At 37.1% G+C, this 72,089-nt stretch overlaps 2 protein-coding genes across 6 annotated transcripts; both read left to right on the top strand.

The window, feature by feature from the left end:
- The first annotated feature begins 3,803 nt into the window (after nt 1–3,803).
- On the top strand, nt 3,804–11,547 carry LOC117432039 (ras-related and estrogen-regulated growth inhibitor-like protein). The gene is made up of 5 exons (XM_034053439.3): nt 3,804–3,959; nt 5,353–5,409; nt 6,206–6,279; nt 6,817–6,965; nt 8,344–11,547. Exons 1-5 carry the CDS (start codon nt 3,908–3,910, stop codon nt 8,627–8,629), a joined length of 618 nt encoding a protein of 205 aa, XP_033909330.1. The 5' UTR covers nt 3,804–3,907; the 3' UTR covers nt 8,630–11,547.
- A 3,702-nt stretch (nt 11,548–15,249) lies between these two features.
- LOC117432187 (serine/threonine-protein kinase 33-like) lies at nt 15,250–47,088 on the top strand. Of its 5 annotated transcripts, XM_034053726.3 has the most exons (15): nt 15,250–15,368; nt 25,660–25,751; nt 26,135–26,209; nt 29,198–29,314; nt 29,609–29,722; nt 29,959–30,063; nt 30,886–31,024; nt 40,526–40,614; nt 40,873–40,960; nt 41,224–41,299; nt 41,856–41,968; nt 42,052–42,137; nt 42,683–42,946; nt 44,201–44,284; nt 45,397–47,088. In XM_034053726.3, exons 4-15 carry the CDS (start codon nt 29,198–29,200, stop codon nt 45,613–45,615), a joined length of 1,494 nt encoding a protein of 497 aa, XP_033909617.1. In that variant the 5' UTR covers nt 15,250–15,368; nt 25,660–25,751; nt 26,135–26,209; the 3' UTR covers nt 45,616–47,088. The 5 variants fall into 5 exon arrangements, with proteins under 5 accessions (XP_033909617.1, XP_033909614.2, XP_058858299.1 ...); XM_034053723.3 differs by lacking the exon at nt 26,135–26,209; XM_059002316.1 differs by lacking the exon at nt 26,135–26,209 and having other exon boundaries at nt 42,683–42,914; nt 45,397–45,603.
- Nucleotides 47,089–72,089: the final 25,001 nt, after the last annotated feature.

Raw genomic sequence — 72,089 nt, 5'->3', positions numbered from 1 at the left:
TAGGAGAGGGTGTTCAGCCTACAGAGGCTTGTCACGCTAGCACATCATTCAGTATCTACTGCAGGGATCCTGTTGTTATAACTTAACCTTGGTAAACTAACCTGAAATTACGTTGTCAACTATTATAAATTGTATATAAAAACTGTTAAATCTTTTAAAAACTCTAAAACCATATTGTAGCACAAGCTATAACGAGGGAATTGGATACATTGAAATACACTGTCACTGGCTGGACCATTTTAAAACTTAAACTGTCAACTCTCCTTATTATGCTTTGTGTATAAATAGCACTATTTCTATGTGTGGTGTGGTGTCCCCCCCCCCCCCCCCCCCATCATTTTCTTTCAAAACATATTTCTCTCCATAGACATAAGAAACCACATTTCTGTACTCAATTTCCTGGTAAATACTAAATCCAGACCTGTCTTTAGCAGAAATAAAGTTCTGCAGTACTCTCAAAATAAAGAAGACATTGTCAGGCTCTGTTTGAAGATTATCTCCCTTTGAGGCCAGTGTTTTGGACTCAGATGTGATGTACACAAAGGGCAGCCAGCTCTCATGGTAGGCTTTTGTCTCTGTTGTAATTTTGACATTGCCAATTGCTTCAATATATCTTCTTTGAAGAGCTGTATTTTAGGCTCTAGTGGAGTAAAAAAATAAAGGATCTTAACATTTAAGTGCTGTCAGTATTAAAATAAAATGAAGAAACTTAGTTTTGCCAGTGGCTTTGCAAGTCATGTTGATGGTATGTTTCACAATGTTCACGTCTTATTACCTGTGACATGAACATTGTGAAAAATACCAGCCATATATACAGTACTGAAGGCTGTTAAAACACCAAGCATTCTCAGATTCACTGCATATTACTGTATCATTAACATGCATGTAACCAGACGGACGCAGCAGAGCGTTTAAAAGGGAAGTCAATGACAAGCACTACAAACAAAGAGTGGCCCTATAGATGATTAGTAAACACTGCATTTAACTGAAAGACATCTAAATGTCTCTTATTTAGCTCAGTCACTGGGATTCAAACCAGGCACACCTATAATAGAAGAAAGCTAGCTTGCATAGCATAGCAGTGCAGTAAAGTTTTTTGGCGACAGAATCTCTGACGCTGACAATTTCTTGGATTCAGTGTTTTTGATGATGTTCTCAGTATATACTTTAACGTGGGGTGGTGTAAATGGTATGGTCGAAAGGACCATGTATGGCATGGTGCACAATGAATATAGGAGAGGTCGCATGTAACACAAACACTGCTGTTTGCTTACATATACAGTAAAATGGTAAGTCAATGCCAAGTATAGTGGACTGGGACACATGCTATTGCTGGATGGGAGCCAGTGAATTCCATTTGATATTCTGAGGAGGGGCTCTGTGGGTATGAAATAGAGTATTTCTGTGCATAGCCAGGGGAGTTAGTGGGAGACAAAGGTATATGACCAACAAGACAATGGATATTCTATAGGTATGATCCCAGAGAGAAATACAAACATTATATTCAAGAATACAGAATCACCTATCAAACATAATAAATACAACAGCAGGGGAATCCACAGTTCACAGCGCACCAGCTACCCCTGTTGGATCCGCAGTGCGAAAAAATGACGGATTGGCAGAAACACCATTCAGAGGACGCGTATTCCAGCCTCCGTTTCCAGAGTCGCCAGGGGGTTGCAGCGGTGAACCGGAAAACATTGGCGATGACTAAATAAAAAAATAAAAAAGGGTAATTCTGGAAACAAGAAGTGCTGTCTTGAAAGCATATTTTAATGCTTGGTACAGCTTGTTCTTTTGTTTGTGATAAAAATCAATGAGTATCCCGTCAACAAAAATGTAATGACATACGGCACAACAATCAAAGACTGACTTAACAGTGAACCATCCATAAAACTGGGATGTAGACATCATTGGTGCATTAAACGTTGTGTAAACCAGAGGAGTCGCTGTTGAAAAATAGATTGTGACCAGGCTGGCTGTAGGGGTGATGTCACAACAGGAAGTAATTCCACACACATGGCAACTGCGGGGTAAACAAAAGACGCTACGGCGCTCACTATTTATTAAACAAAAATAAAAGGTTCAAACACAACAGAACAAAACAAAATGTCTCAATGGCCAAAAGAAACCGACAGAACATAACACGGAACCAAAACCAAACAAGTATCGTGTTGGTTGGTGTATAACCAGCACGTATAGCAATTGTTTATATTTACTTTAAGCTTTACTTTGCTTTACCTCCCGACCCTCGTTCCACCTCTGAACACACTAACTTCCTTCAGCCAAAGCTGCAGGTCTTTTATATTGTGACAGGGGGTTAACTGGCTCTTAATTACCTATCCCTCTGTCATATTTGGCATGGGGTTTCTCATCTGCATGGTCAACAGCCAGTTTGTCAATAAGCACTTGTTGTTGCCATGCATTCTCACAAGGTATAAACAATAACAAATTGGCGTGTTTTTAAACAAAATGATAAACTGCTGAGTAGAATATGCTAAATGTGATCATATATCTGCCTATTCTGGAACACCTTCAAAATGCTGTTTACACTGGCTATAGAAAGCAGATCATTCTGACTTTATGGTCCCTTCAGCTCTGCAAAGTACTTTCCGTTACTGCATGCATAAATTAAGCAAAGTGAAGGTTCTGGCAATCGACCCTCGATAAACAATATGTCCAGTGATCGGCAAGGAAAGAATTGATATTTTACCTCAGTCCACACTGTGCGCCGGAGTTTGCCTCCTCCTCCCCAGCCTCCTCCTGCTTTTTTGGCTTTGTCTAACATATCCTGCCCCCCTGCCCATGGCTCCCCCAAAGCCAGCCTCTCAACTTATCTGCAAGCGGATTTATGGGCAGGGGTACCTCGAAAAGTGATGCCAAACAAAATGCTGAATGTCGCTTCCAAGCAAATGTAATTCTAAAACAGTACCAGTTTATTACAAGTTAACTTCAAACACTGGATTATACAATCTTCAAATACACATACTACTAGTACTAATGGGATTAAGGCTGTCAAGGTTTAAATGTTAAATAGTAAACTGAAAGGATCCTGTTTTATGAGGATCTTTCTTTTTTCCAAAATGTTTAATGTAGTAGTAGGTTTTCATTTTTTTCTTTCTCTTATACTGTACTGTTTTCTAAAATAGTCTCACATACAGTACAAGCACATGTGCTTATCTTGCACATCAGTTTACTCCATACACATAAACCTGTTTGTGTGGTTATACATACAGTAGCTGTTCAGAAAAATCTTATGACTTAAACTAGAATCATAATAATTATTTTCAATAATTCTTACATTACCGTAATTCACATTAGTGGATCATTAAGGACATGGAAAACAATACAAATAAAAAAGTGTTATGTCGAGGTTCTGAGATAATTTATCTTGTGATCTCGACATAACACATTTCTAATTATTTTTTCCTGAATGAGCCAGAGTAAGAAGAAGAGAAATATCCATTCTTAACAAATAAGCAAGTTTAGAAAGTGTAGCCTAGGTCATTTCAACATGAGCAGAAGACTTATCAGAAGGAGAACAATTTCAGCTAGGCTCACCACGGCACATGAAGAAAACATTAATGGAATAACTGCAACACTAGATATAGCAAAATTTGGCCAAAACACAAAAAGCATGCACAACAAATCTATACAGCTATTTCAGGCTCTGTGTGACCTGAAACTAACCTAACTCTCCACAGCTTGATTTGTTTAGTGGGAGGGGAGCAGACAGGACTTTTTTTTTTTATTTGGAGATCTCTAGTCTAGAAACTTAAGAGCTTTTCTAAGCAGCATAATGCCGAACACTTCTTCCAGTCGGGCAATGATCAACAGCTTGTGAGTGGCTGAGTAGAGAAAATTGGCTTCTAACACTTGGATTGCTGGAATCTCTGTCACTGCCATCATGAATGATATCAAACTTGCGCTCCTTGGAAGTGAGGGAGTTGGAAAATCAGGTATGTTTTATTTGTGGTTACTGGGTACTGTATATATATACATTTGTTTTAAATTATTATAAACAATAGTGCATTATAAAATGGCTTACATAGACTTTTTTTTACTTTGTCTCTTACCAGGCATACAAATACTGTACACATGGAAGAATAATACTCTGTAACACTACAATAGGCTTTCTGAAGGATTTTTAGACAGATACATTAGCCTGGAGGCTCCATGTCTGTTTTTCCTCTCAGGGGAAGCCAATTACATATATAAAGTAAAACAATTGGAAATGAAGATAAATGATAACATGATACTGTGACAGGAAACTACTATAGTAAGAAACTGCTCAGAACAAACCAGAAATCTTGGAAATTACTGTATACAACAGAATGCAATAAAAGTCACTCATTCAAATGTTGGTACTGCAAGCTGAAGTCATTATTAGGAAAGCACCTTTTTTAAGATACTTAGAAAAAAAGAAATACCCTCCTACACACAACTAGCTTTGAGTAGACTAGTAAATAAAACTGCAGGGTATCCCGTTTGTCTTGGCATATTTTGTGTGATCACCATGGAAATCTACAAATGCCTCCAGGATCTAACATATAAAAAACATCCTTTCACCGAATGTACTATAAATTGCATTTTATGAGGTGATGCGTAAGTCTGAAGGGGGCTGGCATCATATCATTTATGTAAACTTTTTTTTTTTTCACATACAGTTTAGCGCACATTTAGAAATGTCAAAAATGTAGGTCCAAGCTCTGGGGTGCAGATAACAATGGAATGGTAATTGGAACCAGTAAATACAATATTTCCTTTTTGACATCTATATAGTAAACTACACTAACATTATCCCACCTTTTTAATGATATTGCATTGATTATTATGGTATATACACAATGTTTGGGAGCTGTGGATTTATTTATAGTATAGAACAAACATGGAGAAGAACAGAGAAGCATGGTGAAGCTTGGTAAAAACATGGCACACTGTGGTAAATACAAAGTACAACAGCTTATATGGTGTAATAATGTTTTATTTTCTCTTATACAAATTTTACAATCTGTGGACAAATAGTCATCATTATATGACTGCAGTAGTATTTTCTTATATGTATGTTAGCTTCTGTGTTACTAACTTCCAATGATTAAATAAATAACCATAAAAATCTGAAATGTACTGTAGGTTGCATATTTTGCTGAAAGAAATGTCATAGGTTCATAATTACCTCTCAGTCATCTCATTCAATGCCACCTCAACGCATTAATTTTAAACTTCCTCAGCACAACTGTCAACACAACTTCAGTTTATCTGCAAAAGGAATCTTGTAACTTATTATCAACTTCTATGTACCAGAAACTGAATCTGAATACTCTAACACTAAACTATGTTTCACCTTTCTAGCTGTCCTGGTAAGGTTCCTAACAAAAAGATTTATTGGAGAGTATGCCTCAAATTCAAGTGAGTATTTGTACGCCACTTAATAATAACGACAACAAAATGAATGAATTAAAAATGAAACATATTAATAATTTATAAGAATTATAAAAACAAACCACTGTATTATTATTATTATTATTATTATTATTATTATTATTATTATTATTATTATTATTATTATTATTATTCATGTTAAGCAGCCTTGCCAAAGGATTAAAATACATAAACTATGCTTTTGCTTCTTTCTTCTCTGTTGATAAAGGCCCTTCGTTTGTCTGCTATTATTTAAGTCAGTGCTTGTCAGTGCAGAATGGCAGGCACTGCACCTCAGAAACATGTTCAGTGGGATTAACACTCCTGTCGGCAGAATCAAACCTTTATAAATTCAAAAGCGTGTGTTCTGTTACAAGTGTTCCATTAATACAATCTGCTTTTCAGTTCTAATAGTAATTGTTTTATAATTATATAAAACAACTGTCCTTGACATGCTTCCTTTATAAAGACGCTCCGCCACACTCTCCAACACTGGTGATTGATTGGTTTAGCTTCTATTGAGGGCAGACACAGGATTAAACCATAACGTGGGGATTTATCTACAGTATGAGTACAAAGGAGTCTATATGAGGGGACTATGAGCCATACACTTTCACTGTACTGTACTGGATACTATGTACATTGCAAAATATGAATCTCAATCACTTTTCAGATAATGATAATAACCATGGAAATACCCATTCGTTTAAAGAAGTAGGAAGCCAGCAATAATGCAGTCCTTCTGTTTTTCATGACAGTATCAAATGTGTTTGAACCATTGCAGATTCCTTATATCATAAAAGGCTATCGATTGATGGAAGACAGTTGAATCTGGAAATATTTGATCCATGCTCCCAGGTGTGTACAAACAAAGATAGAATATTAATGCTAATTATTTAAATAAAATGAAAAAGTAGGTTGTGTTGCTGTTAACTAGGTGCCCTATTCCCAAAACTTTAAGCAACAGTTCAGTGGGCCCTAGTAGGCCTTAAGGTAAACCATTGGCCTTATCCACAAAGAATGGACTGCGTCTAAAACAAGAAATAAGCTTTTCATTTTAACCATCCAAACTACAAACTCAAAGGTATTAGAATTAAAAACTAGACATTTTTTGTTTTTAATGTCTTATTTATGGTTATGTTTCATGTTTAAAAATCAGCACATTTTGTGATTTCATTTAGCTTTATGACTTCTCAGAGCAGTTAGATAAGGGGTACGCAGAAAATGTAATTTCAACACCACAGATATGAAAATAATTTACCGTGTAACAGCATAGTAATAAAGTATTAAAAAAGCATTCTCTCCTAAAACGAATATCTTTGCAGTTCAACTAGTGCATAACACATCTCTGTAGCTTGACACCCTGCAATGGAAATGTGTGTTATTCTTTACCAGAGCACTGAAAGTCGATGCATATTGGAAGAACCTGTGGAATGGGCAGATGGTTTTATTGTGGTTTATAACATCAGTGACCGTGCATCTTTTCTCAATGCCAAAAACATTGTGCGCCAGATCAAAGAAGCACGCATTGAAAACTGCAAAGGGTAAGCTGCATCATTAGTCAAGTTATTAGCAGGGTGTAAATGACAAATTGAGCTTTAATACATCTATGGATGGCATCCCTAAGACTGTAATTGGAAACTATCAATTTAAATCTGGGCTACATACTTTAGTTAAAATTGCTTCCGACTGAAAAAACACCATTAATAAAGAAGAAATATGTTTTTGTATAAAAGGAAATTAATTAATAAGGCAGCTGTCTGCACTGGAGCTGTTGCCTTAAAAGTCTAATAAACTGATTTGTAGGATTTAGTTCCTCTGGGCACTAAGTTAATTAAATGCTTAAATGGATTCTTCCACTTAATTGAGTCTTGTGCAACACCTCTTCTCACTGCTTGTATCCCATTCTCTAGCCAATATTAATGAGCATATTTCAAAATGTAATCAGCGAATCAATTTAAACCCTGAAAAAGATACAAATCCTACAAATGTCTGGCATTGTTTTGGAATGAACAATATATAGATTCAGTTTAGACTGTTGTTAATTTGAGCTTTCAGGTGTGATCCTGTCAGTCTATCAGTAGTAATGGGTTCTCGTGATTATTATTATAAACCCTGAAATCTCTCTCGTCCGATTCACCCCTGATTTTCAAAGATTGTTTTATATTTTATTTTGCAATAAGGGTCATGCACAGACACCGGTAAAATTACATAAATTCAATGACTTAAATATTGAAAAATATCTTTGTCCTGTTCCTATTTTGCACATACAGTCGCATGTATGATAGGGGTGTGTTGATGCTCATATAAACCATTGTCAGTTCTCGCCGTATGAGAGGGAAATACGTTTCCAAACGGCTTTTAAAACATTCAGTGCTGAAGTTAATTGCCATTGATTGGTACTCAATTGTAAAGGTGAGGAAAGGGCAGCTTTGCTTGTGTTGGAGTCAACACATTAATGCATGGATTTATTTAGTATCTGCAGATAAATACTTCTTTAAGAGGCGATTACGAGTACTAGTATGAGTATCAGCACACTCCTAATGTATAAGACCTCTTCTTGAGCGCTTTGCTGTGCTGAAATACTGGGCTTTGCTGTCTTTTTGTGCATCTAAAGTGCTCACAAGATAATATATCATAAAAGACAGTGGGGTCTATTTTAATAGTCTAATCAACAAACTCTATATTAATCTTTCTGGCGTTTTTCCCACAGGGGGGATTTATTGAACATTATTAATATCCCTAAACACACACACAAAAAAAATACAGATAAAAGAGGTCTGCAAAACATCAGGTTGAAATATTTTTGGGAGATGGTATTAAGATCTGCCTCAGTTTAGAACGTGTGTGCACACTTTATCTTACATAATAATGCTTACTTCATTTTAATGTGTGTTCTTTGCCTGTTTTTATACAACGCAGTGAAGTGGAAGTCCCCATCTGCCTGGTTGGAAACAAACAGGACTTGTGTCACGCCCGGCAGGTCTGCGAAGAAGAAGCTCACTCGCTTGCCCTGGAAAACAAATGCCACTTCCAAGAAGTGTCTGCAGCAGAACACTATCAGGAAATCCTGACCATGTTCATCAAGCTGATCCGGAACGTGATGGACCATCTGAAATACAGAGCGGACCGCCGGAGGTACAGCGGGTCCAAGTCCATGGCCAAGCTCATAAACAATGTCTTTGGCAAGAGAAGAAAGTCAGTATGAAAAATGGCTACCGCAAAGTTCACTAGAAAAATTCAACCTCTGCTTGCGTTCTTACAGGGGCTGTGGAAAACAGATACAGTTGTAGTCAAAACTTTACTTACCCCAATGGAAAATTATAATTTCTGGAAATTTCTCGAAAACAAATAATTATAGGATAAATCTTTTGTAGCAAAAGTTTTGCGTTTGTGGATGAAGAACAAAAGATACAAGAAATAGATGTCTACAATTATTTATTTCTGGAATTGTTTTGCAAAACTCCAAAAATGCTAATTCCAAAGTATTCATACCCTGACAAGGAAAATGAAATGAACAGCTAGTTGAGGCACCTTTAGCAATAATAACCTCTTTTAAACGATTAGGATATTTGTCAATTAGCTTTTGGCATGATTCGTTAGTGATTTTTGACAATTCTTGAACACACAATTGTTCCACTTCATTCAAATTCCGAGGACTTCTCTTGTGCACCGCCTTCTTCAACTCATACCAAATATTCTCAATCAGGACTTTGACTGGGCCATTCCAGAACCTTGATTTTATTCTTCTTTAACCATTCTGAAGTAGATTTTGATGTGTGCTTTGGATCGTTGTTGTGTTGGAACGTCCAGTTGCGCTTTAAACCAAGTTTTGTAGCAGAGGGTTTCATTGGATTGGCAAATATCTTTTGGTATGCTATGGAATCCATTTTACCATGTATTTAACTAAATGTTCTGTGCCATTAGAGGAAAAACAGCTCCATAGAAGGATATTACCACCTCCATGCTTGATAGTAGGTATGGTGTTCTTTTTTTGTACGCCTCACCAGACTTTCTCCAAATGTAATGACTATCAGTGTGACCAAACGCTTGATTTTTGTTTCATTACTCCACAAAACCTTTGACCAGAACTCATATCCATCACTCAAATGTCGTTTTGCAAACTTTAAGTGATTGTCCTTGTGACGTTTTCCTAAGAGTGGCTTTTTCCTTGGCCTGCGACCATTGAGACCTTCACCATGCAATACTCGACCTATGGTTGAAATGGAAACCCCAGTCCCACTTGCAGCCAATTCACTTTGACTATCTTTGGCAGTCAATCTCGGATTGTTATTAACCTTCCTCACAATTCTTCTACTTGTTCTTGGTGAAAGAACCTTCTTTCTTTCAGACTGTGACAGTACCATGAGTATTGTACTTCTTGATAATAGAAACAATAGTTGAAATTGGGATACTCAAATGCTTGGAAATCTTCTTGTATCCTTCTCCAGCTTTATGACAATAAATAATTTTCTTCAGATAGCTCTTTATGTTTTCCCATAATGACTTATTGGTAATGACAACAATCACCCTATGCCTTACCCTTTATACTCTCTAAGAATGTTCACTACAATCCAGCATTTTCTAGACTTTTCTAGAATTAGGTTCTGCATTATCATATTGAAATTTCTAGCACCTTGTAGACAAAACTATCATAGCATATCAAAGGACATGAATGCAAAAAAAAATATTATTATTGCTAAAGGTGCCTCAACTAGCTGTTCATTTCATTTTCCTTGTCAGGGTATGAATACTTTGGAATTAGCATTTTTTAAGTTTTGCAAAACAATTCCAGAAATAAATAATTGTAGACATCTATTTCTTGTAACTTTTCCTCATCCACAAAAGCAAAACTTTTGCTACAAAAGATTTTTCTTATAATTATTTGTTTTCCATTGGTGTATGTAAACTTTTGACTATACCTGTATATCTGGATTAGGAGGAGGTCACTCATAAATATGCTGATGTAATGGTAAACACTCCCTAATTCCTTTGCAAAACAAAAAGATGTTCCCTTGAGTCAAAGATCTGCAATCCAATATCTTAATGCTTAATACTAGAAGATAACCACAAATAAGCCTTTTGTACATACGTTTTCTATTCACATGCCACTCAGCGGGATTGAGTGTTCCATATTAGGTTACTCAAACAATAGAGCCCTGATTGGAAAGCATTACCGGCTGTTAGTTGGCTGTGTCAGGAAGTACAAAGTCAACAATCAGGGCTGTGATTAGAAATCAGTAATCAGCGCCGTTATCGTTAGCTTAAACATTTTTAAAATTAAAGATTTGTTTACCTTTTAAATGTTTGCTTTCCTTCCCTGATTCATGTTTTAAGCTAAACATTTATTCTATCTGAATGTTCCATGGTCACCCACCATGTGACATTGCCCCTTTTTTTTTGTTTATCAGATTGGCAACTGTTTGTGAAATTGTTGGGTGCCAGAATCTGCCAACTGTATACAAGTTGGGCACTGGTATACATGACCGGCATGGTGGCCAGCAATAAAATGCTGGCAGACAGTGCTGCTAAAGATGTCCACATTATACAATCCTGTTGGCTGATTTGGTTGCTACAGTGGCTGTCCATCAAAATCATCTCAGATGGACATGGCTACAGAATCTTAGTTCAGTTTTCAGCCTGCATCATTGTGGTACCTGTTTCGGCCTAATAGGATAGATATACAAGCAGGTTGACATACTAACATATTCAGATGGAATAGGACTACAATACATGTTATACCTGTTGTTTCTAAACCTAGATCTATCCTAATTACATGCTCAATGGAACACTTATCTAATCCCCTTCCCAGGTCCAATGTAGCAACATGGATGTATACAGTAGACACACACTACAACATTTTCTCTCGGTAAACTGTAAATAGACCACTATGTTATGTTTATAATCCAAATAAAAAAGCTAAAGGAATAGCCCAGGTATAGTATATTTAAGATATTCTGTTAATTAGTATTCACAACATTTGACTGAAAAATATCGCTTTTCGCTAATATTGTTATATCAACATTATATAATTGATATTACAATTGTTTGTTTCTTGTAACCAACCAAAGTGTTGTTAAATCTGTATTAAAGCCTTTTTATACCAAGTGTTTTTCATTTGTTGGGAATGCCTCTAGGAATTATTGTGTTTCTTTGGCAAATAAGCCCAACTACGACTCATGAATATGGAACAGAATGTTACTTCCAAAAATGATTGTAATTGTACCCAGATGGAATCATCTATGTTTAATTGTTATTGCCACATACAGCAGGTCCACGGCCAAGGAAACATTTTATTTCATACAACACATAAAAAAAGCTTTTGTACAGTGTCTAAATATGTCCCTTCAAAAACATATTTGGAGTCTGTTTTAATGATCTAAATACTATGTATCGCTATATTAATGTGGATGGAGGGCCCCCCCAGCGGTGAACTATTGACCCCCTCCCCTTCATTATATCACTAAAGATCATAAAGGACTACAGCACATTAGAACAGATTTAATAGTTGAGGCATTTGCAATATTAAGATCCCCCACTGTTCAGACTACCTATTAGCTTCAGCAAAATAACCTCCCATGCACAACATTTCATTATTCACATGATGGCAACAGCTTCATCTGGAGATCATCATCCAACTAATAGAACAGGCTTAGGGTAATAACCTGGCTTTCTCTGTCTGTAGGGCGGCCAACATGGACTGCAGCTAAAGTGAAGCATTTTGACAAAGACAAATAGTTAAATTAGTTATAAAAATGTAGAAACTGCACTCATACAAAGACCTGCTCTCACCTTGATCATGAGGCACACAAGTATCTGTACTCTGAATGAATCCTCATTTGAAGAAGTCTGAATCTCAGGTGACTAAAGTTCAGATTTGCTTTGCTTATGAAGTAGGCATTGCAACCAGTATCAATCGCCTTAATTTATATAATGACAGGTAGAATGTGAAAGAAACTACATTACCTATAGAAACAAGGCAACCATTGCTCTTCATGCTTACAGACATGGGGTGACTTGTGTATGTTGAAACTTTTCAGTTTGCCAGAGTTATGTTAACTGAAGCTATATGTGAATACAATTCAATTCTAGTTTTTAGGTAAGGCATGTTTTCTAATCAAGGAATGGTATCTTAGTAATAGCTATGATAAGGCTGATAAAGTAGCATGAACTGAACCCTAGGGGAATCCAGAATCAAAACAGTACAGTTGTGTGTTTTTTTCTTATAAATAAAATGTAATTTGTACAAAACCTTATCGAGCAAACAACTGCCAATTTAGAGGGTTTTGTTTGGATCCAAAAATTCCTTTATGTATTCATTGCTTTCAACACAATGTGAAAAAAAAACAAAGTCTAAATTTGGCTTTTCTGCAACAATAAAAGTTCTAAATGACGGTGAATGTTTGAACCTTTCTCTTTATGAACATGTGTTTCTCATCTTTCTGGTTCTGATCCTGTTTTTTCCTCTTTATCTATACCTTATGTTGTCTGACTAGTCAGTGTTTTAGACCACACGTTCCATTAGCTGAGGGGAACTATTCTCTGAAACCATTCCCATTTCTTTATGTCAGACATTAACCACTACAGCTACTACATCGCTTGTAGTTTATTTCATAAATGCACAATTACGAACTGAGTAATATTTGCCAGATCTGCACCAATGCTTGAATCTCTAATTGTATTAATAAAGTAGCATCTGAATCTGCAAGAAATCCAAATAAAAAACTAAAATAATTGCTGTTCTCAAACATAATTTTATTTTTTTTATTAAAAAATGCATTGCATATTTACATTAACGTCACATGTGCTTTTATTTATTTAAGAAATAGTTTGTTTTCTGTATTATAATAATCATATACTATCTGATTTTCTTTCCTCTGTGTCAGCTCATTTAAGCTGTTATTTATTTAGTCATTTGTATTTTAAAATACTTGTGCAAATATGTAATTTTTTTTTGTGTCCATCTGTGCCGTGTTTTTTAATAGTTCTTTAACATTACTGAGCAATGCTGTATGGCTTTTTTAAAAATAATGTTTGCAATACAAAACATTTTTATAAGACAGTTAACCTGTATGTAAGTTTGTAGCTTTAATACAAACACACACTACATAACTACAGTACTTACTGTAGCTAGCAATTCAGGGTTGATCTACACACACACACACACATGCATGCATTTTCTGTGTTGTTGTCACATATGATTGGTCTTTAAATATAGATTGAAAGCAACTGGGCAGCAGTGTGGAGTAGTGGTTAGGGCTCTGGACTCTTGACCAGAGGGTCGTGGGTTCAATCCCAGGTGGGAGACACTGCTGCTGTATCCTTGAGCAAGGTACTTTACCTAGATTGCGCCAGTAAAAACCCAACTGTATAAATGGGTAATTGTATGTAAAAATAAATAATGTGATATCTTGTAACAATTGTAAGTCGCCCTGGATAAGGGTGTCTGCTAAGAAAGAAATAAATAATAATAAAGTTTTGACATATAGGCCAGATATTTCTAAGTAAGTAGAAGTAATTTATATTCAATACATTTAGCCTTTAGATACAGTTAAACAGAAAATAGCAGAATACTACCGTGATGTTTTAAAGATGCTGAAGTTAGCTTCTTATTCACCAGCTTCTTATTCACCAGTTTCTTATTCGCATCCCACACATGTAACACAAATTGAATAAGTAACTGGGGTATTTCAGGGATTAAATTGCTTTAGGCCACTTATTTAAGTTGATTCCCACAGAGGGGGAACCCCTCTACATACCTCTATTTACCCAGGCCCAAAATTTTGATACGAAAACAGCTGCATTATGAGCATCAACAATTTACTCAAAGCCTCCACTAGTGTTTTCTAATTTTATAACAACCTTGACTTGCATAAAAAAGAAAAAACATTGAGTGAAATAGCTTGCATCACTGGAGTTTCAAGGTGTGGTATCCGAAGCATAATCAACAAGTACAGAGAAACATCAACTGTAATTGACAAACCCAGGAATGAAAGACACCAAAAAGCTGTCTAACAAGGATGAGCAACACGAAGATAATATCCTTAAGGAAATAAAAAGAAGACAAGCGTTGAATTGACAACAGACCTGTCAGAAGGCACAGGTGTCGTTGTCCATCAAATTTAAACTTAATGGGTGTGTTGCAGTAAAAATACCTCTGTTAAGAAAGGGGAACAAGACTGAAAGGCTAAAATATGCAAAGAACACAGAAATTGGACTATCGAACAATGGTCAAAGGTGCTTTGGACTGTTGATGGATGGTAATTTTATTTTTGACAGTCACTGCAAGGACAGGAAAGAGAAAATATTGAAACGCTGCACTAATCAATCTAGCCACAAGAGGGCATTGCATCTTATTTCAATTCAATAGTACAGTGACAAAAAACTCAGTTAACGGAATTTTGGATTATTTTGTAAACTTTCTTCAACACCTTATCACACTTTTGTTTTGTATATTTTGAGTTTCATCTGCCATACATGCTACCATCGCATGAGGGGAAAGTGCACCAGATTTATGAATGTCAATTAATGCCTTGTTACTTTAATGTATAAAATACATGTTAATTGATTTGTAAAAGTGTATTGTTCATAATCAAAGTGCAATAATATTTATGAGACGAGTATCAGTTTATTATAGTGTATAACATTATTAAAACAGCTATTTATCAAATTAATTACAAACTGCGATTATTCAATTATATATTTATTACAGAAAACTTAATTTTGGTGAAAAAAATGAACAACTTTTTGTTGCTATTACGTCTCACATCAGTTTTGCTTTCAACTCAAAAGAAAGTTTGTCCCCCTGCAGAACCCGTTGCACAGCGCCTTCATTCTCTCCAGTGCGAAAAGTTTTTGAAGTCTGTGAGACTTGGGAGAGAAGCAGTCGGCGAGTTTGGAACTAGTAAATTAAATTAATAAACTGGACAAGTGGAAAAATATTCAAGGTAATGTTATATATCAATTTAATTTGGAATATCTGTTTGTGTTTGGAACGATAGGAAATTCAGTGAAAGCAACTTCACTTGTTGCCATAGCAACAACGCACGCTGTAGACCGATGCATTACCTTTGCATCCAAATACCAAATATTGACAACAAGATACACTGTTTGTTATATGAAGTTGAAGCCAGACATGCTAGTTCTTTGATTTTTAAATTTTATTATATATGTATATTTTTTCAATGCAACTATATTGGGTTTATTTTTTGTTTTGAACCCATCAGTTCTACGAACCTCATACCTACCTATTATGTAAGTTTCTATAGTTTTTTTTTGTTTGTTTGGACACGAATATGCTTTTATTTTTTCCTAATATAATTAACCGACCAACAGTAAAATATACGTACTGTATAGTAGTTGATTTATTTTTGTACACGGTGCTAACTAAATTACAGTAAATCATATGTACGGTTGAGACTCTCAAGTTTCATATCATGTCCTTGTTTACGAAGCACCACATGGAAGTAGTTTATTTTAGTATTTCCTCATTTGACATATTAGAATATATAAATGCTGAATATGTTTCTGAACATGTTGCTGACAGTGATGGGCCACTGGCGATCTGTATCCATCCACGTGTAAATGACGCCACCACAAAAACGTTTATTTGATGTATACATCTCTACATACTATTTCAATTGTCAGATGATGTGATTTATTATGTGTTTCTATTAATATAATTGAGGGCTTTCCCCTCAATATCATGAACATTGTTTTCAGAACCAAAAAATGTTTCACATTTTCATGAACCGTTGGAAGTTATGTAGAAGAGGTGAAATGATAAAAGAGTCATCAGTTTCAAATTAACTCCAACACATGGGGCAAGAAAATACAATTTAAAATTGTTACAAGGTTACATTTTATCCGTGATTAAACCAATCTGGTGACACTATGAAGTGTCTACTACAGTTGGTCTATTATACTAATAGGCTACTTGAAACTCCTGCTGATTGCAGTGTTACTTAAAATATTGGCTACGTCATTATTGTCTGTTTAGGCTTCATCATTAAAACATGTTTGCCACTACATTTTTTTTGTGAATCAAAATGCGATGTTATGTTTTAATTCGGTTGCATTACATTAGTTATTGAGATCTTTAATCTCGGTTATAGGAAGCAACTTTAAAAAAAAAATGCTTGTGTGTCTAAATATTTTACAGGTGGCTAAATAGCTGGTATTTTCAAAATAGTTCTATAAGGTAACATCTTGAAAACTAAAACCTATGAAACACTAAAATACAAATGTAAATTCAAAACTAAACTGACTATAGCATATTTCAAGTTATCTTTGTAGGAAAATGAAATGAAAGTTGCTGTCTTGCTTTTGTTAATGGTTTGTTTCCTCTCCAGCACTGTTACTGTATGGTCCTCCCACTATTGAATCAAATACAGAGCCTCTCTGCTCTTTCTAAATCTGGTCTAAACATTTTTTGGCTTGTTTTAGCATGAGGTTCTGCCGGATGCACATTCTATAAAGAGTAAAACTACTTTTGTTTGATTTCAATTCATTGAATCCTTAATCTGGCAAACCCAATTGTCATAGACAACAGAGGGCCGCTCTCCATCTCTCTAGCCAAGCACTTGAGGGTTGTACACAATGTGTGTTCTCAAGCAGAACTTGTAGGCACTATCTCTTTTGGACTTACAGTAATTCCATCTCCATGGTACACTGTAAATGCAGTTCAGGGCCTCCTTTTGAGATTCAAAGTCAGCTTTACAGCATGTAGGCAACTCATGTTATCCCTGACCTGTTAGACATCCTGAACTTTTCAACCTGTGATTCATGGACAAACTACCCACAACCCAGTAGCAGAATAAGTACCATAGCTTTCATTTCCACTGTCTATTGGTTCTGCATTATGTATCCATCCATACTGCTAGGGACCCATATGGACCGTAATACAACAAGATGCAAAGAACTACTACTGTACAGTGATACTTGTGTTGAGGAAAAAAAAAAACACAAATATATCTTTGAATTATGCTGGCAAATCCGTGCAGCTTTTTCTATTTTTACTGAGGACTTTTCATTGCTAAGGTTTTTAAAGGTGATTGATATCACAATTAAGCCTGCAGTTTCTATAGTACTTTATATCCCTTCAACACATCTCTAAATGGTGGTACTGGATAGCTGTTGTTTATAGATTCTCATTGGGGAAAAGGCATTCAAGTTGTCAAAACACTAATAACTATCTATTGAAAAATGTGGCATTTTATACTACTGTGTATTACAGAATTAATGAAATTATTTGAAAAGCTAATACACACTCAAGTGGAACATTAGTCAAAGTTATTGAAATAATCACATACTGTGGTGCTGAAGTATGATTTCAGATACCATCTGTTTGTAGTGAGGTAGTTTTTTTTTTAAAATAGGCTTGTACTGTATAAGAGTAAAACTGTTTTCTTATCAGAATTTCAAGGCCTATACAATACTATATTATTTTCCTGTACTTAATGAATTGGGTCCATATGTTACATATTTTAACTAGAGTAATTGGATGTTCCACTAGGGTCCCTCTTTCTTTCTTTCTTTCTTTCTTTCTTTCTTTCTTTCTTTCTTTCTTTCTTTCTTTCTTTCTTTCTTTTTCTTCAAATCAATCCAAAACTACTGATACCATCTTTTGTTCTGCTAAACTAATTTTAGATTGCCACCTGGCCTTGTGGCTTCCACGACATACCGTCAAGGAGGGCTGTTCGAATTAAAGTTTGCTCACACCCTGTGTCCACTAACGCGTGGGTGTTCACATTCCCCAGTACGACATCAACCATACACGGGCCCTCCCGACCATTTCCCCATTTCTTACCTGTCTCAAGGTGACACGCAGCCACGTCGCACTTTATGGCCGCCGGGCAGTATCTGGCAATGTGTCCCGACTGCTGGCACCTGAAACAGACGGGTGGGGCAGAGGGTAAGGGCGGTACATATTTGCAGCGGGGCAGGGGGAACCATTCTATCCCAGCTGGGGGCCAACCTCTGCCTCCATTGTAAGGGGGCCGGATGGCTCGACGGGGCCGGTGATCTGATGGGCCTGGGTCTGGGGGAAGGGTTCGATGGCGGTCCTTTGGTAGCGGAGGGAGGGGGGCAGTCCAGCAAGGTGGTTCGGGCGGACACAAGGGAGTCCTCGAAATTCTCGGCTAATGCCATGGCCTGCTCCAGCGTAGTGGGGTTATGTCTGCGTACCCACGCCTGCGTCTCAGCCCCGACCATATGGCAAAATTGTTCCATCACAATGGCTTCCCCCATCTGAATCCCGGTTTTCTGGCTGGGGTTTAGCCATTGCGCCATGTGGTCGCATAATCGCTGGACTATCACCCTGGGCCGGGTGTTCGGTGGTCGCCGGAACTCCCGGAATCTGACTCGGTGAGTCTCCCCCGTGATATGGAGACGGCGGAGGATAGCCTGCTTCACGAGGTCATACTGGGCGGCATCCTCGTCAGTCATGGCCCGGTACGCTGCTTGTGCTTCCCCAACCAAGCGGGCCAAGTTGGCTCGCCCAGTACTCCCGGGGCCATGCTGCGGTGGTAGCCAACCGTTCAAAAGCTACGAGGTAGGCCTCCGGGTCATCCTCCGCCGTCATTTTCTGGGCCCGGGCCTTTGGGGCAACCAGCACAGGGCCCATCGCCGCCGACGTCATCCCCATCCCGACCCTCTCGATAAGAGCCGTGTACCGCTCCTCCCTCCTCCGTTTCTCAGCCTCCCTCCGGCTGTCCAACGCCTCCAGGATCGCCGACAAAGTGGTTGGGTCCATCCCACGATGACACCACGTGTGACCAGGATGGCGGAATGTGGTGTAAATAATGACCAAACCAGTCCAGGTTTCCTTAACAAGCCCTGGTTTTATTTCACGTCAAAACAAAGAGCCAGAGGGCACCAAAAAGTTAAGGACAATAAACAAAAGGGAAGCCGGGGTACACAGCAATGTGTAACCCGACAAAAAATAACAAGAACGAGGGGTTGCAGTCCCAAACAAGGAGAAACAAAATAAAAACAATCCGTCTCTTTCGTTCTGGGAAGGGAAAACAATGGGTAATAAATCCAGCACTTCCGGGTTCCCGCTCCTCCGGCGTATTCCCGGAGCGTCACGTTAGTGCTCTAAAATACACAAAAGACACGGGGTTAGCAGGTATGCACATCCACAACAACAACCCGCTTCCTTATTCCCCCTTCTCCCTCTTTAATTCCCTGCTCGTTTCTCTGTTTCTCTCACTCGCTGTCTCTCTCTCACTCACAGTACCTTGCCAGAAGGAACAGAAGCCTGGGCCACGCCCCCTTTTGTTCGCTCCGTCCCGTTCCCATTGGTCAGCGAGGGCAACCGCCGTTGACCAATGCGCGATTGCCACAGCGCTTCCCGTCTGAGTTGGTGACGTTGCGCACCGTGGTCCCACTCCCTTTCCAGGTGGCCGACTTCCACCTTTCCTGGGGATGTCTGCTCCTCCTCCCTAGCGCCCTCACCGGTCGGGAGGGAGATCTAAAACAAGAGTTCATTCTCTCTTTGTCACAAGGATGTGTTGTTCTTAATTTAATAATCAGTAAAACATTGACAGAACTTCTTATTAAAGAGCTTGAGTGCTGTTTGGACACCTTCCGTGCAAGAAATGGGAAGATTGAGGAATTATTATCTGATTTACTAAATTAAAACAAATGAAGCCACAGAGCTGTAAAACCCATAATGCCAAGCATTATTTGATAACTTTCATTTTGTTAGAGGTATGCTAATTTATTTATGTGTATGTGTGGGAGTACCAGTAAAGATATGTATTTTATGATAGACGAACCCACCACTGTTTAGATTGAGATACTGAAACTCATTTCAAGCGTTATGATGTACTGTAGTGTCTTATGGGCTGTTCCTTACAATACCTGCTCCAGGATTTAAACCAGATTCCTTTTTGTCCCTTTTTTTTCGGTAATGCCCTTTTAATTACAGAGAAAAGCACAGGAGAATTATGAGTTACAATATGTGTACTTGTAAAACCTTGTTTATTACTGTGTAATAACTTTTTCTATTATGGTTCTATGTTATCTGTTGTGCATTTTTGTAAAAAGCTACAATTTGAGGAACTCATTAAAAATAAAGACTTAACAGTAGATGATGATATAAAAATATATATCATCCTCATCTGTTCTGCATTTTAAGATGTGTGAAGTTAGTATATTTTGTTTTGGATTGGCAAATTAAAAACAATACCATTTACTACTGTAAAACTATGCTTAGCTATTACATGAGATGTATCTTGATGCAGAGGAAATCAGTATCATGAGTTAAGTACTATAGAGCTACAGTACATGTACAGTAGATGGAACATGTACAGGGCTCTTACATGATGAATAATGTGATTAATTGAGATACAGGAACACGTTCCACCATATCATATTAAAGCCTATTACCAAATAATCAGTCATTAGCAATCATGTTATCTTAGTACTAAAAAGTAGTTCAGTATGTCTCTTCATACATTATGTATGTGGACAGCCTGTCTCCCGGGTCTACTGGGAGTCTCAATAACACCCACCCTCCTCACGAAAGTTATAGGAAAGCTCATGGACTAATTTACAGTGTTTTTTATTGCTGTAAAAACCATACACAGAATGTAGAAGAAGACTACAAAAACATTGTAAGAAATATTGTACCGGGTCATATGTTTTAATGATGGGTGGGTTAGAAATAGTTTATGTACCCTACCGTGGAGGGTGGGTAAATCAGAACGAGACACGATGAAATCAAAGAACCTCAAAGTTCTTAAAAAAACAAAACAAAAAAAAGTACATAATGGATTTATTTGAAAACACACCCCTGTATAATTTCTGTGAAAAATAAGCCTTGCTGCGCAAAAAGATGCACTGTGTGGAATACCCATGGAAATGAGTGCAAGAGGCATGTAGAGGTGCTGTAAGTCCAGCAAACCTGACTATTGATAGTATACTGTAGCTTCAAGCTGTAACATTTCCTGTATAGTATATTGTGATATTACTGTAACTATTGCACCATGAGCGTAGTGTATTGTTATATCCATAGAGTACTGTTAATGTGTCAGTTCTCCTGTGTACAGTGAAAACAATCAGAAGGTTATGAGAATAAGCATTTATAACACAGGGAACCCTAGACAGTATAGAAAAGCAAGCAAAATAATCCTGATCTGTTTTAAAAGTTGATATGCTGCCTGTGTAATCTATGAAGGTGTGTCAAGCATTTCATCATCAAGCCTGGTTAATGCCTGACTGGTCTGCAAAACATAGAGTATGCATGCTTTGATACTGAAAGAGCTAGCCTCCAGTGCATGTAAAGTGGCCTTAGGAAAGCTGTTTTCAAATCCGCAAAAACACATTTTGTTAACATATTTCAACTCTGAGAGCATATTGAATTTTTTTAAACATCAGCGAGCATTAAAACACCTATTATTATGCATGGTTCATGCCAGATAATTATATTTAGCTGGGGCAGGTCACGGCAAGTTAATTTCTGCTTGTACGAGGCTTAAATAATATTATAAAAGAGTTTCAAGGCAAAGATGTGTTTTGCAGTTTTTTAAAAAGCCAACAAAAATGATTACTATTGCTCGGCCAATTCAGCGCTGCCCCCTGGGAGCTCCCGTCCTTGGTCAGCAAAGGAATAGCCTGGACTCGAACTCGCGACGTCCAGACTATAGGGCACATCCTGCACTCCACGTGAAGTGCCTTTACTGGATGCGCCACCCGGGAGCCCCCCCTAATATTGGTACTTCTGTTGAGTATTTCTTTGGCTTCTGATAAGTGTTTGTTGGGATGTATATTTTTCTGATGGTCTTAGATATTGAGTAAACTAATACAAATGCTTTCCAATTTGTCGAGACGCATCTCTTAGCAACAGCTTGAGACCTTTTGTAACAAGTGTTGTACGTGACATTCGTTCTGTGTTTTTCAGTATTTCCCCAAACATGGCAAGGCACTGTTTGTTAAACGTGTAGTTTGCTTAAGATTTTCTTAAACATAATGCTTCCTTTGTCTTCATCTGCTTTTCAATTTGAGCAAACAACAAATTAAATAGCTGCAAAGGTTATTAAAGCAACTTACAAAAGTGTTATAGAAACTAAATACAATATAGGACTGTTTGGTGTTCTGTATTTATAAATGTAACAGAAAAATAATAATTTTTAGTAGGATCATGATGAGAACTGTTTAATTTAATAGCAAGCAAAACTATACACGTACATGTACAATACACTTTGTACAGTATATTGTACATGTATTCTGATAGTCCTTTTAGCTGCTCTGGTTGGTTGTGCAGCATACTGTAGTGGTGCACAATCCGAATGTTTCCAGATGCAAGTGTTAAGACCTACAGTTACTGTATAATATTTGTGCTACATGTCAGAAAGTATCTTCAGTTAAGGTATCTTCAGTCAATGGCAGAGTTACAACACCTGAAACCGCCACTCAGTATCTCCTCCGGCCATGCTGATAAACACCTGCAGATGACATCCTATCACACTTGCAATATCCACAAGTACACAATTATTTATGATTGTTAGAGATTGTTAACTAACATCACAGCTTCCACTAGTGTTATCAGATTGTTGTGAAAGGTGAAATGGGTTTAAAGGGCCAGGGTATGTAGAGTCTATACTGGTACAAGGATTTATTTGAGAGCACTGTGGGTTGCAGTCTGGGGCCCTGTTCATACCCAGGCAGCTTGATACCATCCATTGTGTCTCAATGAAGCCTTACTTGTGGTAATGTTTGAGTTGGAATTGAGTCTGGCAAGTACACAGTAGAAATCAAAGGCAGACGTTTAACTGAAATAATCACACTGACCTTCTACAGACAGTATGGTATATTGTTAAACTACATTTTTGGTTATTATCAAACTTTAACCTTGCTGTACAGTGTTTTTTGTTTTTTTTATACGTGTGAATAAGAAACAGAGATTATTAAGGCTAAACTCAAAGGGAAATTAGCTGTCGGATTATTGATTATAACATCACAGTTTTAACGAATGACAACATTTAATCACAATCTTTTTATCTCCACTGGAGGTACAGCACAAAACTCTTGCTGTAGAATAAAAATCGCCCGCTGGTGGTAATTTAACAAAAGTAACACAGCCACAGTACAGTGCACCCCGTAAACACAAAGACTAGATACTAGGCCAATTTATGAAATGTGGCATATATGGAAACTAAACCAGAAGTCTTATTAAACTGTAGCATCTACAGTGATTGGAGCACTGCATTCATAGATGAATGATTTTTATGCCTGGCCCTGAAGAAGTTAAAATAATTTTTAATATAAGTACATTTGCTTTGTTGAGGTTATTTGATAGTTTTTCATAAGGAAATTGTAGTGCACTTCTACTTTGCAAAATGACAACAAACAAGGATTAATGCGTAGGCTGGATCCATACATTTCCAATTTCTGTAGCGCTGCCAGGCTTGTTTGTGGTCCCAAACCTTGCCCTCCATTAGTTTTATTACATATAAAAAAATTACAATGCTCTGGTCCTTCACTTTAATTAGCACTTAACAATTTAAATTGCAGGGAAAATAATGGAAGTAATAAAGTTAATATTCCATATGGCACAAAGCGTTGTTTACACTTCACTGTTGCTACATAGACAGACAGACAGACAGACAGCCAGCCAGTATCAGAGCCACGCACTGAAAATGGAACTATCGATAGCTGGGATTATCTTTGTGTGCCCAGACATCATTCCAGTGTCACATTTAATTTGTGTCGCCGCTGAAACACAGCCTCTCTTTTGCAGTCAAGGGAGACAATTGGTGCTTCCCTTTTTTGCAAACTACGGTATGTATAAATCACTAATGGGGTTTTGACAGTTTTGTTGCTGAAGTGAAAAATCTGAGGGATCGATTGCTGACATTCTATCTGCTATAATTACTTACTGCTAGGTGCTTAATGTTGTAAACCGATATCTGGAAAGCCAGAGGACATATAGTATGATGGAGTGTGCGTGGCTGTGAAATTGATCCATTTATTTTGCTTTAATTTGTTACCTAATCTACGATGGTGATATGGTCTGATGTTACTCAGTTTTCTATACAGTAGGATGATTGATTTCATGTTTTAGTTGCTTTTTGAAAGTGAAATTCACCTAAAGGAGAAAATGTAGCCCATATATCAGATTGGACAAGGTTTAACATGGTAAAATACATTTTTATGTTTTTTTATGGTTGTGCATATTCAATAAATAAAATCTTAAGTGAGCAGTACAGTGGTAGTACAGTATTTAAAATACTTTTAAATCAATATTTACTGTATTATGCAGGTTTAAGTGTTATCAGTCTCTTAGGAGTTTTCCAGGATTTATTTAATCTTTCATAGTGGCGTCCCATAATGGAACTTGCAGACATTTTGAAGTACTGTGCTTTGTTTCTCTTTAACTAATAACTCCTTTTTACATATTAAAATGTTTCTTTAAATAACTGAATATGTGAATTGTTAATGTAAGAACAAAGTACTGTAGTACAGTACAGTTAATCAAATTATTTCTCTTTCCACTTACTCAATAAAGGAACCCCCAGTAACTTTTAAAACAGCAGCAAGCTTTACCAGCAATGATGTGGAGCAACATGAGATCATTTTAAATTTGTAGTGACCCATACATATTTAAGGAGGCTGCAACTTTATTGCACTTGTTGAGTATAAACTCTTTACAATAGGTTTTTCATGTAAAAAAGTAGGCTATACCACTTTAAGAAAGTAAGCCCACTATTTAAATTGCTTTCTCATTAAAGCACAGAAGATGCCTATTCGGTTCACAGAGTAATGTAGTGGCCAGCAGGTTTTAAGGTAAAGAAAGGGGGACTATCCATGCCTGCTTTTCAGTATACATTGTAAAGCAGTGTGTGTTACTATTAGCAACAGAATGCCAGAGGGATAAACACAAGGATTAGAAGAGTGAAGAGTTCACTGTATAAATCTGGTACTACTGTATGCCACTGTTTACTTACAGAAATAAATGGCACAGCTACAGTGGGATGGCATCATTTAGCAGGGTAATATGAATTGTTATCTTTTCTGAACAAATAGCCCTAGATAAAAGACTGCTTCATTTTACCATGACACAGGAGCACTGCTGTGATTAGGACGTTCACAGATAATACTGTAGCTGTTCCACCCATTTGGTGTTTAGTTACGTATTATTTTAATAACCCATTCAACTTTGTTCCTTTTTAACAGTTGTATGTTTGTGTAATCTGATTAATTTTTAGTTTAAAACTTTTTTTTTTCTGGCAGGTTTTATGGTATTTGCAATTACCAGTATTGTTGTTGCTGAAGCCCTTTTTCTGAAGAACCATTGCAACTCACTGGCAGCAAAGCACATGAAGGTAAGGTGATTTGTCTAAGGCTACACTGTGATACACCCTAAGGATTTTGAGTCTTTGCACTAATACAAAACCACAGTAAGCAAACTACTGCAAAGGTTTGCAGACTATATTTTAAAACAAGCATTGATTTAACATGCCTGTACACTATGTGCACGTGTAGCACTGGTAGTGACTTGGATATTAGATTGAAAACTGAGGGTTACTTAATATTCAGTTTGTGTTAGACATCGTAAACGATCAATGTTTTGTTTACCCTCTTTATTAGAAGCAGTATGAAATTAAAAAAATAATAATAATAATTTGTCAAAGCCTGTTACTTTGTTGAGTGAATGTATTGAACTATGCTAGTACTCTTGCAGCAGATCAAGTACTTTTCCTTGCAGATTTTAAAAGCAGAAGGGAAAATGTTTTGATATGGAAAGATTTTTCTTTCTTCAGTTCTTTTAAAAACATTACAGGTAAGTCTGTATCCTACTTTAAGTAACAATATAACATATATAAGTACTGTCTTGCAGCACCGACCATCTCTGTTCTTTGTAGTACAGTAGAACACCTAATACCTGTAGATCCTATTTGAAATGAATCCTCATTTACATAGGTAGTGATTCAAGAATGACCCCCTTACAGTTGGGGCATCGAATTAACATTTATTATTAAACACACAGAAAGTGGAGAAGTGGGATTATAGAAATAGGATAGATACTGGGTATACAATTTCTGTTATCGCTGTGAATGTCATTGTAACTTTCTTAAATTTTCTTAAACTGTGAAAGCCTTCGTAAATACAGTTGGATATACAGTACTGGGATAGCCTCCCTCAGTGGTTATAGGGATATATACATTTGATTTGCATTTATTTGATCAATTTTCATAGTTGGGTTATAATATTTAATAATGATAGCATATGTATTAATTTGATTACATCATTCATGCAACGTCCAAAATAAACACCTTAGTTGTAAAAGACATCTGGATAAATCTTGTTTAAGCAGGTTTCCCACAAAGGGCTTATATAGCCATTCACCATTTGTTTACACAGACAAATTTATATATAGTTTCATACTAGACAACAGCATTACATTCAGCACTATTGAATGTATAATGCAATTAAAATTGAACATTAGGGCAGTCTCACTGGTGGCAAATTGAATTGCTTCTCATGTGGCTATAGATCTACAATGTGGTATTAAGCATGAAGAATTGAGGAATTTGTCATGTGCTGGTTGAGTTCACATGGCTAGACTGTTCTTACTTTTATCTCAGGCCCTTTAAAGAGCTGAACTGTGCAAGCGCTGGAGCTTCTACAGTAAACCGGCTACAAAGCTGGAATACACAGGCTGAAGTGTGGAAACGTGAAGCTGATTTCCTGCACCCATTAGCTGTGATTGAGGGTATTTTGATTTTCATACAGTCACAATAATTTTGATTAGCAAATAGATCTGAGGTAATTTAAATGACAGGCATGTTATTAAAGGGCTGCCTGTGATAAGATGATGTGCCAGAGTGGAGGGTAAAGACACTGTTTCCTTGTAAATAATTAATTGCTTTCTGTGTGGTAGATTCACTCTAGTGCTTTCAGTCAACACCTGTTAATTGCTTTACATTTAAGTTGGCTTTCATAGTGCTTTTCAGGTTGGCAAACTTGCACTTAGTAGCAGGTTTAATGTGTGTTGTGTAGGTGCCAGGGTTTAACTCCTGCCTGGTGAGATATGTAAGGGGCTTCAGAAACTACTAAAGTGGGTGAAGCAGGAAGCGGCGAAATGACTGGAAGAAGGTGCAGTATATGAAACTTTTCTGGAGCATGTCTGGATGTTGTGCCATTTGTTAGGTTAGATCTGTTGTATCTTGAGTCGTCAAATTGTGTATATTACTATATTTAATGAGATGTTCTGTTGGCTTATTTTATAGAATATTTCATTTTAAATGTAATTTATGTTGTCATAACAAAGTCAGACTGTATATAAAATGATTGAACTGATTAAACTGGTGATTGTTGGGTTGAAAATAGTGATTTGTTTTGTTTTGTTTCTTTTATTTAAAAAAAAAAAAGAAAGTTGGAAATAACCTTTGTTTTGAGTTTCCTTGAGTAATCAAGCTGAAAAAGTGTAACAAAAGTATCATAAAGTATTCACCTATATGCATAAAAACATTTGATTACATAACAATTACAAACAATTCACTCAACACCACTTTGCCAATGTATTACTGACTTCTTATCTGTGTTTAACAGTACATATGTCCTTGCATCAAAGATTTTATGGTGTGACATAACAGTCTTTTTAATATGACTGGTAAAATGTTAACAAGGAATAATACTATATGCCTATATACAAAGAAATAGGGTTTTAAAAGTAACTTGCTTTGAAACTGTGCTGACGTACAGTATGTTACACATTGCAGGGATCTGAGATCATTGAAGAACAAATAAAACTCAATGTTATACTGTATACAGTAAATCAAAGTTATATTCAGTACTGCTTATGCATGCAGTACTTTTTTGTTGCCAGGCATCCTTAATTATGACGTCTTTAACAGCTCTGTAATAAAAGATTAAGTTAAATAACACAAGCAGTACACTCTGCCAAGTGTTGGAAAGGGAGTTTTTCCTTTTGTGTCTTGTAATAATTTATATATGAACCGCATGGGTGAAACTTGTGTATGTTGATTCCTTATCGACAGGTTTATCAATATGGTGGCTTAATGTTTTCCTAGCTACCAATCCCTTAGCTACAGTGTTTGAACCAGGCAACGGCATGCTGCATTCATAGCATTTTAATTGTAAGGCTAGTTGCGGTTTACAGTACTCTAGATATATGTTTGTGTTTGGTGGTGTTTCAATGAGGATGCCACCCAGACTAAACTGTTACAAATATTAGTCTTATCCATTATACAGTGAGGGCTTGATTCTCACATATTTGAGTTTTTTCACAAATTTTAGGAACATACATTTTTATTGTCAAACAACTGTTGTATGTTAGAAATACAAATTAACAAATGATACAAGCCTGTATTGATTTCCAATATGTTAATCAGCTAATTAAGCATTTAGGTTTACTCAATTCTGTTCTGATAGAAATTACATATTGCCATAATATTGCCATAATAAGGGTCAACCCTCTCAATGTGTTTGTAGGTGTGGGTTTGCAAGGATACATTTAAAATGGGCAAGTAAGGGAAAGGAAAAGTTTAATACACTTTGGACGCAAAGTGGGCAAACATAACTTGCTAATAGTTTGGGAATCAAGCCCTAAGTGCATATGCAATAATACAACACATAACAATACAGTATAGTCAGTTACTCTATCACCAATGGGCAAAAAGCATTGAACCTCTTGTTTTAATACATGGTGACCCTTTAGGCAATAGTGGCCTTGAAATAAGTTTTTCAGTCTTGTTTTAGGCATATCCCAGAAATGCTTTTTTTTTTTGCAATTCCTAATGTTTAGATGCTGAAGGGAGAAGTTTCAGAAGCTGGCAAGAAAATGGCCTGCCAGTGGATTCGTTCAAACAGTGCAGAAAACAAGGTGCCACATACTAGGATGGAAGATGAAGCAGCTATCCAGGTATAAGACATCGTCAGTAGAGCCCCAAGCTGAATCAAAACACATTTCATGGATTGTCTTGACAACATGCAACCTCTTGTAGTCTTAATCATTACCATATAATGTGAAAATTATCTGCATGTGTCAATGCAGATTGGCATGGAATCTGTAACATGTTGAAAGTTCTTGCCCAGAAACTTTCATATTCCAAATCCTCAAACAAAAGTGTAGAGTGTTGCAGATTTATGTTAAAATATGGTGCTTGTAGCTTACATGAATCCTATTTCACTTTATAACACTGACATTCCATTTCAGCAAATCTACATATTTGCAAAGAAATTAGGTCAAGGCAGCTTTGGGGTAGTTTACGAGGCCACACATAAAGAAACTGGAAAGAAATGGGCAATTAAAAAAGTGAACAGAGAAAAGGTAATTACTTCCATACTTTTGTGAATAATACCTAAAAGAACAATTTTATATTCAGCGGATTGTCGTTTTTGTGTTAAAATACCAAACTTAAATGTTTCTTTGCCAAAGTGTTTACTCTTGTTACTAAATTGCATTTTAGTGGAAAAGAAATCTAAAGACAATTTTATTGAATGTTTCTTTAATATAAACAATGCCACGCTCCTGAATTGCTCTGATGCTTGTGTTCTTCAATGTAGGCAGGGAGCTCTGCTGTAAAGTTGCTGGAACGGGAAGTCAGCATATTAAAGCGTGTTAACCAAGAGCATATAATACACTTAGAGGAAGTGTTTGAAACACCAAAGGTGAGGGGTCTAAAATCAATTACATGTAATTAGTTGGTTAAAACATATGGAGAGGTTCAGGCTTTCTTTCTTTCTTTCTTTCTTTCTTTCTTTCTTTCTTTCTTTTATTTTTACCCTTTAAAATGCAAAATATGGTATTCTAAACATAGTTTTCTATATCACTTGTTGAAATGTAACTTTTCTCAGGAATTAAACGTAACTTTTCTCATCACTTTTAAAGTTGCTTTGAATTGATTAAGGGCCTGTTCACACTAGGGTTTTTTTCCGAACCGAACCGAACTGAAACCACCTCTTGAGTGGAGTTACTTTGCCTTGACTGCCACAACAGTCTGACATCTTTGGGGCGAAGCCTTTGCAGGTCTGCAGTGTAGAAAGAGCTAATAATATTAATAATAATCAATTTTCATTTTGAAGAGGCACAGCTGCCAAACTCTTTGGTATCCCTTTCCCCAAGTGATTATTATTTTTATTACACAGATTTTTATTTGTATAACCTTCTTTAAATTCTTCAAGGCCTGTGAAAGGTAAAGGCATGTGATGATTTACAGTTATTTTAATTTTAAGGTGTTTTGATTGTTAGTGATCTACCATACTTGTTAACAATATACAGGTATATATGTTTTAACATTATCTTTTATCTTGGGATCTAATTAAAATCAAGACACAGGTGTCTTATTGTAAAATTGGTGAAAAAGATACACACTATTTTAAGTCATGATTGGCTTTTATAATATATATATATATATATATATATATATATATATATATATATGTATGTATTATAAAAGCCTATGGATCTTTTTTTTTTAATTATGTTTCCAGCGGATGTACCTGGTGACAGAACTATGTGAGGGCGGAGAACTGAAAGAAATTCTTCAGAGAAATAAACGTTTCACAGAGAATGAGACCAGGCACATAATTTGCAGTTTAGCAACAGCTATTGCATATCTACACAAAAAAGGTAATGTTGTAATAGGAAGTCCTATTAAAAACTATTTTTGCTGTAGAAAATTATCTCTTTAAACAACAAAATACTACATAAGCATTGATCATTACATTCTGCGCATTCCTTTAGACAAATCTTGTGAGGTGTGAGTCAAATCGAGGCTTTTACTGTTTCAAAATCAAGTTCCATTATATAGCATTCTACCTTGTACAAATCTAGTCCAAGTAAATGTTTTTAAAATGTGGATTGTATCCTGATATGCACTGAATAGTTGCAGACAGAGGTTTTACAAACTGGGTTGAAACTAAAAACCTGGACTGGGATATCTCCCTAGGATAAGATTTGTAGAAGGCAGATTGATTAGGGATGATCTGGTCTCAAATCTCTGGACATTGAATGCAATATTGTGGAACAGAGTGTAGCAATTCCCATGCTACATAATGTGGGTGTAAGTCTCACCCACCTGTCCCTTTAATTAGGGTCAGTAGCCTGGCCAGGTCAAAACTTCATTTCCCTTAGTTCCTTGCAACCACCCTCTGTTCATCCTCTCTCCCCATTGGCTCATTCAGATTTCCACCCCTCCAATCTCAGAGCTCCTTAGTAGCCAGCACTTGTATTAAAGCTGGCTAATCAGGCCTGAGGGAGACTCCCTTTCTCAGAGGAATCCATTAAACTACAGCATTTTCTTTACTTAAATTTCAGTGAATCCATTACCAACCTTAGATAATTCCAGTGCATCCGTTCATTTTCTTTTGTCGCTGCGCTTTGTCTAAACTGCTCTTTTTGTTTTCACTGTTACTTGTTTAAGTTTAGCTGTTTTCTAGGTCTGTTTAGTGTTTGTTGTTTTATGTGTGACAGCCTCCATTTTTTCCTGATCCTCCTGATTTTTTCCAAACAACTGTTCACCATTCAACTCAACACTACTGGACAGTCTCAACAATTTCAACGTACTCAATGTTTTCAACCTTCTACAATCACCATCATTTTGGGACACTTTGCTGGACTGCCTTATTTGTGGGTGAGATCATTTCTTTTTCGTTTGGATTGTTTCTACTTTAATTTGATACTTTGTTTCCTGTATTTTTTTGTTATTTTGTTACTTTGTATGGATTTCAATTACCCTGCTATTACTGGACTTGTTGGGCCTACCTGTCATTCTCCCACCATCTTTTGTCTATCTGTGTGTGTTGTGTTTGTGAGTGTGGGTTTATTGGAGACCCTCCGGACACTACATTAATTTCTGTTTGGTGATACTGTTTAGCCTTCTGTTTGTCCCTACATACTTATCTGTACCATCTTATTTCTTACCTGTTACCTGCAATTATTTGAATTACTTTCTTATCATTATTCATTTCATTCATTTGTTCATTTTTTCATTTGTTGACATTATTGTTCACAATAATAAACCGATTGTTCTTGAAATTGACACCTCTGACGTCCCTGCTTTTGCTGTCTGTCACTCTTGCTGACTTATTTAGCTATAGGAATAGGGCCAGTAGTCTCTCCTTAGGGAGGACAGTGCAACTGCTTCTCAGTTGTGCAGAGTGATCGTTACAGAATTGGTGGCCCGTACGGGGACCCTTTGTGTCATTAAATTCATATCTAAATTCATCAGTTTAAATTGTTGGGAACTTAATGTCAGAAATGGAAGATCAGACCTTGACTTCGCTAAACTTCTCTGAGATTGGAGATAGACCCCATGTGACTATCAGAGAGCCTATCACAGAGAGGACCACCCGCATTAGTGACCTGTACATTACACAGGAAGGGGCAGATCTTTCTGGAGGCGATGATGATGAAGGGAACCTTACTGACAGTGTTGTGATAGGGCAATTGACTGAGTACTGTTCCCATCTCACTGACCGTGTTGAGCAACTGGAAACACAGCTGTCTGAGTTACAGGAGAGCAGCATTAATCGTGAACAGGTCCTGCGAGGTTACATTGAAGGACGCTTCGCAGATATGGAGAATCGAAGGCAAGAGGCCCTTGACGAAATGGATCTGGAAGTGGTGAAGTGCCTGAAACGCCGCGATGTGCTGTGGGGAGAAGAGCTGAAGAAACTCTTCAAAAAGACCAGCACCCCTCGTCTACCACTTTCTTTGCCGTCTCTCTCCTCTAGAAAGCAGTCTGCACCACAACAATTCTCCGTTGATGGTGGGTCTGCTGATTACCATGGCTCCAGAACTGAAGGAAGTCTTTCCCAAGCAAAGCTGCCCATTAAAATCAACTTCCCAGAGTTTGGCAGGGAGGCCAGCAGCGATGCCATTGACTTCCTGGACAAATGTGATGAATTCCTAGCGCTACGACCCATGACACCCTATGAGATCATGGCAACCATGTCCAGTGTGCTGAAAGGCTCAGCAAAGAGCTGGTGGTTTGCAGAGCGCAAGGGAATCCACTCCTGGGAACAGTTCAAGACTGTCTTCCATCAAGCCTTTCTGCCGTCTGACTTCCAGACCGAAGTGGAAGACCGACTCTGCTCCAGAGTCCAGCTGCCTGACGAGCGAATCCTTGACTTCGCCTATGACTATCGTGCCCTATGTCTGCGCTGGAAGCCAGACTTGGAGGAGTCTGAAGTGGTTCGACGGATTCTCAACAGCTGTAATCCCAAAATGGCAAGCTGTCTGAGGGGAACGGTGAAGACAGTGGCAGAACTGGTGCGCATCGGGACCCAGGTGGAGAGAGACAACGCTGCTCAGCGGGAATACTGGGTCAAGGCAAAATCCAGCAAAGCCGTTCAGGACAATAGGAGCCATAAAGGAGCTATGAAGAAGCCGGCAGAGGTCAGCATGGTGAGAAGCCAGGAGAAGAAAAATATAGTTCCTGCTGCAAGCCTGACTCTGCTGATCGTGGATGTGGGCGTTCGAGGGCTCCAAGGGCCTGCAGTCCTGGACACTGGGAGCACCTTCATTCTGATGAGAGAGAGTCTCTGGAGGAAGATCGCTCATCCAGGGGAAGAGCTGGAGTCTGCACAGGACCAGTATTTCATGCTGGCGGATGGACAGTCGCACCAGGCCAAAGGTCAAGTTCGCCTCACTTACCTTCTCCACGGAGAGATCTGGTTTCTAGGCACATATATCCTACAGGATCATCACCTGACGTTTCCCCTTGTTCTAGGCTTGGATTTCTTGGAGAAAACTCATACCCAGATTGACATTGTCAATAGGCAGTATGGTGTCAAACATCAGAAGGATTTCTCCTACCATCCTTTTTTGCCACGGTATGAGGGGGAAGCTTCCTGGGACAGGTCCTTATCGAGTGTCAGCCTCTACTTCCATACATCTTGCCAGCCACCTACCACCTCTGATCCAAAACCATGCCAACCGGCGAAGGTGACCATGACCATCACTTCAGCTGAACCATCTCCTGTCGAGCAACAACTCCAGAACCTCCAGCAAAAGTGGTCTTCAGTCTGCACTGATAAGTTGGGAATGACAACAGTCACCCGTCACTCCATCTCCACTGAGGACGAAGTCCCTGTTCGGGGTCGACTGTATAGAGCTTCTCCACTGAAGAAGGCTTTAATCAAGGAACACGTCCAAGACATGCTTCTGGACGGAGTTATAGAGCCATCTAACTCCCCATGGTCCTCTCCAGTGGTGCTCACAGAGAAGAAAGATGGTGGTTACAGGTTCTGTGTGGACTACAGAAAGCTGAATGCAAAGACTGTTTTTGATGCATATCCCATGCCCCTCATTCATGACATCCTGGAGTCCCTGAGTGGTGCTGCGGTATTCAGTTCCCTTGATCTACGCTCGGGTTACTGGCAAGTGGCGATGGACTCGGCAAGTAGAGCGAAGACTGCGTTTACCACACCCTTTGGTTTTTATCAATTTAATGTAATGCCATTTGGGTTAAAAAATGCTGCAGCCACTTTTCAACGGCTGATGGAGAGAGTGTTAGGAGACCTCCGAGGGAAGATCTGTTTCGTCTACATAGATGACATCATTGTCTATTCACCAAACTCCGCACAGCATCTTCAAGACCTCGAAGCTGTCTTCCACAAACTTCATCTGGCCCGTCTTACTCTCAATCTCAAAAAATGCCACTTCTTTAAACACACTCTCCATTTCCTTGGTCATGTGGTTTCAGGTGAGGGTGTAGCTGCTGATCCCCACAAGCTCCAAGCCATCCAGGAATATCCCATTCCTACCAACTTGAAGGAGGTTCAACGGTTCCTAGGTTTGGCAGGGTGGTACCACAAGTACATCCCCAGGTTTGCGGATATTGCTGCCCCACTTAACAACTTGAAAAAGAAAGATGTCCCCTGGAAATGGACAGGAGAGTGCCAGAAGAGTTTCAAACTCCTCCAAGAAGCTTTGATCAGTCCTCCAGTCCTCGCTCACCCGGACATCTACAAGACGTTCCGAGTCTTTACTGATGCCAGCGATGTAGGACTTGGAGCGGTTCTGACTCAGCTAGAAGGAGATGATGAGAAGGTAATAGCCTACGCCTCCAAATTACTGAGCTCTGCCGAAAAAAACTACTCCACATCTGAAAAGGAGTGTCTCGCTGTCGTGTGGGCAGTTGAAAAATGGCGGCATTATCTGGAGGGGATGGAGTTTGAGGTTGTCACTGACCACGCTGCACTCTCCTGGGCATTCAACAACCCAAAAACCTCTTCCAGACTGACCCGCTGGACTCTTCGCCTACAACAATTCACTTTTACCGTTATTTACAGGAAAGGTAGTCTGAATCTTGTACCTGATGCACTCTCTAGAGCTCCACTTGTACCACCTTCAACTCCTTCTGCGTCAGTGTGTGCTAGCAATGCCCCTGCGAGTAGCATGGATCTTCCCACCACCATGGACCAGATTGCGGCCGCTCAGTCCAAAGACCCAGCTATCTCTGACATCATCAATGACATTGCTTCCAATACTGCCAATGATAACCGCATCTCCTTCATCCAACAGCAGGGACTTGTGTATCGCCGGGTGCCCATTCCTAAACAAGGATTCCGATACCAGCTGGTAATTCCGGAACAGCTGACGGATTCCTTCCTCCACCACTACCATGACAACCCTTTGGGAGGTCACCTGGGCAGGATGAAGACTTTGTTGCGCATGTTGGAGGTTGCATGGTGGCCCTCCATCCGTAAAGATACATGGCACCACATAAAGGAGTGTCAAACCTGCCAGAAGTACAAACCGTCCAACACCAAACCTGCAGGTCAACTCCAGTCCACTACTGTGAAGGAGCCCGGAGAGATGCTGGGTCTGGACCTAATGGGACCTTTCCCAAGAAGTAAAAAAGGTAACACTTACATCCTGGTCATTGTTGATTACTTCACAAAGTGGGTTGAGCTGTTTCCATTGCGGGACAGTAAGACCACCAAAATTGTGAACATTTTGACGCAGGAAATATTCACTCGATGGGGAACACCGCAACACATTCTTTCAGACCGTGGACCTCAGTTCACGAGCCAGCTACTCGCAGAGGTGTGCAAGACCTGGGGAGTAGTACAAAAACTCACCACCAGCTACCACCCACAGACCAACCTGACAGAACGCGTGAACCGCACCTTAAAGACCATGGTTGCATCTTTTGTTGGGAAAAACCATCAGCTGTGGGATCAGTGGCTACCTGAGTTTCGTTTCGCCCTCAACACAGCCAAACATGAAACCACTGGCTTCTCTCCTGCAGTACTAGCGCTCGGAAGGACCATCAGAGGCCCATTGGACCGATTAATCGCTGTTGCTCCTGCTCCATCCACCGATCCCTACCAACTGCTAGATCGCCAGCAGCAGATTGCCGAAGAGGTGAGGGATCACGTTGCCAAAGCTCAGAAACGGCAAGCTCGGAATTACAATGCCCGGAGAGCACACTGTCAGTATGAAGAAGGTGAGTTAGTCTGGATAAGATCTCACCCCTTATCTGATGCCTCCGGAAAGTTTTCCGCAAAACTTGCCCCTAAATGGTTTGGGCCAGCTCTTGTAACCAAGAGACTTGGACCCAACAACTACAAAGTCAAGTGGGGGGAGCCAGATTATTTCAAAGAGGATACTGTCAATATTGTTAATTTAAAACGCTACTATGGCGTTCGTCCCTTGCACCTCCAGTGTGGGGGGGGGGAATATGTAGCAATTCCCATGCTACATAATGTGGGTGTAAGTCTCACCCACCTGTCCCTTTAATTAGGGTCAGTAGCCTGGCCAGGTCAAAACTTCATTTCCCTTAGTTCCTTGCAACCACCCTCTGTTCATCCTCTCTCCCCATTGGCTCATTCAGATTTCCACCCCTCCAATCTCAGAGCTCCTTAGTAGCCAGCACTTGTATTAAAGCTGGCTAATCAGGCCTGAGGGAGACTCCCTTTCTCAGAGGAATCCATTAAACTACAGCATTTTCTTTACTTAAATTTCAGTGAATCCATTACCAACCTTAGATAATTCCAGTGCATCCGTTCATTTTCTTTTGTCGCTGCGCTTTGTCTAAACTGCTCTTTTTGTTTTCACTGTTACTTGTTTAAGTTTAGCTGTTTTCTAGGTCTGTTTAGTGTTTGTTGTTTTATGTGTGACAGCCTCCATTTTTTCCTGATCCTCCTGATTTTTTCCAAACAACTGTTCACCATTCAACTCAACACTACTGGACAGTCTCAACAATTTCAACGTACTCAATGTTTTCAACCTTCTACAATCACCATCATTTTGGGACACTTTGCTGGACTGCCTTATTTGTGGGTGAGATCATTTCTTTTTCGTTTGGATTGTTTCTACTTTAATTTGATACTTTGTTTCCTGTATTTTTTTGTTATTTTGTTACTTTGTATGGATTTCAATTACCCTGCTATTACTGGACTTGTTGGGCCTACCTGTCATTCTCCCACCATCTTTTGTCTATCTGTGTGTGTTGTGTTTGTGAGTGTGGGTTTATTGGAGACCCTCCGGACACTACATTAATTTCTGTTTGGTGATGCTGTTTAGCCTTCTGTTTGTCCCTACATACTTATCTGTACCATCTTATTTCTTACCTGTTACCTGCAATTATTTGAATTACTTTCTTATCATTATTCATTTCATTCATTTGTTCATTTTTTCATTTGTTGACATTATTGTTCACAATAATAAACCGATTGTTCTTGAAATTGACACCTCTGACGTCCCTGCTTTTGCTGTCTGTCACTCTTGCTGACTTATTTAGCTATAGGAATAGGGCCAGTAGTCTCTCCTTAGGGAGGACAGTGCAACTGCTTCTCAGTTGTGCAGAGTGATCGTTACAGATTACAGTTCCGGACTATGTTTCAGCCTGATACTAACTATTTTCTTAAATATCAAAATTTCACCTTGCAAATACAGCACTCAGGGGTCTATTCACAAAGGGTTAACGCCTGTCGAAATGAGAACATATTTAACGGCACTTGCTATTCATAAGAGATAATTCAGATGCGCCGTTAAGCCCCAGCGATTTTCTTCTATGAAGGCATGTTTTTAATGAATTGAGAGAAAGGTTAACGATTACCTCATTAGCATAAAGTTGTCAGCGGTCCTGAGCGTCAACCTGCTATTCATAAGAGTGAACGACAGCAAAATGCTGTCGATTACTAGGAGTTATTGAACGCTTTCTACAGTCCAGTCTAAACTAACGACAGCCTCGGCAGACTATTATTTTAAAGACATATTTTATTACTACACTTGCTCTGTTATACAGTTTGACATATCCGTGATTAACACTCCCTATTTTTAAACAAAATTAGTTTTATTACAGCAGTTGGCAAGTACTTTTATGACTAGGGCCCTTAGAGTCTCTGAGTAGTGTAGTTGCAAAGGTGATTGCACTTTGAACAACAGATTTAAAAAAGAAATGTAGAAAAATAATCTTGGATTGAAAAGGATGCCCAAGGACTACTGTTGAGTTAAATACCGTTGAATGCTGTTTATTTTTGCAGGCATGTGATAATATGACTTTGGTCTTTGTAAAATCTCTTTGTGCTGTTTTTAATAAAGAGCTAAACATGTGCACGAGTTAGCCAACCAGTTTTAATTAAAGTAGTAATTTGTTTAACAAAGCTTTTACAGCTGTAATTTAATAAGTTAGTTCATTACAACTGCATATACATTATTATTTTAAGATAATTTAAGGTAGAAACTGATAAAGTGTCTTGTTTGCAGTTTACAAGCAAATTAAATCACCAACATGACTGTTTTTATTTTTCTGGCAACAGTAATAAAATATTTAATTTAGAAATAGAAGTCTGTTATTGTTTTATAATGTTTTTTTATTGTTAGATACACAACCAGTGCTACAAATGAAAGCTTTCATGTAGTCCTATATTTAATCTGACACCATTTTAAAAGTGTGGTATTAACAAATATATATATATATATATATATATATATATATATATATATATATATATATATATATATATATATATATATATATATATATATATATATATATATATATAATATTAAAAAAATTCTTTATTAACACTTTTTTTGTATTTTGAGAAACTCTGTCTGTACAACTAAAATTAACCACAGTAGATGAGTGCACAAGAGTGCTCTATGTCGTTATCCAGCCTATTGTGTTCCTCTTAACGTAGTGCTGTCTGCCGATTCTGTAACTGCTTCTGCACTTATGAGATAGCACCCACTTAAAAGCTTTATTGACTATTCTATATGTTTAGGATACTGCCTTTTAAACCATTACCATATTTTTACTTCCCATACTATACGTATTTCATTCTTTAAAAAATACACTTCATGCACAATTCCCAATCATAAAGATGGGGGAATTATACTTATGGTGTGTCTACTTACTTAGCAACTTCCTGTCCTCTTGTTAAAATCTATGGCAATAAAGTGACTGCTTCTTTCATTTCTTCACTTTTTACTGTGGATGAGTCCCCTGAGAAGCCGTTAGTCTAGATTGTATACTTAAGCATTTATCTTAAGTTCGCTTTGAAACTATTGTCTTGACTACATGGTGAAACAGGTCATGCTGTCCATGATGGACTTAATTCGAGTGCCTGAGCTCAATATTGAGTTATAAAAAATAGTTTGTGTTTTGTTTTTTTCATTCAACGTTCCTTTTACATCTGCTCTCATAGATGTTAATGGCATCCCAGAAGAGAATGAAAGACTTTGCCGTTTTTAAATCTGAGGCATCTGGCTTTCCTCCTTCACTTACAGACCATCTAAATGTATAATATTCTCTGGGGTTCAGATGTCTTATCTGTATGATTGATTGTGTTCCTAGCAAGTCCCTGTTACATACTGTTGTGTTCTGTATTTTTGTATTATCTGTTATATGCTTAGATATTATGCAAAGTGTAATGTTTACTTAAGTTTGAATCTATTTATGAGCATACCTGTTCATACATATGCTGACTATGAATGTATTATATTGGAAAAGCACATTTTGATGCTGTATGTCATGTTTTGTTCATTTTGCAAAAATAAAATGTATGAAGAATTCTAAAGGAAACCTGGGTTGCATGGATATTACTGCCATAGTAGATATACTGAAGTAAGTTTATTTTATTCTTCAGCCAGCAAACTGTTCTTCTCTTTCAGACATTGTACACCGGGACCTAAAACTAGAGAACATCTTAGTTAAAAGTGATCATAGTAATCAAGGAAACGAGATGATCCTTAATATCAAGGTGAGAAAAAAAAAAAAACACAAATATATTCAAGCATCATCGATCAGCACGTATTAGAAAATATCTTAGTCTATGTACAAATATATAGAACATATGGCACAATTGTAAAGTTAAAAAAACAACAACGATTAATATTCCTTGCATGAGGTTATAAAAAAACATTCTTTCAAGTAATTTTGTGTGTAGAACAATTATTTAAAATCCCAAATTAAATTGACACCTGTCTGGTTTTGTTGATTTTACATTTTCTTTTTCCAGGTGACAGATTTTGGTTTAGCAGTGCAGAAAGGTGGCGTTGGCAGTGAAAATATGCTTCAGGCAACTTGTGGAACACCCATTTACATGGGTAAGGAAAGCCTTATGGGCCAAGTGCAATTTGCACCATTTTTTGTGAATGTGAAAATAACTATACTGAAGATTTATTTAAGGACTCAGAAGTGTGTCTACTTTGTTTGACTATGCTTGGTTGTGGAATCAAGTTGAGATATAATTTTCTGCCAAATGTTGCTTTCCTGAAGCCTTTAAAGTCTATTTTCTGTCTTGGAATGAACACTTGTCTACCTTCTATAAATATTTTAAATGAATTGTAATCTCTTGTTTCTCTGGCAGCTCCAGAAGTCATCAACGCTCATGACTACAGTCAGCAGTGTGACATTTGGAGTATAGGGGTTATCATGTACATGTTGTAAGTACACTGATTTCTGACTTGGCAACATTGCCATTGTATGCCTTTGAAGCATTTAAAAAAAAAAAAATACAAAATCATTTAATCTAAAATCATTCATTCTATCATTCCAAAACTTAATTTATATAAGGTATTTAATCCACAGTAAAAGTAAGCATTATTTATGTATTTTATTTTTTTAATTCGAAAGTTGTCTCGGTAATAGTAAGTAATGAGCTTGCTTTACATTGTTATTCATCATTACTCTGCAGCAGCTGTTACTGTACAGTAGCTATAGCTGAGTCCCTTCTTGTGGGCAGGTTGGCAAGCATACTTTGATCTAGCAGTAAAACTACAAACAAACAACACAGGTTAAAGTTTCCCAGGTGGGACTACTGCCAACTCAGAGAGTAGGGTAAAGCCTCAGTTGTCTTGTGTAATTTAGATCTGCAGTATTACAGTGATATTGTTAAGCAGTGCATGGTTGAATTTTCCTGTTTGATTCAATCAAAGCTTGCTGTACATGTAAAGTAAGAAAAATAAACACATTAAAAGGTTTCTAATTTTATGCTCTCAGATTATGTGGCGAGCCCCCCTTTATGGCAAGTTCTGAAGAAAGACTTTTTGAGCTGATCAGAAAGGGAGAGCTGCACTTCACTGATCTAGTCTGGCACACCATTAGTAATGCTGGTATGTTTTAGAAAGAAATACAAACTTATGTTCAAATTGTAAAGGTATGCAACCTAACCTTTTTGGTTTTATGTTTTTTACAGCAAAAAATGTGTTAAATTGTCTTTTGAAGGTGGATCCAGCACACCGCATTACAGCCAATGAGTTACTTGATAATCCTTGGATCACTGTAAGTTACCCTTTTTATGTGCAAACTTGTTGAAAGCTAGGTAAGAATGCTAAATAAGTGGTAACATTTTGATTCGTTTTTTCTTGCCACTCCCTTGCTAATAACCTGTTGCCCTTTTTCCTTCAATCCTCTTTTTTTAGAAGGTTAGAAAGAACACTTTCCTTTTATTAGAAGGCAGCCATCATAAAAATGACAATATATTGAGTCTCTCTGTGCTTCAAGTTGACTTACACAAGCCATTTGCTCTGGGTTCAGTTTTATTTTAATAAAGAGTTCAGAAATCAATATTGAGCTCATCAAAGTAAGCTGATATTATCCCATATGGTCACAACATTCTTTACCACAAGTTGTTGAGAGGGATATATGGAAGATTATGACCATGTATGTGATACTTCCCATTTTACATCCTGATCACTCTGAATTTGTATTTATTGCCGCGACGGGGGCTGTATGTTGCTATTATTCTTGTTTGTAGTTTACAGCCCTCGTATTTATTAAAGAAAATAAACACATACTTATTTTATTAATGTAATGTTTTATTTTAGGGTGACACATCCACACCAGCAAGGCCTTCAAATGTGTTGGAGATGATGAAGCAGTTTAGAGATGATCCAGATGACACAGAGTGTGGAGAGCTGGAAACTGATCTGAATGGCTTATCACTGAAGTCGCCCGAGGACAAACCCGTTGGGTCTCCGGAGGTGGCAGAGGAGAGGACAAGCTCAGCGAGCAGCAATGGCACCTTAGAGCTTGGTCTCGAAGCAGAGACAGACAGCGGTATCAGCAAACCTTCCACTCCAACTAAACAGGTCAACTATAACAACCGAGGAACTGAGAGTAGAACATCAGAATAACCAATGCACAAAAGCTAGTTTGTGCATTTTCCATCGTGGACTGCAGAGGTTCATTTCTGAAAAGGGATTACTCACATACACCGAATAGTCTGTTTGGCAAATAGATAAGGGTTATATTTCCAGTTCTGGCATTTGCATGTAAACATACAAATATTGTAATATTGAGTGTCAACTCATGATAAACAAATGTCTGAAAATATGTAGCTACAGTCAAACCTGGTTAATAAAGGGACTGGGCAGAAATGGTGGCAATAAGTGAAGTTGACATTATCAGGAGTTCACTAATAATCTTTAAAAATAAGCATTCATGGCCTACAATAAAAAAATTACCAGCCCAAATATAACTACTATACTTAATTTTACTGTGGTTAAACTCAACAGACTATGTGTTATTTTGTCATTAATATAAAATGACATTTATTTCAGTGTATTAGCTTTCCAAAACAACTTTTAAGCAACATCATCTTTATATAAACTATCCTAACTTTACAAAAAAAACAAAACAAGAAAAAACAAAGGTCGTAACAGCAAGTGTAAACGGTCCGGTCTTTTTTTTTTTTTTTTCTGAAAGGGTGAGTTTATATTTGTGAAGTAAAAATGTTATGAAAAGGGAATTTTTTTAAATGTTCATACTCTCCGACCATTTCCAAAAGCAAATGCAATTTGTCAGTTTTTATTTTGTGTCCTTTCTTTTGGTAACGCAGTTACTTCAGCCCTTGGGGTTATGTCTAAAACTTTTTGTTTCCAAGACTTTTCTATTTGAATTTGAATTCTTACAAAACCTAATACTGAAGCTGGAACAGACACTGCACAGCCAGGAGCAGTTGTTGCGTCAAGAAAGGTGATCGTTTAGCGTACAGTATACAAAAAGTGTCCATGTACATGCAGAGCAGGCTAATAAAGTGATATTAACGGGAGCTTGCTTTCATTGATTCTCATTATATTGTGGCTGGAACATTTCAATGCAGTGATAATATGCAGAGTGTGACATTAAGTGGGTTTCACTGTATTTCCAGAACTACTTTTGCTGGAACATCTAAAATAGAAAATGCTAGTTAATGGGCCTAGCATCATAAATTCCACAGCTATGTTCCTGTCTCTTGCTTTTCTGACACCTGCACTAATGCTTCAGCAGTGATGTTTCTAGTAAAGGCATTCCTATTAACTACATGTGCTGTTTTGAAAAACATATTTTTTCTTGCTATTTAGATAAACAAAAAGAAGACTCTTACAAGTTCCTTATCAAATGGTTCAGTAAAAAAGAATGGCTCGACTCTAAAGCCCTGTTGCACTGTAAGTATCCATAATGCATTATTTTAACAAGCAAACAAACTCAAAGTTTGGTTAGTAGTTCATTCTCACATTCTCTAAAGCTCCATATCTTAACTTTTTATACTTTTATTGACAAAACGTCTTGAGATTCTTGAGAACAAAACTGGGAAATACGATCAAAACAACTTTGGGACATGAATTTGTGACTGCAGTTACTGCCACAGGAAACTGGAGTTCAGTATATGTGACAAAGCTTTCTACTGATGAATAATTAACTTGAGAGTGAATGTCCCACAAGGGCACAATTACTGGTAAACTTATTTGATTCAGTGACTCCCAAGAGGTTTCATTTTTCTCTTGCTGTTGTTCATGATGTTTGCTTCTGCCCAGTTGGATGATTGTGTGTATTTAGCAGAGTGTCTGAGAACCCTGTATCTGTACAATTGAATTCAAACACCGTACTTTATTTAACCAGGTACAACCAATCGAGAACAGGTTCTTAATGGGAGACATGGGAGGGACCTTACTCAGGGTAGGGCAAATTCAGCCAGGATGATAGTAATACAGCATAACTTTTGTCTCATGAGATGCACAGGGTATTTTCGTTTGTGAGGAGGATGAGTCAATTACAATAATGAGTAGGTCTTACAAGGGCTATTTACATATTTCCAATAGACTTCAAGTGGTCAAATACACTGATTAAAAATACTTATACAAAATATGTATGCCTTACAGAATGCTGAACTGAAATAATTAATGTACTTAAGTAATGTATATCTATATCTCCTCACAAAAAAACAAGTCACAAATGTAACTGCAAGAAAACACCCCTCTTAAACTATACAGTGACTGTTAGTTGGATAGTAATTTTACTGTTCTACCACTAGGTGGAACCAACATGACCCATAAATGTACTATCCCAAAACAGCTTGAAAATGAGTCAAGTACATTTTAGTGTGTGTGTGTATATATATATATATATATATATATATATATATATATATATATATATATATATATATATATATATATATATATATATATATATATATAAATAAATGAGCTATGAAGTCTTTGTTAACATTTGTTATGTAAATGTAAGTTAAATTATTGCTTATTTATCCTTTTTCTAGCCTCCTTTAGGTGGCAAGTCTTCCCCAATATCAAGCATAAAGCGAACAGGACAGCAGGATAAATCTGAATCCTGTTCCCAAAACCTTGGACCTTCAGTAAGGCAATCTTCCTTTTCTGTAAAAGGAGAAGTCCGCAAGTCTCCTATCCTTCCTAGTGGCAGCTCTGGACAGAAAAGCGTAAAGTCAGCGGCCAATTCTAAGACCAAAAAAAGTACATAGGGAATACAGTGGAAAAACTACTGACAGACAAACTTAAGTGCCAAAGGAGAGGGCCGTACAAAACAAAGCAACAATGGGGTTCAGGGGAACAACACGGTTTGTCATTATGCACTTTACAGTTGAGAATTAGATTGCTTGGACTAGCTTTATAATTGATTCTGCAACGCTTAGACAAATGTATAGGACAATATTAGAGAAACCCTTGCTGTAAATGTATATACCGTGTGCTTTTCCCTGGAGGATGTTTTTAAATCTTTGTGTAAAAAATGTTTTACATAATGTATTTCTTTTACAGACTAGAGGCATATTGGCAGGGCTCTGCTGCAAGTGTCCTCAAAGGTATTTGCTTAGTTTGCACATGGGACACACTTTTACCAACTTTTGTGTAACAGGGTCGCTACCAAAAGACACAGAAACTGCTATTCTGTATAGAAGTTTTGGATACAATCACAAAATTAGTTCACATTGCACTGAGAGACTAACTTGAAAACAGTTAGGGTGGTTTGAGCACCCCTTGCTATGATACATGGGTTCATGTCCACTATATTTTGTGTTGTTTTTAAGTGTCCTTAACATTTTAACAATTTAGCAAATTGGTATTTGTCTACATCACATTTTAATTGGTTTTCAATGAGATTGGTAATTCCTTAAAACATATCCTATTCATTCCAATGCAAAGTTCATCTCATTAAACCTATCCATCTATGAATTCAAAAACATCAAATTTAAATCTTAGACGTTTCTTGTAAGTTTACAATACATAAACCTATAAGCAGTATTTAATCCTTATTAAGGTAAACATAACTGCAAAAAGACTATAAGGATGTTGCTGTATTGTAATGAAGATAACCTCCTTTGTTTAAGTATTGTTACAAAGTATTTAGTATAGATACCGGAACATATGAGCACAGTTTAGAAATGATTGCTGACACAAGTACTTTTTAAAAATACATATTTTTAAAAATGTAATATATTGGCTGGAATTCAAAATGCCTTTACCTAGGGACAGTTCTGGTACAACATTCTTATCTAAAACAACAAACACATCCATGCACATCTCCCAAGTGTGGGATGGGGAAATTCAGAATGCAGAAGTAGATTTGATATTGCTTTATATTGCTTTATTAAAAACAATACAAAATACATATGAGAATCCATGATAAGCCTATTTGCAGGTGTTTTATTTTCAATATATCAGCCTGAAAATGCTGATCAGTACCAGATCATTTCCAAACATCACGAGAAAGAATTTAGTAATACAGTCATTGGTGTGATTTTCTTTATCTTTTTTTTTTGTCTTGCTTCTGAAATAATCATTTAAGAATTAATGCTGCATTTATTTCATACACAGTATGCCATCTTTCAATGTATTTTGGGGTGAAAAAACCTGGGAATAGTGTTTGTATCATAATTGTATTCTGTTCTGTACCTTAACATACCTTAAAATTAAACTTGGTTTCTTTTAAGGTTTAATATCAAGTCTTCTAACATTCTTAATTAAGGATGTATTTCACAAAGCCATTTTAGATTGAATGTTCCTGATTCTACATCTTCAAGTATCAATAAAACAAACCGACTTTAGAATAGATTTACAGAAACTATCTATGGCACTTTAAATACGCACACTACATTTTTACTGTGTGTTGGATAATGCACAGTATACAAGCGAAAAGGCACGTTTTTAACTTAGACAAAAGACAAGTGCTGCTGTTGCCTTAATAACTTGGGTGCAATGGCCAAAAACATGCCAGCCAAATGTGTTTACTTTAGGGAGATGACACAATTGTGGCAACGTACTAAGTAGCTTAAATATTATATGTAAATAGTAGCGAGGCCATGCAAGACCTTAAAATTCAATGTCAAAGTCTTAAAATCCACCCTCTATGCAACTGGGAGAAAAGCAAACACAGATCAAATTGGCCGCTACACGCTGGTACTGGTAAAATGGAAGCAGAATATTGCAAGCCAACAAACAAGTCGCAATAGTCGTTTAAAGCAAATTGCACACTTCATTTTCCATCTGGGGGATTCAAACCATCATTTGAAAACTGTGTAATTTGGCCCATAATAACTTCAAAGGTAGGCAGTGTGTCACTTATAAAATGGCAGTTGTCCATGGTGTTTTCAGCAGCACAATACAACAGTCCTTCTGAAAGATGAAAGAGAAACTTCACTCACCATGTATGCATTCTCTTTTTCCTGTGTGGGATGAATATCTACAGTATGCTTTGAAAATATGAATCTTAATAATACACAAGTAATAACACATACCATAACATTTTCTAGTTTAATAGGAATTAATAAAGCAAACTATCATTTTACAAGATTACAATGTGATTCTATCTTCTATCAAGTTCTTGCCACGTGCTATTATTTGCTTTAGTCTTGGGTCTAGAATGGTACACAGTAAAATTTCTCTTAAACATATAATTTGGAAAGAAAATGGGAAGCAGTTGATTCACTGAAACACTAGATGGAGATAAAGTTGATGTATTATCATGCTAATGAAGTTAAATGAACACAAATAAGTTTGAAACAAACTACACATGCTTGTGATACTGAAATTTAACAACCCCTTTTCTTAAAATAATTTAATAGAAATATTCAGTTATTGCTGGGGTAATATACTAATTGTATTAGGAAAATGTTCAGTGTTTACCATCTTCCATTAAGCAATGAAGATAAAAATAAAAGATGTATTGCTCACTGGGTAAACTACCTTTATACAGTGCTTCCCCCTTTATAAGGCAGCCCTTTATACTGCAGAATGGGTTATAAGGCAGTACATTCATGGCTCTCATTTGGCCCATAATGCCATTCCACTAACACTAGTATTCTTGTTATAAGGTGGAACACAAATAGCACAGTCTCTTAACTATGGCTCCTGATTACAGCGTTATAAGGGGGAGCACTGTATATCATTGCTCAATTTTCAAAGGCTGACCAATAGCAATTTACTGTTTGTGCAGCATTTGGTGTCATCGCAGACTAAACTTGAGATCCTTTCCCTTGGAGCTGCTGGTACACTCATGGAATGGAACATGACTATTTTAAGCAAAGCAATGGTAGCGCATGGGAGAGTATTATTATTATTATTATTTATTTCTTAGCAGACGCCCTTATCCAGGACGACTTACAATTGTTACAAGATATCACATTCTTTTTACATACAATTACCCATTTATACAGTTGGGTTTTTACTGGAGCAATCTAAGTAAAAGTACCTTGCTCAAGGGTACAGCAGCAGTGTCCCCCACCTGGGATTGAACCCACAACCCTCCGGTCAAGAGTCCAGAGCCCTAACCACTACTCCACACTGCTGCCCCAGTATGGTTCAGCACAGGGAAAACAGCACATTTTACTGACCAAAATCCAAGAACGTATAAAAAAAACCCCTAATAAATATATCATTACTTACAGACTAAGCTTTTACAAATTACATAGTAATAATTTATATAAATTAGTTCTGTTATATCGACAGGAGATATAATATTAATGTTCAAAATAACACTGGATTTTATGCTTCATTAAATAAAAATATTGTATCTTTGATACAGAATACAAATATTTTCATATTTGGGCTGTGGCCTTGCACTTTGGGGAAGAAAAGATCAACCTTTCGATAGTGGAACGCACCAAACTTCTTGGAGGATATTGCCAAACACAACATGGTCACTGCACAAGGGGACTTGGTTGGTTGGGAAGCAGGAATCAAGGGAAAGTAAATTAAAAAGGTGCTGAGTTGGAACCTGGGGTAGCCCCCTTCCTTCACAAGCTGTGGCCCTGCCTGGCAGATGGAGGTAAGAGGTCCGTGAAACAGCAGGACCAGAAGAAGCATTAACATGCAACCTGCGAGTCACGATGGAGATGGAGATGATGATAGAGGATGTGATGCTGTGAGGCTTAGGGAAATTAGCTAAAGCACGACTCCAGGATACTAAAGATAAATTGGTAGGTGAAGATAAAAATGATAATTAAAGGCAGAGTCTTGGCACTGAGTGTACAATATGTACACAGAGGGGCAATTTTAACAGGCCCACATGCAGTGCCCTATGTGTAGTAGAATGGTGCTGACTTAATTAATGATTGCATATAGAGATAGTTATAGTTATTAGTCTTAATCTGGTGATCAGCACCTGATACTTCCACTGCAGTCATTTTTACTGTGTTCCACAATGGTTCGTTAGAAGAAAAACAAGGTTGCTTTAGTTATGCAGGCTTATTCTCAAAAAAAAAAAAAAAGAAATTAAAATAAATCCTGCTTCAAGTAAAAATTTGAAACAGATGGCATTTTCAAAGCAAGCCTCATCAATCTTTGTTGACACCATTCCCTTTTTTAAACTACTCTTACTTAGGATATTTGCAATTATAATACATCAGCTCATTTAAATATCAAATTAATTAGTGAGTACACTAGAGTAAATTCTTTTTTTTTTTTTTACAAGTCCTTGTTAAAAGTGAAAAGTTCTCTACTACGGTCTGATGGCGTGTTAATTTACAGTGATATCTAATCCCAAGTTACAGCACATAAAAGACATTACTATACAAGTTTTAATGGGGAGGTGGTTTTCCAAGCAATTTTCTGCTAGAGTACATTTTTAATTTATTCATCTTTAATTTATTGAGCTCTGCTTACCCTCTCAGTAAAACAAATCAACATCATACATAGAATTCTTAAAGTGACAATACCTTTTTCAAAGGATGGAAAATTGGGACATTTTACTTTGCCTTTAATGGAAACATTTACATTCTATTTAAAAAATAAATGCACAATTATTGTCATTAACAGTATTAATCAAAATTGATGACTACACTCAAGCGACTTGCAGTATTACTCATACTCCACATTGTTTAAAGCCAACAACTAGATATAAACCACCTTGTGGACACTTAACATACTACAGGTCCAATTGGTGAATTGCTTGCAGCAGGTGGCGGAGCTGTTAAGGAGGTTCCTGTAATGAAAGTAACTATTAAAAATATGCACGTCAGCTTTGAAGTAATTGTAGCAAAAAAAAAAAAAAAAACAGATATCTGGTTCAAAACCAGATATTTTAAAATGCGTTTTCTAGACGGAATGCTTTTATAGACAGGAATCAGCAATGGTTACTGTTGTGCACATGTTAACTGTGACCTACACTATTTTTTTTCTACAAGACTGCTGTATGCTCAAAATACGTATCGACCCATTGACACAGCACATGAGGAGATTGAAACTATCTTACACATGAAAATGATTTGAATTAATTACTTGCGGTAGTAAAGAAAGAAAAAAAAAAACAAACAACAAGAACATTCTTGCCGTGTGATGTACGCAGTGTGTAATGAGCTTTGTAAAGGTCATTTGACACATTCCTACTGGTATGAATCAATTTATTTCAAGCACTTAATACTGTTGTCAGCTTGGTAATAACGGAGTCCAGCAATGCATTTAGAGACTGCATTACCAAAGTAGCTGTAGGTCAGGTAGTCACAGTTGCTAGAGCTGTCCATGCAACAGAATAACAAAATGAAGTGTGTAAAACCTAATCAGTTGCACTATCTTAGGAAAATAGCTTCCATCACCTTCATAGTAATTGAGACATAAATTACAATGTCCTGAAAACATGAATACAATTAAGCTGAAAAGAGAATGGCAAACAAAGAGACTTACTACAGCTATGGCCAAAAGCTTTGCATCACCCAATAGAATTAACTAATTTTGCTTCATAAAGTAGAATGAAACCTGCTGAATAATGTTACGTTCACATATTGAATTACATAACTCTTGTGGTTCTCCATATACTTAACCAAAAACCTGAGAAAAATGAAAAATGTGACATTTTGAAATCTAACACGAAATACTGTACTACTATTATGGTTTTCGGTAGACTTCTGTAGTTACATGATGTTAAATAAGAGATCTAAATTATGTACAGTATATATATAGTTTATTTTTAATTTTATTATCTCAATCCTAAAATTCTAGGTGATACAAAACTTTTGGCCATAGCTGTAGATACAGTTACAGACCACAGAGATAAAACTGCTGCAAAATTAGAAAGTGTGTGGGACAGTAGCCAGAAGGAACACAATTAAACTTGTGGAACGTCATTCAGTGAACACAGGCTCCACTGTGCAGCTGGTTAAATAAGTATTTCTATAGGTTAACAATGTCCTACATGGTAAACAGAAGTTCTGTGTTATAAATGTTTAAGATCAAATATTTATTTCTATAGCCACCTGATCAAATACATTTTCACTAATTGGGTAACACTTTCCAACAGAGTACAATAAATGATCAATCAATCGGTCACTTAAATAACCAATTAAAACATTTCAACAATTCACATTTTAACATCTTGGTTTCAATGATTTTTCCCTGTAAATGACTGTATTCTAGCTAGTGTACTGTTTATCTGTTTCCACAAGAGGTCCCCAATAAACCCACATGAGCAGCTAGATCAATTTGTTTTATACTGAACTCCAGTCCTCGTGTGGAAACAGCCTAAAGTGAAATACACTATGCTGTACTCCTCCTCTATCACTGACAGCATTGATAGAACGTAATATAATATAATTTGGTCTAATTTTTAAGTTTGTAATAATTTACACCAGTCCATTTATAATTTACAGATGCACATTTGCTATATAGGCTTTTTTTATTTTTCAAAAATCCCTATGTCTTGGTTTTGAAAACATATAGAAAGAGGTCCATAAGTGATAAGATCATTGAAAAAGACTTTCAGTTGAAATGTTTCTGTCATTTAATTTATTACGTTTCTGTAAGTGTTTCTAAATCTAGCACAAGTATTAAGTATTTAATACTGTAGTTATTATGGATGATATGTTTCATTATAAAATGAAATGCTGGTAAAATGTTTCAGACCAATCCTAATAAACGGGAAAAATAACATTTAGAGAATGTTTTATTTACCATGTAACAGTATAAGCATTTTCCTATAGGCTTTATAAAAGAGTAACCTTTTACTATCAGGTGTACGTTGTTGACAGATTCTTGTGACTTTTAAAAACCTTACACATTAGCAAATGATAGCAACAGGTTCTTGTCAGTTTAATTTTTGTTTTACTCTTCATACATTCTATATTTTGCATACTATGTGGTGCGAAAGACACTTGAACTGGTTCACGGATACACCAGGCAAAACTGCTCCATTGAGCAATGTAACTTGGAAGGTAATGTCAATAGACCACAGAGGAGATAATGATCCAGTTGGAGCTGTGGTGGCATTCTATATCTACCCACTGTGACCACCCTTTGTTTCCACAATGAGAGTACTTCATGATAAATGTCATACCTCAATGTTCTCGTTGGCCTCTACTATTGAGCGTGTGCCTTCAGAAACCTTCACAACCAAAAGTCACATGAGGTCAAACCGGGGAATCGTTCAGACCATGGCTGTGGGGTAATGCCAGCTAATTCACATGGTCCCTGAAGGATGTTGATAATAGTCTATTAATCTTTGCAGGCCCGCTGATGTGTTGCATGGCCACCGTGTGCTCCATCTATACTTGGTAGGCATCATATGACGCAGCCCCCTGTGATACAAGGTGACAATCATATCTCTCCCAGGGTCTATACTATTACTACCTGCCAAGTTTCAATGCTATATGGCGCACACTTTCCCTCCACCGAAACTATGACTTTTGAACTGCTCTGTATGAACGTGTCATTGATATAAAATAAAATGAATGCATAAATAAAGAAACAGAAAAATATATTTAGTTTTGCAATTACCTTTTTTTTTTTTACACAATACAGATACAGGGCAACAGTTGTTGTTACTGCATCTTGTAAAGCACTTTGTGATGGTGGTCCACTATGAAAGGCACTATATAAAATAAAGATTGATTGATTGATTGAACAGCACCCTGATTGTAGGGCATTATTGTATCGTAATTAACTGAGTCTGGAAGGTAAGAGCCCAAGCCGTAGGCATACAGACAAGGTCAACTACCAAGGTAATACTTTGAAAAAAGGCTTTCTGATGACGTCTAAAACAAAAGCCAAGTCGTTAAAAGGTTAAAATTATTATGGCTTTAATATTCTACCCAAACAGTGTCATTTTGTTTAATGGCAGATTTTCTTACTCCAGTCTTCGGTGTTTCCTGTTGGAAAATGCTAAAATGTCAGTCACCCAGAAATTGTTAAGATCTGCTGTAATCAATTGTATTGATGATTCATAGATCAACCCAGTCAACAAGGCTGACATGATTAGGATGAAATAATTGTATGGGAAAGTCAACATTAAAATGTCATTATATCTGGACAAAATGAATAATGTATAGTCAATATCGCAATCATGATTATTATTGACCATGGAAAAAGAAAAGTACCGTAAATATTCAAGGTCTAAAGAGAATATTGTGTAATATGCACTCCAGATTGCTGTTATTTTGTAGGTTTTGTAGGTTCTGTTTGAATAAAGAATTAATAAGTGTATCCATTAGGGATGTAAAGTAACTTGCCCTGTGGCTGATTCCGGGGAGTAGTCAATTTGACCTTCAGTGCTAATTAATGGCAATTTAATAATGTAATGTAATATGTAAAATAAGATCACCGACACCCACTTTGATAGTGTGAAGATCAAAATCAGTTTCCACATTATTGGGCTTTACACAAACATAAATCATGCTGTTAGTTATCCTGTATACCATAGTACTCGTCCAGTAAAATACCATACAATCCAATCTTTACTTTTGTAACATCATGATGTATATTGTCCAGCAGGTAATTCCATGGTACCTTCAGGATGTACTGTGGTATTACATGCTTTACCATGGTACTTACAGCTTGTCCAGTAGTTAATTATTATTATTTATTTCTTAGCAGACACCCTTATCCAGGGCGATTTACAATTGTTACAAGGTATCACATTATTTTTACGTATAATTACCAATTTATACAGTTGGGTTTTTACTGGAGCAATCTAGGTAAAGTACCTTGCTCAAGGGTATAGCAGCAGTGTTCCCCACCTGGGATTGAACCCACGACCCTCCGGTCAAGAGTCCAGAGCCCTAACCACTACTCCACATTGCTGCCCTATCCATGGTACCCAAAAGTACAAAATTCTTGTACCATGGTATTAACTTCCTGTAGCATGAAAATACCATGCATTACCATGGTACTACCATTGTAATCACATGGTAGCTTTTTGTAAGTGAATTTATGATAAACTGTGGACTTTGACAATAAGGTTTCAGCGATCTAAATAGGTATACCATCCCTCAGATAAAGTAGGGGTGTTTCATGGCTAGTGGGTCATACAGAAGCATCAGAATAATGGTTCTAACCAGCTTGAATGAGAAAAATGATTGGCATTTTCCTTCTCCATGGTGCAATCTAATGCATTTGCTCTTAAACTCACCTTGTGTTAGTTCGCAAGAGGGAGGCATGATGCTGGATGTGGAGGGAAGTACATGTGACAGCAGGTATTCTTTGTTGTTAGATGTAAGGAGTCCTTGATGGAAAGAAATGTACAATGAGGAGCTTGCTCAGTGTACTAGCATTTCTCTTCTGAAGGTCTTATTTTTATTTCAGCTCCACATGGCAACATCACCCCCCAGTCAGGCACGTCTATGAACAGCTATCTGAAAAATAATAGTAAAGCACATTTAGAGACCTACAGATCTGTTTTTTATAAATGCACGCCAACCCTCTCAACGAGAGAGCCTGGAGTCACCCCTGGATGAACTTAAAAGGTTTTATGTTGTCACTGCATTAAAAATTGATCAAAAAGTTACAAAGTATTGAACCAACTGCGGATGAGTTATCTGGGTCTTTGCAGGTTCAAATATTAACTTAAACAAACCTGATACATCGTAAACCCGACGAGCTTTAATATTAAACTTGTGCAAGTTATCATGAAGAAATATATGTGTAAATGAGGAAAATATGCCATCAGTCAGAGCTGACAATAACATATGTTCTTCCCAGACCTCCAGTTAAAAGAAAAAAAAGGAACAAGTGTTGTTGGCTGAATGCATTTAAACAGCCCACTTTTGGTTTAATTTGCTGTATCTGTGGACCATGTTGAGAGGTAAAACGTGTGCTGGTACTACGATTGTGGGAGCTTTACATTTTTTGATTCTTAATGATCTTTCTGGAGACAGGCCCTTGTGTCACATTGTAAGGGAAGCCCCATAGTGCTTGATGAGAACTCCCTCCATTTTATTTTACCTCAGTGGTATTTGTCGGCGTTAATGGCACCATTCAGTACCACTGAGTGCCATATGCTGCTATCATTTATAATTAAAATGCCATTGAGCTGGAGGAGGGCAGCGTCAGCTTGGCATTGATCCAGCCACGTCTAAACCCTGGGTGTTCAGATACTTTCGAATGAAACCAGATTTTCTGGCAGCAAGGACAGGGCTTTAAAAACAAAGAATACTGGGGATGTATACCATACCAGTGCAAGAATGTGTGTTTCACTGAACACTGTTTAATTGATAATTATGCTGTACAGCTGTTGATGGGGGAATAGAATTTGATATTAATAACATATTTATAACCGGCCACAATTCCAGCATACACAGTCTCTTCTGTTTTTTGCAGTGCGCTTAGTAAGTCATGTTTTTTATTTTTTATTTTTAATACGTTTTTAGAAAATCCTTAAAATCTGGTCTTGCTTTGACAAGTTACTGGCTAGTTGGTGCGATACTTACTTTGACATGAAACTGCCATTCTATGCCACTTAATTACGACACATGATAACTCAAGACTGGATTCAGTTCATAAAATAGGCAAGAACAGAAGAACAGTACTGTGCAACAGAAATATATCAATATTTTGAATTTGTTTTTGCTTCAAAGTGAAATTAATACTAAAGACAATATTTGTCCACCAGTTGGTTATATCATGTTATTAAAAAAAATAATAATAATAAAGGGAAACAGTCACACCTAAAAGGAAAAGTGTTTTTGCCTACTGTCTGGCGAGTGACCTCATCTGATTATTCTGCTGTCGTGCAATTGGCTGTATAAACACGCTACTCTCGCCTGGTCCTCAGACCTGTCATCATTCCTGTCAGAGCCCTTTTCCCCTCAGGGCACTCAATTTAAAAACTAATACAAATGTTTAGGCATTCATATGCCCCTACAGTGAAGAGCTACTGTAATGAACTGCATACACCCTTTTGCGCATTTACTGCTCTGTCAAGGGCTGTTCTTAAAGTTCTGAGCAGCTGGTTTTAAATCAGCTCAATATTTTTTAACCTTTAACTCTTTTGTTTCATTGAATAGACAGAGAAGCTTTCTTGATATATAATTAAGCCTAATCAAAAATCCAAGGCCGGCTTCTTTTTAGCATCACAAGAACAAAGACAACCTATTACTATGTAGATGCAGGGGTCAGTGCGAATCAGATCACAGAGCTTCCTTGTGCCTGCGAGCAGACACTTTCAAATGTTAATGGCTCGAGCACAAAAAGAAAAAAAATTGGTCTGAAAATGCTAATTTCATGTAATTCATGTAAATAGGTTTTGATAATGGGTGAATTAGGCGTTTAAAAAGGGTAGCAAAGTAATCACTCATTCCATTTACAGCACTGTACAGGTGCAGAAGATTCAATTTCATTTTTTTTTTACATGCATATCTCATTTGTCACCTCAGTGCTGTAGAAGAGATATATTAGACACATTGCCCAGCCAGACATTAGCACAAGCTCCTGTATGGCCATCAGGAGCAGTACATTGGGTGCTAACAGCAATAACAGTTTCTACGTGCCATTCCTGAGATATCTTTGTTTTTACTTTTTTTCTTTTTATGTTAATGTTGTTCTTATGAAACTTAATGGGGCAGGCAGGCTATTCGGTCCCAAGCCTCTGTCAAGCAAAGACTGCAAGTTCTGCCAAATTGAGTGTTGTTGGTTCTGTGATATGGATTCAGCTGGGGGCCAGAATCACCAAATCAGTTTTCTGGTAACGTGAACCAGGCATTCAGGGGTGAAAGGCATAAAAAGCTACAGAACCAGCCATTGTACCACCTAGCCCAGCCAGGCTTTCCGTCTTCCCAACACTGTTACAATGTGTGCCATGCTTCACAGGTTCTCAAGCAGATTGAAGTCTGGCAACGGACCAGACCAAAGTTATAATAACTTTGTGACAGGAAGGCTGAGTGGTGATGTACCCAGACCAGACCTAGAAGCTGACACAGAGACACAGATGCTGGCACTTGTGGGGTGAATGCGCTGGGGCATGTTTTTATTCAAAATAAAAATAAATAAAAAGGTTGTACAAAGAAACACTGCTCACAGAACAAAATAAAACCTTAAAACAAAACAAATCCCAAACACATAATCCAAACACAAAATATAGGTCAGGCTGGGCAATCCCTTCACTGATCCTATTAGGTTTATTTTTACTTTCATTTTATCTTTTTCTTTCTCCCGTCTCTCTGTCTCTCGTTCTCTTTCTCCTTCCACACCCACCGTGACCAGCAAAAGCTGTGGGTTTTTTATACATCTCTGAATTAACAATAAATTAATAAACCCGGAGATGGTCACATGCTGCACGAGAGTTTTTGTTTGCATGTCCGACAGTCAATTTGTTAATAATCACCGACTGCCGAGCACACTTTCGCACAAGCAGCCTGGCAGAGACAAGATACCAACACTTCCTCCATTGAACCAAAATAGCCAGGAACACAGTGGGCACTTCACACTCCGTCTAATGACTGGACCCTAATTCAATTGAGTTGACTAATTTACTTGACCATTGTATCCGCTCAAGGTAACTATGTATAGAGATTAGCTGTCAAGGAAAAGGTCAGAACTGATTTAAAATCTATATGTCTATTTTATTTTACTTTTTCATGTTTTCTCTTCAGCCCTATTTCACATTTTTAATATAGCTGGGACCAGCTAGCGTTCCAAGAAAAGAATCAGTACTCAAGAAACCGTTCTGTTGCAAGTCTCCCAGCTGGGATTATCAGTTCATGTTTGTAGTTTTCTTTTGGGAGAGATGGGTTTTAAAACAGAAATGAGACAAGATGAATGCAAGAAGCAAAGTTTGATAACTCTAAAAGATCCAAACCTGGCTTCATTTTTTTGCAGTGGATTAAGTCAACCAATCATTTACCAATGAGACATGTCTTATCCAGTATCTCATTTCTAAAGTAGAACCAGGATACTAGGGGTTAGTGTTGGAGTTAAGTACCTCATTAGCCTGAAGAGACAATGGGCACACATGTCCGTCCATAAATACCTCAATCCCTGCAACCCATCACATCAAGTGCTTAATATTTCTTTAAGCTTTGGAAGGGTTCTTACTATATGTCTTCTCAGTGTCACCTTGTCTAAACGTATGAATAACTTAACATGCATTGTAGCCTGCCCGTAATCACTCAAAAATGGGGCTTTAGCAAAACTAAATTGAGAACAATAAAGATTATTGCTGTATGTGAAATTGTCACATTGAAGGAATAATACAGTCCTTGCTTTAGTGTGTTGTCCTTGAACAGTTACCATAGTTTCCCCTGGTTTGCCATGTTTATTAATATGCTTTGCCATACCTCGCTATTCTTTACACTGCTTCCCTATGCTTTTCCATGGTTTCACTATGCTTAATCACACTTTGCTATGCTTTTACTATGGTACATTTTTATAAGGGAGCTGGCGGTTTAACATTCTGAAAAAGAAAGATGTTCATGTATTCTCCCTGATTACTACAGTGTTTCCCTAGCGTAGTGACATGCATTTCACTGATTATTTATTAAAAACTAATTATTTTACAAGTCACTTGAGATGGGGTTGCAAGAGAATATTGTAGCACTATAAAGACTAGAGTATGCTATTGCAAATCTGTGTTGTATATAAGGTGGTTATTGCTGTTTGATACCTGCACATATGTCTGGAACTGAGCAAAGGAAAGGGGAGGACTGTGGCAATGAATAAAGCAGGCAATCTTACATTTTAAAGGACAAGCCAGATCATAAGATTTCAAGACTAAGACCATTAGTTTGAACTCATTAGGAATAAAACTGCTGTGGTTTGATTCCTTTGTAGGAAAAGGGTGTAGTCTTGGGAAAAGCTTCCCCAGAGGCAATTCAAAGAGCAGTTCATTTTCACTGTAACCTTCAAAGCTTGATGCAGGCGGACGAGGGTACAAACAGATTGAGAATTAATTGGTGCAATTAACATTTTGTGATTATAAGGACTCCAGATCAATACGCTATGCAAATAGCAGTATTGATGTGTGGCAGAAACCTTGTTAATTGTGTTTGGAGAGCAAACAGCTTTATGTTTCTATTCTATAATGGGAAACAGGATGCAGGGTTGGCTCAAAATGCTGACCATTTTATATATTAGGAAGGACTGACATACAGTGATGCTTTTTCAAAGTGGTTTCAAGGAAATCTGTATAGTTTGATGGTCTTGTTTTGCTTTTACCTCTGCGTGGACTAAAATATCTACAGCTTTGAAACTGCCTGCTTTGACAGTCATACAATTTACTGACTGATAAGAGTTGCCATGATACTGTTGTTTTAAAAATGACATGACATTGGGCTTCAGGTTGCTGTAGATTACATGACTCAGTTCGTTTTGTATTTAAGTGTCACTCAGCCCCAGTTTCTGCAGAGCTCTATAATGATAAGGCATGGGTTATTTAATTTATAAATGTCAAAAGGATAATAATCGAAAACGATAGGGAGTTTGCCTACAATTGACGGCAAAAAATAACAATATTGGAGGTTGTTTCTCCTTTAATGGAACTACTATTGGGTAGATTTGCAGAAATGAACTTGTCTACTGTCACATTCTTATTTTTCCATGTCTATGCTATACTGTAGCACAGTGCGTTCCAGATAGGGTCCCCAGCTCTAACTACAAGACCACACTGCCTCCTCAGTGTAGCTGAACTGTCTGCAAAGAATATGAAAACAAGGCGAAAGAAAAGGAAAGTCCCCTGTGACAATTGTGCAGGGCTGTGATAAAAAGATGCAACTATTGATACGGCAATGCATTATATTAACCAGGGCCTTCGTAAATAGGAATTACGAATATCAATAGAGTGTTACCATGTAATGTCTTAATACTTTGGTTTTTCTTAATGGTGGGACGCATGCAATGCATAGATTACAGGTAATACCATGAACAGAGAAAATGGCATGTTATTACCCATTTCTTAACATGATAATTGTTCATAATTCCCGTTAGTTACAGGCTGTGCTAATGTAAGCATTAGCCTTAATCCCCATGATAATAGAGATTGGTATTAGAATGGAGAACCTCATGACTTCTGAAATACTACAGCATATTGTAGTCCTGGGTAAAGTTCTCCTAACTATGGGGTCTACAGGATATTTTTGAGTACTACTATACTGTTAACAATTTTGATGCTGTGCTTTTAACTAATTTCCCATTTTCACAAAGTTAATTAATGGGCTAAAGTCTAAACATACCCTGGTTAAATGTCCTTATCCAGTTTTATTTTATGGAAAGAATCTATATATTAGGTTACCTTAACTTAGGGTTCAAATGATTAGTTGTAACTGATTTTTTGTTCATAAGCGGAGCTGGCAATATATGATGCAGGCATTTATAGTTAAACTCAATATTTAGGCATTGATATTCAGAAAGATTACAAACTTCTAAAAAAGGTAATGGGATATAATAAATAAATAAATAAATAAATAAATAAATAAATAAAATTGAACATGCCATTTGAAGTTATTTACTCTTAAAAGTGCTGGTAAATGCACTCTAGAAGTTGTATTAGAAGTCATTTTTATTACGTTTTTCAGTTTGGCATTTTGAAGATTTATAATTGCTTAATGTCAGCAAAAGGGTTCAATTTAAGGGGAGAGTTTGTAAAATACTCTACACATTCTTCCATATTAATGGGAAGTAATTGCTTTCTGACCAAGCTCACAGGGCCTTTAGCCTGTTTGCACTGGCCCAGGTCTTTTTTAACTGTTCTCAAACCTTTGGGATCTTATCTGTTCTCATATGCAAACATGACCTGACTTCTTCCAAACTGGTCTTGAGTTTGTATCAGTGGTCTTATAATGCATTACCCTAAAGAAAGGCATCCAGTGCCACTTTTATACAGACGACTTTGAGTACTTTGAATCTCCCATTACAGCGTTTTCTGACACTTCCACAGCACTGATGCCATTGCCTACTGTATAGAGGTCCTAATGATCTTTGTTTTTGAACTGCTTAGACTCTCTTTGTATGTACAAAGTCTTTACAGACAGCAGGGCAGTGGCAGAATCCACTGTTCTATACGTTAGTGTGCACACTCGGGACCTGGCAAAAATCAATTTGTAAATGTTTGTGTCTGAGTCTGTAATGACCTTTTGAAAAACATGTTGCCGCTTTGGAGGCTGCTGTAATGGGCAGCAGTGTGGAGTAGTTGTTAGGGCTCTGGACTCATGACCGGAGGGTTGTGGGTTTAATATCTGGTGGGGACACTGCTGCTGTACCCTTGAGCAAGGTACTTTACCTAGATTGCTCCAGTAAAAACCCAACTGTATAAATGGATAATTTTATGTAAAAAAAAAAATAAATAATGCGATATCTTGTAACAATTGTAAGTCACCCTGGATAAGGGCGTCTGCTAAGAAATAAATAATAAATAAAAATAATAATAATGGGGAGGAACATCCTTGAGAGAGAAAATCTGCTGGCATTGTTTTCAGTTTTCCAGAAGTGACTCCTTTTGGGATGTTTAGAGTTCACAGTCTACGTGAAGGGCAAGTTTGCCCAGCAGTTCTGCAGTTTTCCATGCTTATTTAATTTTTTTTTTTACTGGAATAGCTTATGTTCTTACCGTGAATCAGAGCTGGAGTCTGATACCACAGTAAGAGGGCTCTGGACTCTGGACCAGAGGGTCGTGGGTTCAATCCCAGGTGGGGGACACTGCTGCTGTACCCTTGAGCAAGGTACTTTATCTAGATTGCTCCAGTAAAAACCCAACTGTATAAATGGGTAATTGTATGTAAAAATAACGTAATTGTATGTAAAAATAACGTGATATCTTGTAACAATTGTAAGTCGCCCTGGATAAGGGCGTCTGCTAAGAAATAAATAATAATAATATGGAAATCCAGTTCAACTGAATCACACCTAATTATTAACTGTCTTTCATCACTATTATTAACACCCTTGTTCTGATACAGTGCCATGGGATCTTTAATGTATGGCACACACGGTCAGTTCAATATCTCATCCGAAGAACCATGCTAAAGAAATGGTTGACCTTTGGCTCCGAGGTAAGTGTGCCCTCTGCTGAGCCACCAACATCACATCATGCAGAAACTGATTTTCTTAGATTTCTCCACCTACAGCTCCACCTTGCTTGCCTTTAAGGTTAACTTGAGTATTGCATGTGGCTTGGGATGATCATCTTATAGCTGTGATCCTGGCCCTGATGTGGCCTGTCTGTGTGGTCTGTCTGTCTTTGCACACAAAATGGCCACTGGGATGTTAAACTCAGAAAAAAAGCATTAAAAGGATGTGTGTGTGTGTGGGAGGGTGTGAGGGGGGTGTAGACTGGCAGAACTGTTCACACACATTTCCCTCTGAATGCTTTCTTTTCATTCTACCAGATTTTTAGTGCCTATTAGTCATTTCCCCAAATGACTGGGTCAAATTACTTATTGCACTGTATATCAAGAGTGAGACAAGTCTTTTAAACCGAGTTCAACACAGAGACGCTGGTGTATGGCACATCATTCACAGCGGAAGAACCCAATAATTACTAAATACAAAGCAATGACATTCGGACTAAACAGACACAATGAGCATGGAGGCTGTGAAAAAACACCCAGGTAGACAATGCATAATGACTTGGACTGGTTTAAAAATGTATCTTAAAAAGACCTTGTCAAGACTGATGTCTTCTCTCTAGCACTCCAGTTAATAGTAGGGGATGGGGGTGGAGGGGCTCTTGAAATTAGAATCCACTTCTTGTGCGAAAAGCACCATCCGTGAATTGAGGGTGTTTAAAAAAGACAATGTCATTTCTATAGGTGGTGCGACACAAATAGAATAGAGTAGCCAATCTGTGCTGTGTAATGGATATGTCAAGAGCTGCTAAATCATAGGTGTCTAGGGCATGAAAGACAAGAAAGCCAAACATGATGTCATCTTTTGAAGGAGTAAAAAGGGAGTTTAAAAAAGCATTGCAAGTGTGAAATAAATGCATCCACACTAACATTGGAAGATAAAAATGTTTGGGATTGAGTAGATGCAGTTTGGCCCTGTAACAGGGCGAGCAGCCCTGTATATTGTTTGTTTATTTATTTTTAGATCGGGGTCTCCCCCTCCGCCCCTGTGCAGATTGTTTTGTATTGTTTATTTATTTTTAGTGTATTGTATTTGTCGGCGAGCGCCGTATGTTTTGTTTTGATTAAATGACGGCGTAGCGCCGTGTTATTGTTTTGTTTATTTTTAAAACGTGTCCTGGCAGAGGCGAGATCGGTGCTCGTCCTCTGCCAGGTGTAATGAAAAATACTTGTGCAGAAGGTGGCCATCTCCCGAATTAATTAAGTGATTAATTTAGTTGCTAATCGGGAGATGGTCACCTGAATATAAAAAGCCTGCAGCTCTCCAGTTGAGGGTGGGTGTTTGGAGTAGAGAGACGGAGAGCGAGAGGATTAAAACGAAACTAACAGTAAACAGGAACAGTGACGGCGATCTGCCCAGCCTGACCTGTGTTTTTGTGTTAGTGATTTCTTTTTGTTTAATTATTTATTTTGCTCTGTGAGCGAGTGTTTTCTGTTTGAATATTTTATTTATTTTTTTGGATTCATTAAATAAAACGGCGCCCGCGCCACTGCACAATACCTTTTTGTTGTTGTGGTCCCTTCTTCTGCCGTGACGTCAGACCCTCGTCCATTCCTGCCACAGGCCCATAGAGGCTCTTCCCCTTGCTAGCACATCATTGTCCAAAGCAATCATGTTTCTTTATATATATACACAATACAATTCTATTATTTTATTTGTTTTTGTATTACTCAGTTCTGTTGAGTATGGTATACCAAATCTAAATGCTTTAGATTAAAAAAATAATTATTACTGAAATTGTAAAACCCATGCCAGAGAAGAAAAATATGAACGACACCTTACTGTATAAGAATGTCAAAGTATCTACAGAAAATCTGCATTGAATCCCAACTTTTATTTGCTCCATTAATGCAACATTTGACACTTCTAAAGACTGCAATTAGGATGCATTTGAATGCAAAAACAAAAGATTCATATTTCTTGCAGGCGTACTGGTAAAACCCTTTCAAACACAGTACTAAAGTGTAATAATAGTATTTTTTGTTTCTCGAAGTCCTGAAATCAAGCAACAGCAGTTTGCTAAATGACAATTAACAGTAGCTACTGACCCATAGCTTAAGATTTGATGACTACTTGGCGATAGTTTTAAATGAATTGTGTTCAGATGTGATAAAGAGCTTATTATCAAGAATAAAAGCCCAATGCAATGAAGGAAGCGACACATGGAGTGTCCACATGATGCAGGCAATTGCAGTGAGGGAGTGGTGTCCTTGAATGCCAGAATTGCCTGCTATTTTATTTCAGCTTGTTTTGCTAGTCACAGACAACAATACATAACAGATACACTGGATACACTATAAAGCAAAGAGCTTAAATAAGGGAAAATATTCAAGTTTTCATGAAGCCAATGCAATACTCACTATACTATACTGCTAGACATGATGATCCATTTAATGTGAGTATATCATTTTGCTGAATATTTAAACACACTCTTATTATTATAATTGTCTTCTAGGAGATAAAAAAGGGCTTTAAAAAAAGGAAAAGAAAAAAATGTTTTCTTTGAAAACAGCTCAGAAAACAACTATATCGTCAGGAACAGTAGTATAATGAATTGGACTGGGAGTGCAAATGTAAGCACAAGGGGTCTAGATGCCACATGAGAAGACAAATTCCAAACACCATTACATTGTAAGCAAAGTGTGAGTCTATATCTAATAATTAGGTCATGTAGTACAGAGTGCTACATAGCAGTACTGTAGAATAATGATGCTTTGCCGAAAGGTACTTACACCAAATGTATAAGTGAAACAATTTGTTCTGAAGGCAAATGACCTTTTTGACACTTTATATAATACATTATAGGAACAGAGTTTGCATTTTACGTATTTCTTCTAGTAAACACCTCGAAATATATAGCAATGTAGAATGAGCAATTGCCAGTTCACAGGAAAACTATCGTGCCAGTATAGTATAGCCTCAAAATAATTGTTTTAGGGCTGAGAAATCAGTGCTGAGGTGCAAAATATGTTTTTTTTTTAAATAAAAGACAGCTAACCTTTTCTTTTCAGCCAAAACTTTATTTAACGATTGAAGTTTTGGAGCAGAAATGCTCGGTCCCATGTCAGCACTGGTGTAGCAGAGGAAACCTTTCATAAAACATCGCTAACAAATGGGATTTAACACACAAGAGGCTTTGATGGCCTATTAATTCTGGTCTGGCTTTCTTCCAGAATGATCCAGCTTCTCTCCTAATTCATGGCTAATTTCTATCAGAGGTACCAGGAGACTTTTTTTTTTTTTCAGGCAGGATGCAGCCGCATAACTTTAATGGATTCATTCAAGGGCTGCAGCACGAAGACATTGATTGGCTTGCCTCTGAGGCCTGACTGCTAGAAGCTTGACATAGGCAGCAAATGAAATGTGACCTCTGGTAAACAGGCCTGAGCTTCCAGACCCCTTTGTAATCCATTAGCTCAGAACCTTTTCCAATCCCATTTAATTAATGAAGTGATTTGAAAAGGCATGCAATTACCAATGGAAAATAGAGGGTAAAACGGTAAGGATAAAAAAGGCAAATTATACATAAAAGAAAGTTGATTAAGAAGAGGACAATAAAAACCATTCTTTATGTTGATATTTGTCTAATTAAATAAAATGCATATATAACTTTTAAATGTTCTTACGTCAAATATTATGATTCATGTTCAGTTTAATATATATATATATATATATATATATATATATATATATATATATATATATATATAGTCTGTGAAGACAGCAAAATGTTATCATATATTTTGAATCTTTGGGTGAATCTTTAATGGTTTCCCTGATCAACTCCGCACTTGCACTCCCTAAAGTTACTTTAGTCCAAAATTAAATCCGAGTTTCTGAATCGAGCCAAAAAAGTTAAAGTTTATATTAAAGTTAGGGTTATCTGATTTCTAATTAGACCAAATTCTGTGCTACAAAGTCCATTTCACATTACAGCATTGGGAAAGAGTAACTGAGCCACAAGTGTCTGACAGCTTTTCAGTTCTTTATCCTTAATGGAAAGGCATCCAGAGTCAAGAAAGACCCTTGTGACAGCCGTTACCACACTAACTATCTGGTCCCGGAAAGCAATGGTTTCTTAACAGCGCCAACCCATTACTTCAGCATTAACAGTGCAATTTACAGTTTCTAGTAAGTTCTAATTCAGCTCATAAAATCACTCCTTGCCTTTGCACAAACTTCCCACTCCCATGTCTCTTCCTATGACGGTTCATTTGGGCCGGAGTTTCACAACCCATGTATCTATGAACACTGTGTGAGATATTATATTATTAAACACAGCATTAACTGTATTCTGTAACATTTATTAGCCAACGCTGCTGTTCAAAATCCAATCCAAATGCAAATTGTATTATAGCATTACATACTGTCTGAATTCTGAAGCCACCACTGCCCTTATGCATGGAGTTTATGCATTCATAGTCCAATCAAAATGATTGATGGAACAGACCAAACCCATATTAAATAATTCGATTTGAGAATTAGGATTTAAAAGATACATTTTAGATGGATTTAATGTCTAAGCTGTCAAAACGAAAGGTCAGTTGGGCCCAACCAAGAGGAAATAGTGTAACTGGTAATGCTACAAAACAGTTCTGTCTTGGTCTGTTCATGGCCAATTACTGTCTCAGAAAAAATTGGATGAGGCTTGACTTCACTGTCCACAGATTGATAAATTGATTACTGAAGTGCTGTTGAGGGGCTCCATTGTGTTAAGTAAAATAAAATAAAAACATCTTAAAAGCCCAACACGAGTTTTCTATTTGCAGGCAGATCAATACAATATCCAGTGGGATTTTCTGAACACAATAGCGGGGCAATAAGTTACTTGGCGTATTAGCTGTGTATTTATTGGGCATATTTGTCCTATATAGTAGATTGTCTATCATGCTGCTTTGTTATAGGAATCCTGCACAGAACTAGTGTACTGTCTATAATAAACTCATTACCTCTCATTGCTATAGCTTGCACTCTTTTTGCTTCTGTGTTGTTTTATCAGTCATCAAGATTGTTTGATATTTTTACACAATTTTTACAGGAGGCTGTGTGGTCCAGTGGTTAAAGAAACGGGCTTGTAACCAGGAGGTCCCTGGTTCAAATCCCACCTCAGCCACTGACTCATTGTGTAACCCTGAGCAAGTCACTTAACCTCCTTGTGCTTCATCTTTCGGGTGAGATGTAGTTGTGACTCTACAGCTGATGCATAGTTCACACACCCTAGTCTCTGTAAGTCGCCTTGGATAAAGACATTTTAACTGTCATTAAAAGCCACAAGTGGAGAAGGAAAGGCCAGTGCCTTTTGATTCTGATGTGAATAAATAAGAAGCATGATATCCAGGTATTTACATCAGGTCTGTGCCACATAGATTGTTTTTCGTGTTAGTTTGTAGGACCCCCCAAAAAAACTTTTGCTGCAAATATAAATACATCAATTGTAGATGCTGTTACCACACTTAATAACTAATTCACCCATCCATTGTAATATTTAGTGGAGAAAAGAATCATATATATATATATATTTTTTTTTTTTTTTTTATTGCGCACTGGCGTGTAGTGTACTTAGCTTGTAGTTCTGTTTGTAATGTTGATAGGTAAGTCTTGGGCGCACATTTTTCTTGCAGTGATAATGAGATGCTCATTACTATGTGCCTATCAGTTGGCTCCTGCAGCTGTTTTTATGTGAGCAAATTCTTAATAATTGATGAGAAAACTCCCTGTTCAACAAATCTCCTGTATGGACAAGCAGAGCATGTGAAATGTAGGTCACCCCCGACAGTAGGGTGTTAAAATAAAACAGATGGTGTCCCTTTAAAATGATTAGAAACAATGCTTTTGTAACAATAAAAGCCTTACCGAACATGTCCTACACACTCTAATGATTTCGATAGCTCTCTGAAAACTAGAGCTTCTCACTGTTGGACCCAAATGGCATTTTGTAATGGCTTTTTTTTTTTTTTTTTAGCAAACCCAAAAGACATTGTTAAGATTTACATTTTCAAATATATGCTGACCTTTTTTTTCCTCCTCTACTCAGTTCACTTGTCATCAGTGTGTAATTGAATCAATATATTTCCTGATCAGCCCCAAGATTGAATAAGGTCACAGGAAGCCATGTGTGGACATTAAAAATCATTATTCTACTCAAATTGAGCAGAGATGGCATAGACCATTCAGAGTTCGAAATGAAATTCTATTAAAGTCTATTACACTTTTACAATTATAGAGACGTTCCAATATTACAACGGGAAATGAAGTCATAATAAAAAAGCCCAGGGGTGTATTGCAATGAAATGGCCTTACTATTTTTCTACTTTGAATCCTTATTAAATTGATGAAGGAAACTTGGGGGACTTTCTGGTCACTGAAAAGTGACCTTGTTCGCAAAAAATGGACTTCATTTTATGCATCATAAACTTCTATGGACACCCTGTCTAAAGGAAAGCATCCAAAACTTCCTTACATATTTTGTTTAATACTACTTTGAAATTGACGCCATTTTCACATTTAAGTGAAATTATTAGCCTAAAAAAAAGTATCATATTTTTTAATGAAATGTAATTAATGTGTTTTTTTCTGAGAATGTCTCACAAGTTCACCATACAAAAAGATATATATTTTTTTTAAATTTTGAAACTACAGCCCATTTGAATAATGTTTATTTTAGAAACAGGCAGATAACTTGAGCAAACTCAAGCAAATTATAAGTATCAAAGTTTGAATCTGATTAAGCTCAAATTTGAATTAGTAAAGTTATTAAATTTAATAATACTTGTCTGGAATGGTGATAACATTTTGCAAGCAGTGGGAAAAAAAAACATATTATGCGAATAAAGTTATGTTTCTTTTTCAGAATCTTTCATCAGGCAAACTGGAGCTGACTTCTCATTCCTGTTTTACGATCGGCCATTGCGAATACTTGCAAAAACTCCAAGGTTTTTTCAAGCCCATTATATACTTCTATTTCACAGAATCTCAACACATTGGAAATCTGGGAGACCTATTTGTAGAGCAACAAAAGCTACACTGGTGTAATGTCTCCTAAATCAAAGTAAATTACAGCAAGCAAGGAAATATGACTGACGACAGTTTTAAACTTTCAGCATTGGCTGAATTGGAATTTTACAGCAGGTGTAGAGCTACTTTTGTAGCTACTATACCATCAACCATCCCATGTTGACTCTGCATAAAAAAAATAATAAGGAAATGAACATTTATATCCTACATATTCCACTTGTTTTTCTTTTTTTCCCTGTTTTACTCTGAAGCATAAAATCTCAATCTGGAACATTTATGTAACATATAATGGCAGTCTGGAAGGATTAGTGGGAGCTGAAGTGTGATCATCTAGCTTAATTAGGGAATGCTACGTGTATTACTGAGGAGTTTTATATATTGTCCTTTAGCAAATCAACCACAAAAAAGGAAAATGATGACAAAAAAACCATAAGGATACTATTATAATACTACTGTATTACATTGAAGAAAGCCTAGCAGAATGTACATGGAAACGTTACAACTGTGGTACCATCTGGCAATGGACCACACCATTGGAAAATATAATCGGAAACAGGAAAAAAAACAAAAAAAACATACATGGTTGAAAGAATAATGATTGAATAGTTCAACCACTATAACATTTTTATCTTCATGTAGTGCATTAAATATACTATAAGTAGAAAACCTTTACCATATCGGGCTAGATTCTTAAAGCCATTTGCTTCAAATTGTCATTAGCATGTTTTTTTTTTTCTGACAGTAGGAACACACTTTACAGTTACCAACCCTGAAATAAACAACTCAGCTATGTAATTTAAGGGCTTGTGATTAGTCTAACATTGTTTATTGTTTTAGAAATGCAAATTATGTTTTTTTCTTTCTGAACAAAAATGCAGTAATGATGCTTTGGAATAAATAGCTTTGAGAAGTTAAGTAACCTGTATTGTTATCTATATGGGGGCTAGGTGGTGCAGTGGGTTAATGCTGCCTTTCACCTTGGGAGGGCAGAAATTACCACCACACAATTTGACCCAGGCGATATCTGCTTGAAGTACCTGCAGGCCCTGGATTGAACGAGAGGGGATGCAGGTCAATTGCATTGGCAGAGCTTTGAGGGTACCTTATATACCCCAGCCTGCATCGTACCCCACATTGCATTACCACTAAAAAAGAAAAAAAGAAAAGAGAAAAAAGTGAAAAGTGGTGCTGATTATTAAAGCAATGTTGATTTGTTATCTCCTGTTTCATTTCTGCATTTCTTTGAACTTTTTTTTGTTGAAAGGGATCTGACTTAGATGGGGTGGGCGTGGGGGCGGCTGTGATAAATGTTTTACATTTTGAGAGCTTCTGCATACAGAATTGAGCAGAGCGAAAAACAGATTATGATCCCAGCAGTGCTTGTATTAGCAAGATATTTGGCTGTCGGCTATTGAGTTATTGGGTCTTTCACACTTAATGAAACAACGTTTAGCATTGCAGCTTGTTACATCACTGAACTGCATATTGAAAACGCCATGGTTTGGTTTAATTAAAAAGGTGAATGGAACTTCAGAAGAGAAGGGAGAAAAATGCATTGAGCTGCAGCTCCAGCAGCTCCCAACTATGAAGATCCTCATGTACAGTATTCACTCATGAAAGAAAGTATTCATGTGTTTCAAGTTACTTTGTTAACACGTTACAGTACAGGCTAGATTCTGCAATCTATTCACTCCAAATCGTCATTAGAACATTATTTTCAGACTGAAATAAACCTACCACAAGCAAAACGCAAAAATTGTTATTGGTGGTTTTTCCTTTCAGAATAGTTTTTGCTCATGATGATTTCGAGTAAATAGCTTTGATAATCTGGTCCTAGGTGTCTAACTGTACCGTAACTACTGTAGACTGTAGCAATTGAACATGTGGCTGTGTAGTTACAACTCAACATGTTTAATTACAAAATAAAAAATGTTGGCACTTGCTAGCGTCTTTTGTAATGACACTGTGGTTGTGTAGTTTCACTTATTAATATAATGTAGAACATTCTGTGGTATAGAAATTACAGTATATACTTGTACATGCATTAACTTACAACTATTAGAGTGTGATAGCTTCATCCATTAACTAAGCTAATAGTCTAAATCTTACTGCTTTCATTTAATTGTCCATTCTTGCAAATTAAATTCTTAATTGACTTTAAACTGCAAAA

This window comes from Acipenser ruthenus, chromosome 27 (assembly GCF_902713425.1).
Source record: "Acipenser ruthenus chromosome 27, fAciRut3.2 maternal haplotype, whole genome shotgun sequence".
Lineage (NCBI taxonomy): Eukaryota > Metazoa > Chordata > Actinopteri > Acipenseriformes > Acipenseridae > Acipenser > Acipenser ruthenus.
Note: the sequence above shows the minus strand (reverse complement) of the source record. Positions and strands in the feature narration are given on the sequence as shown.

Coding starts and splice junctions, on each gene's coding strand:
- LOC117432039 (XM_034053439.3), top strand. CDS start 3,908: ATGAATGATATCAAACTTGCGCTCCTTGGAAGTGAGGGAGTTGGAAAA. Junction 5,410..6,205: donor AGAGTATGCCTCAAATTCAA/GTGAGTATTTGT, acceptor GAACCATTGCAG/ATTCCTTATATCATAAAAGG. Junction 6,966..8,343: donor CGCATTGAAAACTGCAAAGG/GTAAGCTGCATC, acceptor TATACAACGCAG/TGAAGTGGAAGTCCCCATCT.
- LOC117432187 (XM_034053723.3), top strand. CDS start 25,665: ATGGTATTTGCAATTACCAGTATTGTTGTTGCTGAAGCCCTTTTTCTG. Junction 41,969..42,051: donor GCACACCATTAGTAATGCTG/GTATGTTTTAGA, acceptor TGTTTTTTACAG/CAAAAAATGTGTTAAATTGT. Junction 42,138..42,682: donor TTGATAATCCTTGGATCACT/GTAAGTTACCCT, acceptor GTTTTATTTTAG/GGTGACACATCCACACCAGC.